Source organism: Oreochromis aureus, linkage group 12 (genome assembly GCF_013358895.1).
Source record: "Oreochromis aureus strain Israel breed Guangdong linkage group 12, ZZ_aureus, whole genome shotgun sequence".
Taxonomy (NCBI): Eukaryota; Metazoa; Chordata; class Actinopteri; order Cichliformes; family Cichlidae; genus Oreochromis; species Oreochromis aureus.
In genome coordinates this window covers 22863816-22924763 of record NC_052953.1, presented here as the reverse complement: position 1 = coordinate 22924763, position 60948 = coordinate 22863816, and the positions used below count along the sequence as shown (strand labels likewise).

The 60948-nt window shown below is 39.7% G+C and overlaps 5 protein-coding genes and 1 long non-coding RNA gene across 9 annotated transcripts in view; 5 read left to right on the top strand and 1 right to left on the bottom strand.

The window, feature by feature from the left end:
• The first annotated feature begins 528 nt into the window (after positions 1 to 528).
• Positions 529 to 1509, top strand: LOC116317442 (arrestin domain-containing protein 3-like). The gene is made up of 3 exons (XM_031736213.2): positions 529 to 603; positions 684 to 940; positions 1112 to 1509. Exons 1-3 carry the CDS (start codon positions 567 to 569, stop codon positions 1217 to 1219), a joined length of 402 nt encoding a protein of 133 aa, XP_031592073.2. The 5' UTR covers positions 529 to 566; the 3' UTR covers positions 1220 to 1509.
• Positions 1510 to 16527: 15018 nt separating this feature from the next.
• LOC116317441 lies at positions 16528 to 22999 on the bottom strand. Of its 4 annotated transcripts, XR_005615145.1 has the most exons (11): positions 22944 to 22999; positions 22358 to 22427; positions 19915 to 20000; positions 19435 to 19575; positions 19161 to 19299; positions 18902 to 19043; positions 18704 to 18797; positions 18458 to 18557; positions 18084 to 18340; positions 17748 to 17992; positions 16528 to 17659 (listed from the first exon to the last, which is right to left on the bottom strand). XR_005615145.1 is itself a non-coding variant. In XM_031736210.2 (10 exons), exons 6-10 carry the CDS (start codon positions 18767 to 18769, stop codon positions 17584 to 17586), a joined length of 744 nt encoding a protein of 247 aa, XP_031592070.1. In that variant the 5' UTR covers positions 18770 to 18797; positions 18902 to 19043; positions 19161 to 19299; positions 19435 to 19575; positions 19915 to 20000; positions 22358 to 22970; the 3' UTR covers positions 16528 to 17583. The 4 variants fall into 4 exon arrangements, 3 of the variants coding, with proteins under 3 accessions (XP_031592070.1, XP_039476973.1, XP_039476972.1); XM_031736210.2 differs by having other exon boundaries at positions 22358 to 22970; XM_039621039.1 differs by having other exon boundaries at positions 18704 to 18833; positions 18928 to 19043; positions 22358 to 22970.
• A 14-nt stretch (positions 23000 to 23013) lies between these two features.
• On the top strand, positions 23014 to 25970 carry LOC116317440 (arrestin domain-containing protein 3-like). The gene is made up of 6 exons (XM_031736207.2): positions 23014 to 23304; positions 23789 to 23846; positions 23946 to 24093; positions 24403 to 24499; positions 24586 to 24842; positions 24990 to 25970. Exons 1-6 carry the CDS (start codon positions 23061 to 23063, stop codon positions 25386 to 25388), a joined length of 1203 nt encoding a protein of 400 aa, XP_031592067.2. The 5' UTR covers positions 23014 to 23060; the 3' UTR covers positions 25389 to 25970.
• An 18562-nt stretch (positions 25971 to 44532) lies between these two features.
• LOC120442999 lies at positions 44533 to 45291 on the top strand. Its single transcript, XR_005615051.1, has 3 exons — positions 44533 to 44584; positions 44665 to 44920; positions 45095 to 45291. It is a non-coding gene; the product is annotated as an uncharacterized LOC120442999 (long non-coding RNA).
• Positions 45292 to 46692: 1401 nt separating this feature from the next.
• Positions 46693 to 50725, top strand: LOC116317467 (arrestin domain-containing protein 3-like). The gene is made up of 6 exons (XM_031736239.2): positions 46693 to 46976; positions 47149 to 47206; positions 47287 to 47434; positions 47556 to 47652; positions 47731 to 47987; positions 48159 to 50725. Exons 1-6 carry the CDS (start codon positions 46721 to 46723, stop codon positions 48567 to 48569), a joined length of 1227 nt encoding a protein of 408 aa, XP_031592099.2. The 5' UTR covers positions 46693 to 46720; the 3' UTR covers positions 48570 to 50725.
• Positions 50726 to 58328: 7603 nt separating this feature from the next.
• The window catches only part of LOC120443199 (arrestin domain-containing protein 3-like), a 2727-nt gene continuing 107 nt past the window's right edge, over positions 58329 to 60948 (top strand). The window contains exons 1-6 of the mRNA XM_039621336.1: positions 58329 to 58567; positions 59071 to 59128; positions 59213 to 59360; positions 59677 to 59773; positions 59855 to 60111; positions 60268 to 60948. The exon at positions 60268 to 60948 is cut by the window's right edge and continues 107 nt beyond it. Coding sequence (XP_039477270.1) covers positions 59217 to 59360; positions 59677 to 59773; positions 59855 to 60111; positions 60268 to 60657 — 888 coding nt within the window. The 5' untranslated portion in view covers positions 58329 to 58567; positions 59071 to 59128; positions 59213 to 59216 and the 3' untranslated portion in view covers positions 60658 to 60948. The remainder of the gene's footprint in view (positions 58568 to 59070; positions 59129 to 59212; positions 59361 to 59676; positions 59774 to 59854; positions 60112 to 60267) is intronic.

Genomic DNA, 60948 nt, shown 5'->3' with positions numbered 1-60948 from the left:
GCTAAGATACTGCGCAGGACCCTCAAGCTCCCAGGCCTCTGGTAGAGGACCCGAGCTTGAAGGATAAACCGCCCGCAGGGGGTGCTGGGTGTTTTTTATATATATATATATATATATATATATATATATATATATATATATATATATATATATATATATATATATGTATACATATATATATATTTGGCAAATGTACACTTTCCACACTGGTTTTGTTTTACAGGAGCATGCCTTCATCCTTCAAGGGGCAAAATGGAAAAATTGTGTACATGTTTGAAGCAAAGTTATCCAGGATCTGGTGGTGGCCTTCTGAAGTTAAAAGAGAGATCAACTTCATTTCCAAGACATTTCAGCAGTTTTGGGAAGGGATGGTAAGCACTGCACTGATATGTGCTATAAATGTGACATGTGTGCTAAATGAAAAGTGTTTGGTATAAAAGAAATCACACTGAAAATCACAGGCAATAAATCATAAAAATCTTCTCTGTCTATGTGGTTTTTCATAGCGTCCACAATCTGGTACAGTGAGTAAAAACATAGGTGGGCTCTCCCGGGGACGGGTCCAAATGTCTGCTACCATTGACAGGAATGTTTGCACTCCAGGTAAAATCAAGGTTCAAGTTGCACGGCAAATATTGATAGATTTAAAAATGCAGTTCAATGTTCTGATTTGATTTTGACAGGTGAAACTTTATCTGTTATGGCCAAAATCTGCAACTCCTCTTCAAAGAACATGAGGCCCAAATTCAAGCTTGAACAAAATACAGTGTACCGCAGCAAGTACCACACAAAGAACTCACTGTTAATTCTACTCAAAGAGGTCGGGGGCACTATCAGGCAATACTCGGAGCAAACTGTCTCCTGCCAGTTGAAGATTCCTGATGATGTCATCTTCTCTATCCATAACTGTGAAATCATCTCAGTTGAATATTACATAAAGGTATGAAACAATTTCTTGGTGACATCACATCCTCTCAGAAATAAAATTGCGTTGTTTGTAAACATGTGTAAATAAATAAGCCACATGCGAAATGTGTGTCTGAACTATGTATTAATTAGAACAGATAATAATATTTCTTTACAAGTTTCTCAATTTCTGACTGTTTCCCAGGTGTATCTGGACATTAGCTTTGCCGTTGACCCAGAGGTGGTGCTTCCACTGGTCATCGCTCCTTCCAGATTTGCAGCTTTTAAGCCTGGTGAGGCTGAGGGGCCTTAGCTACCTGGGAAAATCAAGGCCGGAAGTTATAGTAGCTTCGCTTCCCCTGCCTTCCACACTGGATTAGATCCTGAACCCACAGAGTCAGGTGCTTGTTACTATCCCACCCCAGATCTCACTCAGCATGTTAATATAACAAGTAGCGATTATAACCAGTGTTCATAAGGTGCTGCAGGGGTTTTCAACTCCAGCACTCACATCACGTTCAGTGCAACATCCAGGTCCTACTCTTGTTTAGTCAGGTCGTTCTCCTGCTCTAGTCCGTTTTTCTTTTATTGTCATGAACTAGCTGTATGCAGGCAGGAATTGGACCCAAACGCAAAACTCACCGAGACTGAACGTGAACTCAAAAGCACAGCTTTATTGCTGGAAACAAGAAAAAACGGTACAAAACTAAACTGGGAAAAATAAAAATAAATCATATGGGAAAACACAAGGAGAATCACACAGCTAAGAGGGAGGACGCAACACAGAACTGAGGGAGACGCGGACATAAATACACAGAAGGATAATGAGGGAGTGGAAGCACACAGGGGACACAGCTGATACTAATAATTGTAACAAGACAGGGCAGGAGCAAACACAATGTGACGTACACTGACGGGAGACTATCAAAGTAAAATAGGAAGTACACAGAGACGCGGACAGGAGGGAGAGAGAGAACACGGGGAGAGCGCAGACATAACGGGCTAGGGAAAACATGGAATAAAACACAAGGAGAAAAAACGAGGCATAGGAACTCACAGATACAGGAGGGGGACACAGGGGGTAAATACACGGGGGGGAAATCTAATAAACTAAACTGAACAACCCAGGAACCATGGAATAAATAATGAACAGAATACAAAAACACAAGAAAACTAAGAAAGCTGGGTCAAAATGACCCAGGACCATGACATCTATTGAGTGTATGCAGGGTAAATAAAAAGAGTAATCTGACATGTTTAATTATAGAAATTTCCATTTATAGCTGCCAGTTTTTTTATATTTTGCATACTTTTATTTTGAAAAGTTGTGACTATAGTTTCCTAATCAAAGCAACTATCAACACTTGCTTACTCTGTATAAAAGATGAGGTGCTAGCAACAGAGCAAGGGGAAGCAACAAAATGGAAAGGACAGATGGATGCTGGGGGAACTGGTGGGGTATGGGCATGGGGAAGGCATTTCCCAGTGAGACACAACAGTTAAAAGACTGATTGCTGTGATGTTTGGTTCCTAAGCATTTGTCTTAAAACCTTGCACCTGTGCACTTAATGTTCAAAATTGGACTGCTAGCTCGATTTTATTTTTTGTTGTTTTTGACTGCCTTCGGCTTTTTCTGAAATGATAAATAAATCAAATGTTTTTAACTGCTACACTGTGTTTTTGTACTCTTTGGCTACCATTCCTTTCTGTTAGCAGCTCTACTTACTGGACTTATTCGAAGAACTGACACAGTGAATGGTCGGTGACTGATTAAGGAATCATTAGGAGGCAGCAATACAATATAAATACACACACAGTACCCCAGTAAACACCAGTGAAGAAGAACCTGCAGCACAGAAAGATAGAGGGCTAAGCAGAGCTAGGAACAAGTTGACAAGGGAGACCAGAGAGACAGGTGAAGATGGGGCAAGCTGAGAATACTCCTGCTGTGTTGCTGAGACGGTTTCAAAAATAAAGTACTTCCCCTAAGAGACGATTATGTCTCTCCATTTAGGTGTTAATGTTTTTGAGGAGGTTTATGTATTTATTCTGTTATTAATCTTACTGCAAATACATTTTCCTAATCGCTACTCTGGTCTCTGTGTACTTGTCACACAGTGGAAAATTGTGTTTTTATATTTTGTTTTGAATCAGACTGTGTATTGCTACATAGTGATTTTATTTGCATGTTTTATTGTTATAGTGCTATTGCATGATTGTTTATTGATGTTCTTATTGCATGATTTTATCCCCATATTTATACTGTGTTTTGTGTCGCTGTATAGTATTCTTTTTTTATTCCACTGTGGCTTGGACAGATAATTGCGTGCACCTGTGAGGTGGGGGCGTGCCCCCGAGGTGACCTATTGGCCGCCAAACGGACTTAAGGGAGATGGTGAGCGCAAAGACGGGAGAGAGACACAGGAACAGCGAAGAACAGGAAACCAAACGTGTGGTGCAGACGAGCACATGTATAGAAGGACTGGCCTGCCTGTGAGGCGTCGCGAGACTTCCGGCGATCCAGTTCCGACGGACAGAATAGTAACAGCGGGAGGCGATGTGTGAAATCCACAGAAGGCAGAGGGGACGCCTCTGCCTGTATCAGGGCCGGGCTATGAGGGAAGCCGTGTGCGGACGCGGAGAGCGGCTGGACTGCACGGCCATGCGCTGCCAGGTGGGGATAGGAGCCTCCTCCCTGGCCTTCTGCTGGCGAGATTTCCCCATCCCGGAAGAGGGGCCCCCTTCTGTCTCTTTCAGCTAAGGAACATTTGCCTGAGTGTGTGTGGTTGGACTCTGGGGGGGGGGAATTCTTATCGTATAAAAAGGACATTCATTTAGCTTTGATTTTTTAATTGTATTTTAATCTCTGCCGGCAGGACTTTTAGCGGGTTGTGAACATTTATTTTTTTTAGTGGGGATTTTAACTCTACTTGTGATTCTGGCTGTTCTTCTAGAAAAATAAATGGTGTGTTTAAAGCCGGCCCAGTGTCCGTACTCCGAGCGCTGATTCACTCTCTCCCCTTATGCTTGTATGTATATAGACGTGGTGGCGAAGATTTAGGTCACCAGTTTAGCGGCTACATACTCCTTGGTTGCCATTCCTTTATTTGGCTGCACTCATACCGATCAACAAGGTGTGTTTAAAAAAAAAAAAAAAGGTTTTCATACACCTCCCTCTTTTTCACGTTACACAGACAGCTGTTTCTCAGAAAGGCAGCGGTGTTCACCTAAGTTGTTCATCTGGGTTCAGAGCAGCAACCAAACCGCACACACATGGTAACGCTGCTCACACAAATCACACAAGTGTATAACCTACTTTTCCCTCATTTATGTATTTTTTGACTTGCAAAGGTGGACGACCAAAGTCTGCAGTGAACTTTTACTTTAGATGTACATTGTGGTGTTGAAATTGCACTTATATCCTTGTTTACAATTCTTGAATGAGCAGCTATAACTACACGTAAATAAGCTCTTATGTAACGAGCACTTTATTTATTTTTATTGAAGACATATTTACATGTACCCTAAACTACGGATGGGAGTATTAATAGATTGTTGAGTCGTGTTATGGTTATTTATTTATTTTTTGTCAGCGATCATTTACAAACACTGTCTTCTTAGCGAGATGTATGAATCTTTCAGTACGACCGTCACTTCGATTTAACGAGTTCATGTTCAGCACTATTCAGTAGGCTAGTCTATTTGCTAAACAACGTAAATTGCAATAAGTTGTCAAATGTTTCATTATACTGTATATCATACTGAAATCAATGCGTGGAACATCTCATCTCTTAACTTTTGTTATTATCTGAAATCAGAAGTCACGATGTCAGTCTTTAGGCGGAGCCTCCTCTCATGCACCTTAAATCAGTCTATCGGTGCTAAAAAAACGCATTAGTGATGGTAAATTCTTTTTACTGAATCGAGTTTTAATGAGTCACTCACCAAAGTGAATCGGGTTTCTTGAGTCACTGAGTCAGTTGACCAGAGAGTGCAAAAATGTATATTTTCACTCAAACTTAATTTGTTTCTCTTTTAATGTAAATCCTACTGCTAAGATGAAGGATTGTAAAAGAAAACAACTATTTTTTCAGAGCAAAAAAGAGCAAAAAAAATTCTAAAGGGAACATTTATTTATTTTTATTTTATTTTATTGGTATTTTCCTTAAATGTGTCAAATATATATTTTCTCATCTAAATGTCCACTGAGCTGTGAGCCAGGGGGCGGTAAAGCGCCTTAACATTGGTTGCCAACCAAGAAGAAGAAGAAGCTGTGAGCCAGGAGGGAGGGGGTGAGTGAGTGAGTGAGTGAGTGAGTGATTCATAACAGGAAGGGAGGGGGTGAGTGAGTCAGTGATTCGTTCAACTCGTTTGAGCTGTGAGCCAGGAGGGAGGGGATGAGTGAGTGAGTGATTCGCCTTACGCTATGATTCAGCACAGCAAGGGAGGGGGTGAGTAACTCAAATGTGCTGTTAGCATGCTAGCTGAGCGATGCTACTGTGAACCGAGGAGCTATTAACTGTGTCCCAAAACGTCGGCTGCATCCTCCGGAGGCTGCATTTGAAGGCCGATTACGTCACAGCCAGGCGACGAAGGCTGTCCCAATTCGTCGACTCCTTCAAATGCGGCCGACAAATGAGTCCTTCATTTCCCCGAATTTGAAGGATGGGTCGGGTGTGTCCTTCGTGGCCCACCATATCCCAGAATTCATAGTGCGGCCCAGCCAAATTTCAGCTGCCAACAATGGCGGCCGCTACTAAGTTTTAAAATTAGTCTTATTAATCTTTCTGGGTCACAAAATAAACTTTTAACATATTTTCAGGCGAGAAAGTAGCTGTGTAAATTTCAAATATCTGCTTGGTTTATCAAGACATCGCATATTTGCAAAAGTGCGCCGACGTTTTCGGAGACGTCTGTTACCCACCCGCTCGATAGCAAGCCGGGGGGGTTCAATGGTCACTCGAGCCGGCGAGAGCAGCTGACTCCCGGCTTCATCGTTTTCTGACCCCCGCTCTTTCGCTACTCAGGTTAAACATGATATATAAGTCACTTGGATAACTTAAAAATGTAATTGTATAGTATTGAACGATTCGTTCACGAATCGAACATCACTATTCAGTACTCGAGAATCACTTTACTGACTCGTGAATCATGATTCACAAGCGCAACTGACTCACTGACTCATCCCTGTTGCTGTTAGCAAGCTAATTTCATTAGTAGAAATATATCTAGCTTATAATTAAAATTGTGGGGAAAAAAACAACAGCCAGTTTCTTAACAAAAACATTTCTGCTCTGAACTGGAAGAAAAAACCCTGAGTAGAAGCTCACATCAAGACAATAGCTCCTCGGTTCACAGTAGCATCGCTCAGCTAGCATGCTAACAGCACATTTGAGTTACTCACCCCCTCCCTTGCTGTGCTGAATCATAGCATAAGCGAATCACTCAGGACTCACTCACCCCCTCCCTCCTGGCTCACAGCTCAAACGAGTTGAACGAATCACTGACTCACACACCCCCTCCCTTCCTGTTACGAATCACTCACTCACTCACTCACTGGCTGTGTCCCAATTCAGGGTATGCACGCTTGAAGTACGCATTTCAAGTGCGATTACGTCACCGCCACGCGACGACGGCTGTCCCAATTCAAAGTGTACTTCAAATGCATACTCCAAATGCGCCGTCGATTTCCCCAAATATCAAGCGTGGTCCGGTGCACGCTTAGGGCCCCATATATATCCCACAATCCATAGCGGCGGTGGGTGTGGATAATTTTGCCGCAAAATACGGCAGAAGGGAGCGCCGAAGAGTGAACTGTCAAAAGTAAGTACTGAATATTATGTCACTTATTTATGTGCGAATGTTTAAGAACATTAAAACATTACTGTTGGCCACATGTCGGCAAAGTTATGTGACATTAGTGATGTTTGTACTTTCAGCGGTAACTTGGTTTTAAAGCCTCTACTTCTAAATATATATACATATATATATAGTTGACCTTAATCTTACAGAGAATGTGATGATTTTATGGATAATTAAAGTCAGTCATATATCCACAAACACAAGCTGAAAGTCAGTGATGCTGCTCGGTTTGCAGTCCTGAATATGACGGCACAAGCAGGATAAACTGCACTGTTAATGTTAGCTATGTTATATTGCTGCCTCTGTTCGGTGGTGTCGCCAAACGGACTTTAACGTGTGTTTGAACGAGCTGACGGTTCACTCGTTAATCTGAAAGAAAGATGCTTTAATCACAGGAGTCACACATGTGTCCACTGGACCATCTGGGAACTCTTCTTGTTTAGCACTCGTAATAACACAAACACTAAATCCTCCTTCTCTTGTGCTGTTTTGTAGCAGTGTGTACACCTGAGACTGTCACCTGTCTGTCTGTCCTGCACTCTCTCTGTTTTTTTCTCTCTGATTGTGGAATAAAAGTATGAACATGTATTTATAAGTTACACTTGTGTTTGAATCCTGCAGCTTATCACACATTTGATTTCCATGTGTGACAACTGCAAGTGTCCAGAGTGAGGACAGACTGAAGGACCCACTGCTGCACATCATCTGTGAGGCTTTGCACCCCTAATGATCCACCAGGACAAACTCAGGAGTGTGTGAGGAAGAGGAGGAGGAAGAGCCAGCAGCAGCTGACAGATGTTGAGAATAGACAGACTGTTCCCTGTTTGTGAAGGACTGCTAGAAAAGTTTAAAATAACTAATTGTCTGTCCTGAATCAGTCTTATTAGGTAATGTTTAAATAATTTGATCATTCCAGTGTTTTCAGTGTGGGAGAAAGTACTCAGGGCCTTCAAGTTACACACTATGAAAGGCAGCAACAAGTTTAATATTCAGAAACCTAAAGTATGTATCAGCAGCAGAATGGAGCTAAAGATAAATGTTTGTTTCTATGAAGCTTTGAGTATTTTGGATTAGTAGTACTGCTGTGTTTGTTGCATCATATTGCTGTAATTGTTTATGTGCTTTATATATTCTGAGGTAAGTTGATCTATAGTGTTACATCATATTCTATAAGGATGTTATGTGTTTGTGTACTTTCTGCCCAGTTTGACCCATTTAGCAGAAGTCAGCCTGTTTAAGGCTCTGATATCTATTCTGTATGACTTAAAGCAGTTATGACATGGTCTGATTTTCTCACCCAAAAAAGGAATATTTCATATACCAGTCTGATCTTCATTCTATTAGAAACGGTTATCACAGCTCGTACATTTTCTTTTTACACATATATATAAGCATTGAGCCAAATTTAGTAATGCCAACATATTGAAAGAACAATGTTTGTCTCTTATATATAATACATCTGTATATACACTGTCAGAGATACTTGTCTTTGAGTGAAGATTTAAGGTGATAGGAAATATAAATAACTGCTACTTGCATCTTTTACCCAGAGTTCAAGCTCATATATATATACACATATGTATATACGGATGGATGGATAGATGGATATGGACAATACATATAATATTGTCCATATTATATTAACATTACCACAGTGAGATGACTTTAGTCTCATGAACAACATTAGCTAATTATTATTTACTAACTAATATTGAAATGACTGTTCAGTACAGAAATGAAGCCCAACTATCATGTTTTACAGTCCTGTGGTCTCAACTAATCAAAGTGATGTCATGACAAAAATGAATGACCAACAAAACATTTTTTCTCCTTCATTTCTGTCACACAAAGCTGTATGAAACATTTCTCGCGGTTAGTATCATGGTTGCTAGGCAACCTGAACAGCGCGACGAAGGCTAGACCGTCCCATTTCACAAGCCTCTCACTTCCGCTCTTCCCGTACTTGTAGTACGCACCGTACGTAGTACGCGTAGTGTGCGTACTTCAAGCGTGCATACCCTGAATTGGGACACAGCCACTCACCCCCTCCCTCCTGGCTCACAGCTTCTTCCTCTTCTTGGTTGGCAACCAATGTTAAGGCGCTTTACCGCCCCCTGGCTCAAAGCTCAGTGGACATTTAGATGAGAAAATATATATTTGACACATTTAAGGAAAATACCAATAAAATAAAATAAAAATAAATAAATGTTCCCTTTAGAATTTTTTTTGCTCTTTTTTTGCTCTGAAAAAATAGTTTTTTTCTTTTACAATCATTCATCTTAGCAGTAGGATTTACATTAAAAGAGAAACAAATTAAGTTTGAGTGAAAATATACATTTTTGCACTCTCTGGTCAACTGACTCAGTGACTCAAATGACTCAAGAAACCCGATTCACTTTGGTGAGTGACTCATTAAAACTCGATTCAGTAAAAAGAATCGAATTTACCATCACTAGTATTGAACGATTCGTTCACGAATCGAACATCACTAATCGCATCAGACGAAGCTTATCTGCATATTTTAGTGCAACCTCTGTAGCTTTACTGCAAGTTTTCGCAGCGGATGTGAGCATTTACAAAGTTCGTTTTTCTTCATGTTGAAGCTTGTTGAACAGTTGGTTTGATGAAAGATGAAAGACTAGCTTTTTACCAGTAAAGGCTTTAATGGTGATTACAGGAACAGGAACAAGCGCTGCTGTGTTGGTGGTTTTGTTTTTACTCCACCCGAGCTCACCGTCTCGGCAACGGCTCCAGCTCTAACCCTTTTGTGTGTGTGTGTGTGTGCGTGTGTGCGCGCGCGCGCACTCAGCGTTAAAGTGTAACATGAGCTTCAGTGCTGCTGTTGCGAAATCAGTCTTATTTTCTAGAAAGACTGGGGACTGCATGGATCCAATGATGCATACTTGTCATTCGTGTGTTACTAGATACGTTTGTAGCCTACTGCAAGTCTATTTTTAGTCAAACATGTGGGTGAAAAGCTCATTGACAACTGGGCGTAGGGAGTTCTGGCTTAAACCAAGTCTCGAGGATTTCTTTTCGAGTTATTCGAGTTACCGAATGGATCGTTGCAGCCTTATTTTTAATAGTACATCTGTACAAAACAAATTCTCAAGTCAGAAAATAAATTAAATTCTTGTAAGAGCGTAAGAATACTCAGTTATTTGCCATCGTTGTTTTTATGATTCTTCACCTTTTTGTACCTGGAAAACAGCTGTCTATCAGTGATTTCATGTTGCCCAAATAATACCGGCTTCACCTTTATGCGGTGAATGCAGTATTTTAGGTATGCAATTTCATTTCAGTGTGTGAATGTGTGTGTGTGAATGGGTGGATGACTGGTTGTGTAAAGCGGTTTGGGGTCCTTAGGGACTAGTGAAAGCGCTATACAAATACAGGCCATTTACCATTTCTTTTGCAGTTACTTGCCATTTATCAACAACATATGATGATATGTGTATGCTTGGTCTACATCCAACTTTAATGAAGAGAAAGTAAGGGCAGATCTGTTCTTGTAGAGAAAGTATTCTGGCTGTCAGAATGATCCTGGAGGTCTGTCCATTTACTTTCAACAGGTCTTAGCAGGTCACACTGCATGTTTGGAAGAGATTACCTTGGAAAGTCCCTCTTAAACACGAATATAGGTTTTCTGTTTAAACAGAGCGGTTCATACCATTTTCATTTTTTCCTGTTTGACGAGAGATGGTAATATCTGACATTTTTGGGGTCCACACCAAAACCATGTTACCATAGAACATGTTGCCCTTAAAATGTATTTATAAATATTAAAATTGTTTAAAGGAATTATCAACAGACACACAGATCCCCCACTTCTTACAATACCTGCTAATTATTTTATGATTATTTTGGTGAATGCTGATTTATAATCATGATTTAACAACTTGAGGACACTTGACGGTTAGAATAGCATGATTAAAATGTTTATATTAACAATGGATTACATTACAATAAACAAATGAAAAACTCTCTATCTGCACTTCCTTTTCAGCGACAGTTCCCATAATATGAAGCAGTTGGAGGAACTGGTTTAAACACACTGTTCACTGCCTGTCCATATTCAAGCATTTAACAACTTGCATGACATTGGCCCCTACAAGATAGATCCCAACCTGCTTCCAGACAGAATGCTAAATAATCATCACAGAAAATGAAATAAATGCTTCAAATTTCAGCAAAGGTACTGTAAACTGAAAATCAACGTATTAAAATGAATAAGACTTAATACAAGTGCATTGGGTCTTATTTATTCTATTACATACAGGATTCTAACTCTTTAAGTTTAGTGGCAGCAGGATATACATAACTTGCAAAAACCATGTAATGTGGTCCTTTAGCGCTGTGATACAAACAGCACTTACCAACAAATATGCCTGTGAACACATGCTTTCCATCATAAACTGGCTTGCTAGGTAAAGTTTTCCCCCCTGAGTATCAAGTGGTTGTTTCGTGCATGGTTGTTTCAGTAAAGCCTTTATTTGCACAAACTGTTGTTATGTAACTGCATGGGGATTTGTTTGGTTCATGATTCATGGGGATGTACACATATAGATGATTTTTCCTGTAAAGATCACACTGCTAATTTTGTTCACTTCTGTATAACTTGTGTTTAATACATGGAACCTGAGAGAACATGGGCATATAAATGTGAAACTTTAAACATGCCCTGACTGAATTAGGGATGAAAGTTTCTTTTGTTTTTATTATGAGAGAGTGCACACTCCTGAGAGTCTGTCGCTACATGCAGCATTGGTTAGATAACAAAGCACGTACATGTTCTCCTTGTTAACTTGTGGAAAAAACAAAAACAAAACATATATATATATATATATATATATATATATATATATATATATATATATATATATATATATTTTTTTTTTTTTTTTTTTTTTTTTTTGCTTTTGCTTTTTGGTTGTCTAAGCCCATCCCTTCTCAGAGATCCCTAAAAGCTTGATCTGGTGTGCTTAATCCATGGCAAGTGCAAGCTTCAACAGTGTACCCAGGGTGGTGCACCACAGGTTAGAATGCAGGAAAAGCCCAGTACACCTAATTATCAAACACACCCTCCAAATTGTTCAGCTTACATGCGCTATTTCGCTAAAGTTGGAAAGATTATAGGAGTTCCACTACATGGTTAAGTCATAATTCCACCTTGTGAATCACAGCCCGACTTTATTCATGCAGTATACATTTTTTTTTTAATGCATTGAGTCTTAGATGTAAATATTTCTCAATAATTTCAGACTCCACTGCCTTTTCTGAAAAGATTTGATGGCAAGACATGCTGGGAAGGTGGAAAATCCAAGCAAACCTGTCGACAACTAATGATATTGATATCTCATGTGTTTGGGTGGCGTCTTTTCGCTCCAAATAGGCAGGAAATTTTAAAAAAAGTTCCTTGGGAAGAGGATTTTTTCCTCAGTTCTCAGTAGGATATTATTATCAGTTATATGTTGAAAATGTGTAATCATATGTAATACGATGTGTATGATAAAGCTGGCCCACTGGAAATGATTGCTGAATAATAAATTCTATAAACAAGTGTGCTTGTTTGATATGGTGACCCTGCCTAGGCAGTTTGTGAGGACCTGTGGTTATTGGGTTTTTTACAGTTCTCAGCTGGTGCCAGTTTGAGAGTTTGTAGGTTAACTTAAAGTAACTTTGTCCGTTCCCCTGAAAACTGACTGCGGTTGCTGTCCATGGTGCTATTCAAAAGCTAGTACTACTGACATTACTTACACCGTGTGTGTGTGTGTATGTGTGTGTGTTTGTGTGTGCTTCTCCTACACACACACACACACACACACACACACACACACACACATACACATTGTCTGCTTTGATGAAATGTGGTTGTTAAGGGTCTCAAAAAATATCTGGCCATGGTGTATCACAGAGCTGTTAGCAAAAGAAAGCTATGGAGTCCTTTATTTAATATAGCTTTTATTCCCCAAACAAAACAATAACAGTTAATGTATACAGGGCTATGACTATGTAAGGGTTTGAATTTATAGTGTATATAAATGTATATTTAATAGAAATATACTTAATCTCCCACCAGTAGATGGCGACAGATGTATAGGAAACAGAGAAAAGGTCTTTTGAGTTTGTAGAGGAGGTTCAGCAATGCTCGAGAAATCGAGTATATACATGTACAGCAACCTCATGTGACTTTACATATGTGTTGTGTGAAATAAAGGACGCATTTTTTAGTTTTTATATACCAAAAGTCTGAAGGTTTGGAGGCTTTTACTAAGCCTTATGTCTTGTCCTGGGAAACGTAATTCACACGTTTATTATAGAAACCTGTCATTGGCAAAATGGATTTGTTATTCTGTGTTTTAGTTAATCAGTTACCTAGCAACATAAAAAAAATGTTATTTTCAGTTTGTTCAGAAAGTACTATTAAACAGTCTGACATGAAGTGATAAATGTGTGGTTTAACTTTGACCCAGTGTATTGGATGTTTGGACATTTTGAGCTTTTTAATTCATTGTTTTTATTTTGGGCAGTGGACTTGGTTGTAGATTCTATTAATTAAGTTTGCTTTCCTTGTGTTTATGAGTTTTTCTTTTCCCTGTTAGTTCCCTACTATATTGTTTGAGATCTCCAGTTTAGTCATAAATGACTTTAGGGTTATTAGTTTACTTCCTGTTCCCTTAGTCTTGTCTCGGTATTGCTTCTTTTAGTATCTTCCATGTTAAGTCTGCCATTTCTCCATGCTTGTTTACCTTCGGTCTCCCCAGCCCATCGTCTCTTTCTCTTTGTCTCTGTCTGTGTCTCGGCCCTGTCTGTCATGACTTTGTTATTATCTTCCAACATCAGGTTTGTGGGTCTTCTGTCTTATATTATCTCAGTTTTCCTTTTTTGTTTCCTGGTCTTAGTTATTCTGAGTTTGGATTCCAGTTTCAGTTTACCTGCATGTCCGCATTTCGGTCCTCACACTCAACTCTATCTATCTATCTATCTATCTATCTATCTATCTATCTATCTATCTATCTATCTATCTATCTATCTATCTATCTATCTATCTATCTATCTATCTATCTATCTATCTATCTATCTATCTATCTATCTATCTATCCATAGACATAATTGTAAACAACCTTTACACACAAAGAGTTGTACCATGTCAATTTAATCTATTTAAATTGTGTGTTTTTATGTTCTGTACATTATTTGATAACTTTATGCATTTTTTAAAAATCTATCTACAACAATAAAATAAAACTAAAACGTTCACTGCAATGTGAAACAAAGGTTGTTGTTGTAAAAGCTGCAATAGCAACAGTAAAAAGTGAGTAACCTTTGCACAGAGTGGTTGGAAACTGTGTGAAACCACATGCACAGAAAGAGGTCAACTGTGAAAATGAAAATTCCTTATAAGACATCACATAGTACTGAAGCAAATTTTTATTTTCTCTAAATTGTTTTGTCTGCATCAGCTTCGTTTTTAATCCCAATTAATGGTGAAGTTCCTTCATCTGTAGTTTTCGTGGGTTCTCCTCCTCCTTTCCACATTCAGGCATTACCTGGATAGACCTGGATAGTTCAAAGTCCAAAGCTATAAGAAACACATCTTTAAGGGCCTTTCATATGGATGGGAATCAAGAACCGGTTCTTGAAAAAAAAAAGTTTCCTAGTAGTCCAATTCCTTCGGATTGTTAGTCAAGACCCAACGTGAAAGCTGAGTGAAAGCCTGACCCTTAACTTCAACAGGTAAAAATCAGATGAGCAGTCAGGCTGCAGCATCCCTTTTTAAGGCAGAACCACTGTGGCAATCGTTTTTTGTGATTGCTTTCAGCTTTGCTTTGTGTGGTCAGCTTTGTATTCTACCAAGAGAAAGATGTTAGAGGTGTGTGTCCTCTTTAGAGATTTGTGTCAGTGTGTGGGGTTGTAGCCTCAGGTTTATAGTGTTAAATGGTGATTATGAGACAGCGTGTTTGAGATATTTCACAGAGTAACGTCAAAGTAATGTAATGACTAGTATAACAAGTAACCTTTTCCCGGGAGTAATTAAGTAATGTACTGCACTTTTAAGAAAGTGTTTTGTGTAACATGTAATAATGATTTTTTAAAGTAACGATTGCAACACTGATCACAACAAAGAGGGGAAATATCTCAATAAACATGCACAAAAATTTGACCCACAACATGCAATTAATTTGCATGAATGGAATTTTTTTTTTTTTTTGCTGCTTAGCAACGGTGGTGACTCTCAAAACAGAACCAATGGGAAACTAATGACATTGATTAGAATATCTACAAGGAACTGAATTGATAAGTTTGATTTGATATCTTCAGTATGTACTGACAATGTAGAAAGTAATAAAAATGAAGAAAAACCTTTAAATGAGAACATGTGTCAACTTAACTTACTGACTGGTAGTGTATGATGCCGAAGGCATTTGAACAGCGGTCCTTCTGTTTCTCCTCACCAAAAACAGCAGCTACGAGGCCTGCTGGTGGGTTAATAGGCCTGTCCAGATCTCCTCTTGTGATGGCCTGTATCTCCTCCATACTCATGAGATTGAGCCGGCTAACCCAGCACATATCATCCTGGAGGAGCTGGACTGCAGGCAGCAGACCTGGAGGCATCACCACACAAAGTAGCAAAAAGCAAAACTAGAGGATTATCCATCAGGGGTGATAAGGAGACAGGGCAATGGTCTGTGCCAATGCCTTTTCGAGGGTTTTCTTATTGTTTCCTCTTCCGGACACCTGCTGTTGTTCTCATTTGGACAAAAGCAGGTGAAATGAATTTACAATGTGTTATGCTTCCTAACTGGACAGACTGTGAACCCTGAAGTTGAACTAACTTAATCCTGAACAGTGTAGTATTAGATAACCACAAAAATCTGAAAAAAGGGAGGACTGGTATTGCTTGTGATCTTGGAAAAATGCCAGTGTTTTAATTGAAATATATAATTAAAAGAACAATGGTATTGACAGCATTGCAATGTATACAATACGCTAAACATTTACAACAGGCTGAGTGATTAAAAGTATACCACAGTTAAAAACCACATATCCACACACCATTTTGCGATACAATCTACAGTCTACAAAATTGTTTAAAGTGCTGGCTCCTGTTCACACCCACCACGCTGCATGCGGAACTGCTGTGGAAACCACAACTGCTTTCTGTTTCCACGGCTTAAAAACATAAAGAAGAGCTCCCCATGCTGCAAAATGAACAGTTAGTTCGTGTTTATCATGTCCAAATCCTCATATAAATCAATTGATTGATTTATATGAGGCTTTGGTGGCAGTGCAGTTTATTTTTCCAAATAATAATAATAATAATGAAAAAGAATAAAAAAACAAACAAAAACACTTTATTTATCCCAAAGGGGCAATTAAGGTAGATGATACCTTGCCGACCATATATGCAATACACAAACATAACATTGGGGAGACTGGTCAGGCTATAAATTAACTCTATTTGAGTAAAATCCCACTGATTTCTAACACTGAGTTACTTGAAATTAACACTGGGGGTTCAAAGAACTCTGATGGGAGTTGATGTTACTCTATACTGTGTTATTCATACACTAATCTATAGTGAAAAATTAGCTCTCATAGTGTAAAATTTGTAATTAATTTTACACCAAGTAGTGTTACTAAAACTCTTCCTGTAGTGTTACCTTTACACTCAATTCACTGTTTTGCAGCATGAAAACCTGGGTTTTAATAATGCTTTTACATATAAAACAAGTAAGCAAAAACCACAACTAGATATTACATTTAACAGCTTTATTTTTTGATGTCAGGCTCAAAATATAAAAAAAATCTCATGTAGTGTATAAAACACTTTAAAACAATGAATTTAGTTCGGCATAAAACGGCAATATGGAACGACATACAGGGAGGAATCTGAAATGCCATACTTCATTTGAAGAAGCAACACAGCTGATTTATGTTCAACACCTTCAGCACCATATTGGGATATACTCTGACCCTAAATGCATGATAATGGTCATCAAAACACAGGGTTTCCATCAGTTTTCCGCAGAGCAATACAATGTCATCTTTCACAACAATACTTTTGATCTTACAAAAAAACGGAATCTCAGACACTACAGATGATAAAGTCAAGGCGGTACTCTGTACCATGATGTTTTATCCACTTAGCTGAAAACAAACTGGTAGACAATACAGCTCGAAGCAATTTCTGGACCTTCTTCCAGCTCTCCAAGTGTCACCATCTTTCCTGGTCCTAAAGCTAATCTTTCCAGGCTAAAGGACTCCCAATGCTTTATTTTATTACTATTATATTTATTTTTACTTGTGGTGTACTGTGAAGGTACAATCTGTAAGGCTGCATCTTTAGCCTGAGTATGAATCTCAAAAAACACACACACATTGAGGAGACAAAACTATTCACAGTAGATTGGCTTAATCCAGCTGCCCTGAGCTGTGCAACAGCAGAGGCACACATATCCAAAGTGCTCTTATTTGACCTTTTCAACTTTTCACATGTTGTGGGTGTTTCTTCTACATTAGTTAACATCACCTCCCCTGTAGTGCTAACTTCTTTAACTGCCACATCAGGCTGTAGATTAACATCAGTGTCAGCCTGTTGGTCAAAATAGTTAAGGTGTTTGGTATTTAAATGTTTTCTAAAACCTGTGGTTGGGATGAACGTGTGCATGTTGTGAAGCATAGTGTTGTAAGATGTGCCAAACACAAAATGTGCTTTAAACAGTTCATCAAAAGCACCAAGTGAAGAGGTAGACTTGCATGGTATGGCATTCTTGTCAAGAATAATGAAGAACCGGTGGATGTCATTCTTTTTCACCCCAACAGCCAGGAGGTAGGGTTGAGTGCTGGTAGTGATGGCATCAAGGTGCTCTTGGATATTTGTTTCAGTCTGAAAAGACAAATACAGACAGGCAATAAGAATCAAGTGTTTCTTAAATTGGTAATTCATAACATAAAAATAGAAAAGAATCACAAACCTTCTTGAAGACCACAAGACGCCTTTCTGCTTGAGAAGTTGATACCTTTCCTGGTCACCAATGTCAGCATTAACTTCAGTGGCATCCTCAGGTGAGTCAGCTGCCAGCAAGAGTTCTTTCAGGTCACTGGTAGAAGGAAGCTTTCTGCCTTGTTGGATAATCTTTCTTTTGAATGTTGTTGGCCACCTCTCCAGCAACCTGCCTGATACATCCTCACCAAACATCAGTACAAAATCCTGTTCAATCTGTAACAGAGATAGAGAATAGAGACTTATATCTGCCATCTACAAAATATTAAAGTGTGTTTACATTGTCAAAGTAATGACAAATATTCACCAAGCCTTTGATATCTTTGAAACGTGGAAAAACAGACAGTACGTTGCTTGACAGCAGGGGGTCAAGGACCATGTTATGTCGATAAACAAATGTCAACATCTTCTTCTTGACTGTGTCTTCATCAGCTGAATTGTTCATCAGAGAGATTGCTTCCCTGCACTCATCCTCACTCAGTAACTTCTCTGTAACAAACTGCAACTCTCGTCTGACAGTTGGTCCACCACACTGGTCTTCACCCGATGATCCATCTCCTGGTGCTAGACAATATGAAACACAGCTTTATCAAAACTAATAACAACATTTGATAACCATTATTAATACAGAACCAAAATTTGGAACTGTATTATGTATTTCCACTGAATTATAAATGTTACCTCCAGATGATAATGGCCTCCCTTTAGCAGTGCATCTCTGTATGGCTTTAATCCTCCAGGCCAAGTACCCAGTGCCACTCTCACCATCATGATAATGTTCCTTGGAGAGTGACATGTACAGACATTTTGTTTATTCATCAGTAAGTTATGTAACAATGAACAGTTGATAAGGACATACATTTTAGCAGGATTTAAAATGTTTAAACGTGATTTTGGTTGTATCAGTTATTACTATGAGCTACTTACATAGCCATTTTTGGAGTACGGGCCACTGAGGTAAGGGAAAAAGGTTACAATTCCTCTGGCATACATTTCTTTTACCTGTCGTGGTGGTGATGTACTGGAAGATCAAAAGGACAAGAACTACTCAGCTTCCCTGGAATTCATAGAGATTTAAAATAATTTGAAAATTATAGTAAAATCACAGGGCCAGAAATAAATTACCCATTTTTTTCTGTCAAGTCAGCTACCAGTATGTTGACCAGTATGTTTTTCTTCTGGTTTCATCCACCAGGGACTTGGTCCGATTGTATTCATTTATTATATATTCTCCACCAGGTTTGCTGGTGAGAATCGATTCCACCAACTGGAAAACACAATAAAAAACATTCTACATGTTGATATAACCACCGCAGTTCAGAGCACTTAAACTACAAACAAAAATGACACTGTTAGAAGAATGTGGAAATCTGCTAACTCTTACTTGCTTATCTTCTACATCCAGCTTCTGACGTTTCCTAAAGGGCTGTCTGAAAGGATGACCGTATCCTGTGAATCTGATGAATGTGGCAATGATAACTGGGACTGCTCAGGAGACACTTCTGCAGCAGCTGTTTCCAGACCTCAAAAACAGGAGCAAAACAAATGGGTTTACATGGTCCCTCCATAGACACATTTTATAAACTCTTTTTAATAAACAATGTAATAATGATACTAAAAAAATGACATCCAGTGAAACACATATCACTCAAACAAACCTTTTTCATATTTGATGGTTAGTACCCCAGTTGAGGGATCTGTTACTATATCCTCAAATACATCATCATCCAACTCAGTCCCTGAACTATCAAAAACTTTCACTCCTTTTGTTACAGCTGGCACACCAAACTTTGCAAATGCTGGAAACAAGCACACAAGTTTGAGTAAACAAAAAGATTACATGACATCTAATGTTTTGTAGCCTAAAATGAAGATCATTTCAAGATACTTTTTCAAAAGTGACTCAGATAAATAAAAACTAAATTATTAAGCACCAGTAACATGCTTGATAAGTGGTAGATTAAAAGGAGTGACACTCACATTATACAGTTTTTCCACTAAATATACATTCATAGCTAAGATGATTCCAAAACGTAGATCATTTTCAATTAATTATAAAATGCAGTTTGAAGAGCCTAAATAACAAAAAGAACTTAAAGCACCTTGAACACCTTTTTTATACAATGTTGGTTTCTTACCGGCAATCAAAATTCCTCAAGGCTTGGCTCAGATACTCTAGCAAATTTCTGCACACCTCCCAGTTTTGCTTTAAGCAGCATGCTTCCTGTAGACAGTAATTTCTTATAGTCAGTGCTCTTCATTGAACTACTGTAAACAGAAAATGTGAATAGTAAAACAGTCCCATAAATACCAGTAAAACAGCCTTGCAGTGTTATTTCTTACACTGCATGTTACTTTTTTCAGTGTAACAAGGTGTTTTCAGCCCTTTGGCTGTAGTTTTTAAGCCCTGTACTAAATGAGTATTTCACCTACATGAAATATATTCCTCAATACAAAACTAAAATAATTACTGGTACTTTTACCGTTTGTCTGATCTAACTTAGCACTAGGGAGTCAGTATTTTGTTCATCTTAAGTTTAACATACTGAACAGTCTGCTAACCAAAATGGAAAAAGGTAACTTGTGTCAATACCATCATTAGTTAAGATCATCTTAACTCACTACAAATACAAACACTGTCATCTTAAGTTCAAACTACTAAAAGAAAACATTACAAACTGAATCCTGGATATTTTGGATACTTTATCAAGCTTATACTGCCTGCTGGATGTAATCACTGTAACTGTAAAATCGATGAAGACAAAAATTGAAATAAGACAATAACCTTACTGAAAACGACCTCTATATCTAGGTATCCAAAAAGAAGTGAAAGATGTAACATTAGTAAAACTTTAATTAGTTAATGATTGCCTTACATAATTTAAAATCTAACAATAACAAGCTAATTGCCCGCGCACCAAGGTTAGCCAAAATGCTAGTTAGCTAGCTAATGTTAATATGTAGCTCCCAACACATGGGGGGTTTAATTTAATGGAATTTCAAAAATGCTAGAACACAACACAATCACCACTACACACTGAAATAAATTAACAAGCCTTACAGTCTTAGCCAACACTAATTAACAACCTTAAGTTAGCATACAGACAGTGTCACATTTGCTTCAGGTACAAAATGAAATATATAATAAACATGGACAAAATGAATGTAACCTTATTTTAGCATGCTACTTGTGTTTAAAATGTCAAATTGTTGGTTTAATAAGTGAATATGAAAAACTTACCGTGTAACGTATGGAACACCAGGACTGCCATAATGAATTAATTAAATACACCATTAAATAATTTATGAAATGTGTCAATAATTAATTAAAATGTGAAATACATAAATAATTATTTAAATGTTTCAATAATTGATTAATAAAATGTGTCAATAATTAATTAAAATGTGAAATACATAAATAATTAATTAAATATATCATTAAATAATTAATTAAATGTGTCAATAATTAATTAAAATGTGAAATACATAAATAATTAATTAAATGTGTCAATAATTAATTAATTACATGTGTCATAACTATTTATTTAATTAATTAATTCCAATTTTAATTAATCATTGCCACATTTAATTAATTATTTAATGGTGTATTTAATTAATTCATTATGGCAGTCCTGGGGTTCCATAGACACTAACTTGAAGAAAATGGCGTGGTGAAAAATCCTCTCTGTTTGAAAAGGAGTCTGTGGTGGGAGGAGCTTTCTAGAGTATTGACACTGCCTCTTTTAACTCCGGGAATTATCACCAACACTGGGAGGCGTTTTGCTCCAGCTGTCGTTATAATGACTCTATTAGAGTAAATACACTTTAACACTGCTGATTTAACACTGGGAAATTTACTGTGTAGGTAGCACTGGCCGGTCGACCACACAACCATAAAAAATGCACAACATGAGGAAAGACGAGGAATTCCCCCAAGACTGAGCTCCAACAGGGAGATCAGTTTGAGAACAGAAACAAAAACTCAGCACATAGCACATGAATCATCACATCTCACAACATAGAAGACATAAGCCTCGAAGGCGTTTGGAGGTGGGGGGGGGTAGGAATGTGTCAGTGTACATGCGTATGTGTACGCGCGCGCGCGTGTGTGTGTGTGTTCCGTGTTCAGTCGAGAGAAAGTGTGCCTTCACTCGGTTAGGCAAAAGTCAACAATCTTCGGTCGACGCGGGTGGCCTTAAATGAGGGGAAAGAGAGTCATAACAAACAGTCTTGTTATCTAAGGGGGAACTGTTATTCCCGTCAGCTTTTGCATCCAGCTGGCGCCAGGGGGCCCGCATGAAATGAAGATGGTAGTTGTTTTGGTTAGTGCGAACAAACTGCTTCCAGTTTTACAGTAGGTCTAACAAACATTTTTACTTCAACTTAAGAGAAGTGTATCGAAAGGAGATCACTGAGTTGTGCACAGGTTTTGGTGGTGCTACACTTCATAAAAGCCTGTTCAGCCACTTGAAAAAAAGGGTTAAAAAAAACTAACACGGGAAACGAAACAAGAACAGTTTCTAAAATCTCATGGCATGAGCAGCCTACATCCTCAAAGTTTCCCACCACAAAGTTTCTTACCGTGGTCAGAGGTACAAGAAGGAGTATGACTTCAGAGCAACAACCAACCCACACACAGGCATACATCATCCTATGATTGTAAAAAGTAAAAACCAGAAGAAGAAAGGAAATAGATAAATAAATGAAACCACACACAGATATATAACCTGCTGATTTTATGGGTGTAACAAACGTGTTTCCCCTCATTTGCAAATGTGGCTTGCTTGACATTTGCAAATGAGGGGTTTGCTTGACTTGCTTGACTTGCAAGCCACAGAGTCTGCTGTAAACTTTTGTCAGTTATAACCTTCTTCTCCACTTTTGTGGAATAAGTAGCCAAACAACAGAACAACAGAAACAACCGGAAGAGATGCAATTTGGCTACAATTTAATGGAAGGATGACAAAATTAGAAAGTTTTACTCACTACTCTTTAACTGTTTCCCCCCCCAAAAAATTAAATGAGAATTATATGGATTACAGGAATGTGAGTGAACCGAGTTAGTATTCATCAGCATTCATTCACCGTAACTGCTTAAATCATGATAACTTCATCAAGTTATTCATTATGCCGATTATCATATATGAATGTAATAAATATCCCAAACCCTTTGGTGTCGGCTAGAGTCCGAATTCACGGTCGCTCACAGGGAGGAGCTTCCTGCACACCACTCAGATCCCTTTATTAGTGACGGGAAACGCATCGCATTTCACTCAGATCTAAAATGTCTCCGATAAAGGACTTGAATGTGATTTACATAGCGACCAACGAAGATAATACTTTCTCTCCGGGAGATATTATTGTAGGCGCAGTGATTTTCAGACTGACAAAAGACGTCAAAGTCAAGAGCGTTTCTCTGAAAGCCAAAGGAGACGCTGTGGCACAGTGGTCAGAGGGCAACACAAAATACATTTCACGATGGAGATATTTCAAAGTGAAGAGCTATATAGTTGAAAAAAATCCTCAAGGTAGGAAGTTTTACTCATTTTAAACTCGGACAGAGTTGTTTTGAAATTAAATGTGTGGGATGGGAATTTTGAAGCTTTAGAGTGAAGCAGGGGACAATGTGTAAAGTTAACAATGGTAAAAACAATGTGGAAATAATACGATTTTTAAAGAAATCTTAAATTTAATAAGAGTTGTTTATGATAGTTTTTAAAAGGTGTGCATAAAATGTTTTTCATTTAAGTTAATTGTGTTTTGTAGTTGTTGGCAGATAGTTAAGAAGTATCAAATCTATATCTATTAAAGGAGTGAAATGGGTCATACAAAAGTGCTGGACAATAGGAAGAATTAAGCAATTAATCAGTGTACCAGACATAAAGTAAACTACATTTTGACGATGTGAAATAAATGATAAGCAGTAAATTGTAAATATATCACTCTTGCTCTTTGACGGGGCTGAAATCTTAAAGGTCTTTTTAGGAAGAGTTAATCAAACTTGTCTTGCAGGCACTGTACTTCCCCAAGGGGTCAACAGTTTATTCTTCGCATTTAAACTTCCAGACTGGTAAGTGGAGAAGTCTTCAGTTTCCTTTTACACAGTTATGACGTTATTTTAATACAATCCCCGCCTTTTTTTTTCTTTTTTTCTTTTTTTTTGCTACAGTGACATGCCTTCATCCTTCCAGAGTAAAAATGGAAGCATTTCCTACATGTTGGAAGCAAAGATATCTAGGAGCTGGCATTGGTCCTCTGATGCACAAAAAGAGATCAAGTTTATGTCCAAGTCTATTCCATACACTGCCCAAATGATGGTAAACACCGCCTTGATATATGTTATAAATATTTAGAGCGTGTGTTGTAAATGCTAAATGAAAAATATTTAAGACACAATCTTATATGATTTAAAAACATGAATTTTCTCTTACGGTTTAATATGCGTCAGCAACAGTCACCAGTTGTAACACAGGGAGTTCTGTGTTTATGATGTTTTACCTGGATCTGGTCTAAAGCTTACAAAAAAGGAAGCAGTTTCTTCTGCATTTCGGTCATATGAGGAATTAAGTTGAAAATTAAGTTGAAAAATTAAGCTGAAAAATGTTTATCTGTATGTTCTATTGTAGTGTCCGCAATCTGGTTCTGTGAGTAAAAACATGGGTGGTCTCTCCAAGGGACAGGTCCAAATGTCTGCTACTATTAATAGAGGGGTTTGTTCTCCAGGTAAAATATCTGCAACATGAAAAAACAAATGTTGATAGATTTAAAAAAAAAAAAAAAAGTTTATTGCTATGATTTGTTTTTGACAGGAGAAACTTTATCTCTTGTTGCCAAAATACGCAACTCATCTTCCAAGGAAATGAGGCCCAAATTCAAACTTCAACAGAAAATAGTGTACAGCTGCAAGGAACATACTAATCCTACCTTCAAGACTCTCTGCAAAATGGTCGGGGACATCATCAGTCCAAACTCAGAGCAAACTGTGTCCTGCAAAATGAAGATTCCTGGTGATGTTGCCCCCACGCTCCAGAACTGTGATGTTATCTCAGTTGAATATTATGTCACGGTATGAAACAATTTCATAGTGATGTCAATAATGAAACTGCTTATTTGTAAATTATCCTGGGTAAATAAGCAACAGGAAATATGTGTCTTAACTCAGTATCTTTACAACTTTATAATGGATAATAATCTTTACTTAAATGTTTCCCAGGTGTATCTGGACATTAGTTTTGCCTTTGACCCAGAAGTGACATTTCCACTGGTCATCCTTCCCTCCAGACTTGCTCCCATTTGGCCTGATGAGGCTGTAGGACAATCTGTGGGGGAGGCTGGGGCAGCCAAAGCCACAAGTTATAACAACTCGTCTTCTCCTGCTTTGCCCATTGGATTTGATCCTGTACCTACAGGGTCAGGCGCTTGTCAATCCCCCACCCCCAATCCCCCTCAGGATCATGACATAAAAAGTGGCAATTATAACCAGTTGCCTCAAGGTGCCACTTCACTGGGAATCCCAGCTTCAGCTTCCACAGTGAATTCAGTGCAGCAACCAGGTATTCTGCAAGGAGAACCATCTCCATTATTTACTTCCATTTACCAGCATCAGAATTAGTGACTGTGGAAGCCAAACTGGATTAAGTGAATAAGCTAAAAATTAACAATGAGTGCCACGTACATGTTAAACAGGGTAGTGAAAGTTCTGAAAATCAGAAGTGAGACACAAAAGTTTGTTACCGCCTGTGTGTGGCTTTGCTGGGTGCTGAAACTAGAGCACAAAGCAATTCAAATTCATGTGCAAAAGTGATGTTTTTTCCTGTGGAATGTTTTGTCAGACAGATCCCTGCAAAAGTGATCAGTAGGTATGAGTGCTCTTGTTTATAGCTAAGCTGCAGTGGTCAATCACCTCTGATAAAGCATATGTATGTATATGTATTTTTATTTCATTCATTTATTATATTTTTTTTTCTTCTGTTACAAATGTATCCCAAAGGTTTTATACTTTTTTTTAAAAGAAAAAAGCTTTTATAATCATCATTGTAAACTTTGCTTCTTTTTTAATCATGTTGTTTATCTATTTTTTTATTTTAAAACTTGATTTTTGGAAACCTGGAATGTAAATATATTTGTCTGGAAAGTGCTTTTGGTTGACTCCTGTTGTAAATGACCTAAATACATAAAATTGACTTTCTGTATACTTCTTGTGTCTCACCAATAATTCACTGTATGTATTATTGTAGGGTCCGACTTACTCTTGTGCTATGTTACCCACTAATTATCTTGTAGAATTATATATTATAAATTTGTAACCACCTGTCACATGAGAATTTTGGGTTTTTAGTAACTAAAAATGTCTTGTTATTCCTGAAATGTTCCTATAGTTAAATGCTAGAGCACTTTTAATTTATCTAAAAAATGTTCAATTGTATACAGAGTGAAGTGAAGTAGTATAAGTACAGCGGGAGGTAATTATACATTTTGAAAGACTAATTAATTATTAAAATGTCACTGTTTGATTATTACACAGAAAGAAGGAGAAAGGGCCAGTTATCTTATGGAGCAGTAGAGATCAGCGACTACAAGAGGGATACAGTGTTGCTAAACTTGAGTTTGGGCTACTCCTTTTATTTGTACTCATTAACATGTAAACCAGCAGCTGCATGGAACTTCACACCATAGTTCACATGAATCAATTAATTTTTTTACTTTATTATGCTGGGTTAAATTAAGATACAATTGCAAAAATAAATAAATAAAATAAAATAAAATAAAATAAAATAAAATAAAATAAAATAGATAAAATAACGTTTTGCTGGTGATAAAATAGTGAAGCATTAATTTATATGTACAAAATAACTGAAAAAGCTATTCTTGAGCAATATGTGAAGTATGGTATTCATACAGAATAAGGTTGCTTTATTAAAAAGTGGTTTTCTGTACTAAGCTGAGATCTGTGTGTGACATTTAGATTTCTGCACAGCTGGGTATAGAAAAAAACAAAACAAAAAACATAAACACCAAATGCTTACGTCCAGTCATGTTTTCTTCATACCCATATTGATAAGCCCCTTCCCGGTTCCATATATGCCATTACTTGGCATATATGGAACCCATCAGCTCATCGTAAATTGCCTTGTATCAGGATTTTCTACGTTTACTTAATTTATTTTCAGTTTATTTAGTGCCAGAAATACATAGATGTAAAAAAAAAAAAAGAAGGCTTGGACTTGTGTGGAAAATTATGGGCACTAGAATATTGGCTGGCACTAAACTTACGGTAAGTGGCCATTTCCTATCTATGGCATCTTTTTTGACAAGGCTATCTTTTTAATGTAACCGTAAAGCTGTTTTGAGAGCTGATTTCTGTCGCTGAATCACAAATATCGTGTCTCAAGAGTTGGGAGTTCGCCTTGTAATCGGAAGGTTACCGGTTCAAGCCCTGGCTCGGACAGTCTCGGTCGTTGTGTCCTTGGGCAAGACACTGTTGCCTACTGGTGGTGGTCAGAGGGCCCGGTGGCGCCAGTGTCCGGCAGCCTCGCCTCTGTCAGTGCGCCCCAGGGTGGCTGTGGCTACAACGTAGCTTGCCATCACCAGTGTGTGAATGTGTGTGAATGGGTGAATGACTGGATATGTAAAGCGCTTTGGGGTCCTTAGGGACCAGAAAAGCGCTATATAAATACAGGCCATTTACCATTTTACCAAATAAACCCGGAATAGGGTTACTGCTGCCCTGGAGCCAGACATGGGCAGGGTGCCCAGCCAGGCACAGCCTGAAAAAGGGACATGGGCCCACCATCTTGTAGGGCCACTACACGCAGGAGGTGCTGTAGGGTTGGATGCATTGTGTGTGTTGGGTGGATAACAGTGGAGACCCTTGTGGACCAATCCCTGGCTTTGAAGACTAGCAATTGGGAGATGGAATGTCACCTCTCTGGTGGGGAAGGAGCCTGAGCTAGTGCATGAGGTTGCGAAGTACCGACTAGATATAATCATGCTCACCTCAAAGCACGGCTTGGGCTCCAAAACCTCGGGTGAAGGAAGGTGCTGAGTTGTCAACTGATCATCACCTGGTGGTGAATAGGATCAGGTGGCAAGGGAAGATGCTGGACAGACCTGGGTGCCTAAATGTATAGTGAGGGTGCTCTGGGAATGCTAAGTAGAGGCCCCTATCTGCAAGACCTTCAACTCCCACATCAAATACAGCTTTGATAGCATTCTGAGGGAGACTTGGGACATTAAGTCCAAATGGACCACGTTCAGCACCTTTGTTGCTAAAGAGGCTGCACTGAGTTGCAGCTGCTAGTTCGTTGGTGCCTTCTGTGGTGGTGGTTGATAGGTACTGACAAACCAAGTAGAACATGGCTTGGGCAGTGGCTGAAGCAAAAACTTGGGTGTGGGAGAAGTTCAGAGAGGAGAGAAGATATTCTGGTGACTCAGGAGGGGAATGTTGTGTTCTACCTGCACTGTGTATGGTGCGGGTGGAACGCTGCTGACTTTGACTGAGAATATTGTGGGGCGGTGAAAGGAATATTTTAAGGACTTCCTTAATCCCACTGAGACGTCTTGCGTAGAGGAAGCAGAGTCTGGGGACAGGGGGATGACTTCTCCATCACCGGGGTGAGGTCACTGAGGCAATTAAACAACTCCTTGGTGGCAGGGCCGCTAGGATGGGTGAAGTTCGCCCTGAGTTTCTGAAGGCTCTGGATGTCATAGGGCTGTCTTCGTTGACACACCTCTACAATATTGTGTGGAGATCAAGGGCAGTACCTCTGCATCGGCAGACCGGGATGGTGGTTCCCATCTTCAAGGAGGGGGACTGGAGAGTGTGCTCAAACTATAGGGAGATCACACTCCTAAGCCTCCCCGGGAAAGTCTATGCCAGGGTGCTGGAAAAGAGAGTCCATCCGTCAGTCAGACCTCGGATTCAGGAGGAACAAAGGAGTTTTCGTTCAGGTCACAGAACACTGGACCAAGTCTAGACCAGAATCTGGCCTGTTGCTATGGGCCATACGATCCTCATGCAACATTTGCAAAAGTTTGGTCTGAATAGCCAACAATAAGTTGTACTTGTTGCCAGTGTCACTGGACTCCGCCAGGGCTGCTCTTTGGCACTGATTCTGTTCATAATTTTTATGGACAGAATTTCTAGCCATAGACAAATGGTGGAAGGCATTCCAGAATCTCGCAGTCTCGGAATCTTGTCTCGGTTTTTCATTGATGAGGTGGCTCTGTTTATCAGGTGGTGGCCTCCAGCTCGGACTGGAGTGGTTTGCAGCCAAGTATGAAGCGGCAGGAATAAGGATCAGCACTTCCAAGTCTGAAGTCATGGTCCTCAGCCAAAGAAGGGTGGAGTGCCCACAGGGACGAGTTACTGCCCCAAGTGGAGGAGTTTAAGTATCTCAGGTTCTTGTTCAAGAATGAGGAGAGAGGCGAGCAGAGATCAAAGAGAAGAGAGAGCTGAGTGTAAAAGAAAGGCTCCGGATATACCGGTTGATTTATGTCTCCATTCTCACCTGTGGTCACAAGCTTTATGTTTCTTAGGCCGGTCAGACATACAAACACATGGTGGTATGATTTCAGAACCAGCCAAATCACACATATACCTATACCATCTGTTATTTAGAAAATAAATACATGAATTAAAGTTCAACCACACCACCTGGTGCAGCTGTTTTTGTGGAGATGTGTTGCTCTCTCTTTATCTTGGTTAGGACGTTTATATGAGGTCAGACCATTACTGACATATTTTGGGCAGTGAAAGCATATTCTGTACTAGGCCCAAAGAGACAGCCTGAATTTTTAAACAAACAAAAAACAAAAATAATGCTCAATCCATCAGAATCTTGAAAATGATTATTAAACATTGCCAAAATACTGTTAAATTGTACTCTTTTTCTTAAACGCCAATTGTTGAAGACATAATTGTGTAGTTCCACAGGAGTCTGTGCTCGGACCAATTCTGTTTACATTACACATTCTTCCCTTAGGCAGTATCTTGAAAAGTAGTAATCATGTGAAGAAGAGTGGAGTACATAATAAGTGACACATTATTTTTTTTATCTGCTTGTATAAAGCATGGTACAGTTTAATTAAAATAAAGAAATAATGATTTTTTCACATTTTGTAAATAACAAAGCTTTCATTTAAATTTACAGAAGCATAAAGTATAATTCCCACTGAAATTTACAAGAGCTGAATTAAATTGTGATGAATATAAGACAGCAAGTTACTTTTCACCACTTGTATATACAATACCTGTCAGGGACCTGGATCTGAGCGACCCAGGGTCCCTGAGCAGTTATGGACTTGTATTATATTATGTGTGTTTTTGGTGTTGCTGTCCCTCGTTCTCCCTGCTTGCAGGTATATGTGTGTGTGTGTGTGGATGCAGGTGTATCTGGGAGCACCTGTTTACAGGCACCTTCAGGCCTGGTGGGTGTAGCCCTGCCAGGTGGTTGGCCACACCTGAAGACCATCACACACCTGCAGCTGATCAAGCCTCATCGGAGGAGCTACTTACTTACTTACTTGGTGGAGCTTTCTCCGACGCTGGATCATTGTGTGACTTCACGTTAGTCTCTTGGCCAGTTAGTTAAGGTTAGTCTGCTGGATTGTGGTGTCTCTGATGGCTGCCTCTTTGTTTTTCTCTAAGAGAGTGTGGAGACGAGAGGGCAGCAAGCACGGGGTGCTCAGACACTGAGGAGTGGAGACAAGGAACACTAACACTGGGAAGAGGACATGTCACGGGAGTCGGGAACGCACTGGGGATTTATTGTTATTTTCCATGCACTGTAAATAAACGCACTGTTGCATCAAAGAGTCCAGCATTTGGGTCCTCCTTTCCCCACATCCCCATGGTTGGCCAGCGCTAACCGTGACAATAACTGTCATGGTCGTGGGTCGGTGACCCAGCGTTTTGAGTTTATTGTTATTATTTTCTAGTTTCTTCTGATTTTGTATTAGTTCTTAGGGTCTGGGTCTTGTGTTTTGTGTTTCTGTTATCCCTATCTGTGTCTTCTCCCGGTGTTCTGTTCGTGTCTCTGAGTTTGTGTTTGTAAAACATTCCGTGAATTTCCTGTTTTACTTTGAAGGTCTGTGTCTCTTTATGTCCATTAGTTTTAGCTGTGTCCACCCCTGTGTGTCATTTCCTCATTACCTGGTGTGTATTTATCGTGTGAGTTTGCCTCTGCTCGTCGTCGGTTCGTCTGTGTAATTTGGTATTCCCCACGTTTCTCTGCTCTCTTTTCTCCGTGTCTTCCCTGCGTGTCTCTCCGTGTCCTTATGTTTTCAGGTTTGTCCATTAGTTTTCCCAGTTTAGGCTTTAGTTGCTCCCTGTTCCTTATTTTCTGTTTTTGTACTTTACTTTCATTACAAAAAAACACTCACTCGCACCCCAGACAGTATCTGCATTTTGGATCCTTTTCTCACTACACCACACGACTGCTGCCCCAGCCGTGACAATAACATTTTATGTTTGTCTTACATACTAAATCCAAAAGCGAATCCTCAAATAAAGCACTCAAAAAAGATGCTGTTCTGTACTTTGTTACATACTGTCATCACAAAAAGGCTAAGTTTTTTAACACTAGAGTTACATGAGCTGTTTTCATCCTGAATGCCAGACAACGGTGCAGATATGTGTCACACACAAGTCTTTCTTACATGAAGCACAGTTCACTTAACCATGATGTGATTAAGTGGTTGTGACTTTTGCCTTGTTTTCAGAGAAAATAGGTCTGCAGGTGTCAATAAACCACAAAGCAGCCGCACTTCTTGTATTATGTCAGAACTATGAAAGCTGCATTGGTTAAACAAGGTTGTCAGACTAATATAACAGTAGTAATGACACATGAAAATGTGTCCAGAGGCCTCTGAACACAGATGTCGGTACTAATAGAGTGAAGCATGCCATCATCAGCAGACTATAAATTGGATGAGGATGCATCCTGTGTGGGCTAATGGGCTACTGTACTCAGTGTTAATGAAGAAAAGCAGTAGAATCCATTGTGATTTCTTGCAGGCAATACTGTGAAGCAAAATGGCATGGAAGTAAATGTACGCAAATATTAGGGCAAATAAACTAGTATTTGCTCATGTGTGATGACTCAGTAAGGGGAAGGAGACTGTTATTTAGGTTCTTGAAAGCAACCAAACTTTTCTCCAGAATTGGACTTATTAGGAGAACTGACAGAGTGAAAGGCCGAATGGGAAAGGACATTCCCATTTGGAAAACAGAAGCCAGTTTAAATTTCTTAACAGAGTTAAGTGACAAGAAGGTTGATTGTTTGTGTATGATTTGCTAAGTGCTGAGCCAGTGATGAAGTAGAATCATGAGGTGGTACATCAAGCACTCCTTGCTAGATGTCTACTAGCAGCCTTTCAGCTGTTGTTACACAAAGGAACTCAAAGCTGCATACAGAAATGATGATGTTTTTATATTAAACGTTTTGGTGGTACAATAAGATTAATCTGACCAATCATGGACCAAACGTGTTTAATTCAAAGAAAGTTTTAGTATGGGCCTCATTTCATTTCATAGATGGGTCTGGTCAGAACCCCACACAAAGTGGTCAGAGATTATCACCCAAGTAGTGACTTAAAGTTTCTGGAAGAAACTGAGCTGTGAACTAAATCATGTTACTGAGCGCAGTTTTCACCTCTTGATGTCAGTGGAGTTCCAGCAACACACAAATGGACAGAACAAACAATGAGAGAAATAATGAAAAGATTTTCCTACAGAGATTCTTTTGCAGTGTTTTAGTCCTTTGGTTTAAGCTTCATTCTCTGATCCAGTCTTTATTTCTTTTTTTAAAGTCTTTTGATGATCCAAGCAGTCATTGGCAGTCACCTGGGCTACAGCATGGCTTCATAGATTTGAGATGTATTTTTTTATGAAGTTAGTGTTAATAAGCTGTTATGTAATAAGGAATTTTGTTGGGTCTGTGTTTCCACATGCCCCGCTAGTTTAGAGACTTATTCCTCATGAAGAACCCAAGACATAACAGAACATCTTCAACCGGTCTTTAACACGCTAACAAGGGAGAGGTTTGGTCAGAACCAGGCGGTGGAGCTTAATGCTCATCACCTGTCTCTAGCCCAAATCCTTCAAAGAGTAGCTGTCCTCGTAGCCTTTTTATTGACATGACAGTTACAATACACCTCACAATACAACACAACACAAGCACCTCCCAACGTAAACCCCCCCAATGGTTCTAAGACAAGGCACTGTGTGTGTGTGTGCATGCATGTGAGAATGTGTGTGTGTGTGTGTGTGTGTGTGTGTGTGTGTGTGTGTGTGTGTGTGTGTGTGTGTGTGTGTGTGTGTGTGTGTTGCGTTTGTGTGACCTCCTGCTCACCAAAAGGATCATAAAAGCAGGAAGCTTACAACACAAGAAACAGATCTTTCAGATAGGATGTATCTACAATAAAACCCACGTCAGCCTCCCCCAGCACCAAATTGGCTGGAGAGGTGGTCAGGATCAAAGGAATGGCTTTGATCCTACTGCTTGAACTTAGACTACACAAATTTAAGAAACACAATGACACATTCAACAATTTGACTTAACAACTTTCATTTTATATCTTTCCTCTCTCTGGAGACACTATATTTACATGTAAAGTAGAAGATGGGAAAATTACAAGGTTATTGAGTCATGTTATGTTTATTTGTTTGTCAGTGATTATATACTATACAAATACAGCACCTTGGAGTCACCTTTATCTAAACAGGGATTACAAGCAACCTGTAGGTTAACATTGACAAGTGCTCTCTGATCTTCACCTCACTGAAGTTACCCAAACAGATTTTTTTTCCTCACCCAACCATAGCAGATGTTTACCCAGCTCATGGGTGACACATTTTAGTCAAAATGAGGTTGCAGTTAACATTAATGTTGTAATAAATGTCTCGGAAATTTTGTTATTGGGTCAAATCAAATGTCATGATATTAATTTTTAGGCAGAGCCTCCTGTCATGCACCTTAAATTAGTTTATCAGTGATGAGAAACACATTTGACTCATCTTGGAAATGTCTTTGATAAAAGACGTTCATTTGACTTTGGAAACGACTAATGAAGACGGTAGTTATTCTGAAGGAGATACTATAGTGGGCACAGTTAGTTTCAGACTAACAACAAACGTCAGAGTTAAGAGCCTGACTGTAAAAGCCAAAGGAGACGCAAAGACAAAATGAACAGAAGGAGTAGGAGCGTTCGAGATAACGTTCACTTCGAAAAAGAGATATTTCAAAGTGAAGGAACACTTACTGGAAAACAATGCTAAAGGTAAGAGGTTCTAATAAATAAAGTGAGATATGATGGCAGTTCAAGCAATAAAAAGTAATTAAAACTGATTAAACCTTGCATCCTTTTTAGGTTTGACCCATTTTGACTTTGGACAAAAATAGTACAGAGTAGTAAAAAAAAGGCTATTGAATATTAGAAAATCCATCAATTACAACAGCATAATGAATATTAAATAACATAATAATGAAAAAGTATAAGTAAATAGAGGAATTCCACAAAACTATCAGGCATTTACACATTCCATCATAAAAATGAGTTATGTAGTAGTTATGTATAATGTGTGTCTCCTGTAAAATATCCAGAGGTTAGGCAAGGTTAAGCCATTCCATAATACAGCCCGTGCCCCAAAAAGAACACCGTACTTTTTTCTGCTAAATTACCAGAAAATTATGCTGTACCTAAAATTACTTACATTTACTTACAGCATATTTACAGCATATTTATTTCTTTGTGTCTTGTAAAAATCAGACTTGTTACCCAGTTATTCTTGTGTAGCTGCAATTAAGTATTTGTATGTAAATAAAATGAAGTTCCATTTAATTACACAGCAGTTACACTGATAATCGCGGGCTGTATTATAAAGTTAAAAATATCGAGTTCTGGGTCAAATTTCAATTGTATCTATTTAGATGGATTTAAAACCACCAGGAAAATTGAATTTTAGGTCATCTTGAAGTGTCAAAGTATATGTGTCATGTCCGTATACATTTTCTAACGGGACTGTTGTAATGGACTTCAAAGCGAATCCTTGACAGTGTCAAGACAACTATCTCTGTTCACACCACATTTTACCAGTTTCCCACAGAGACAGATACACTGCTCTTTCAAGGGTCACAGGGAAATCTCCAAACACTGAAATAGTAAGAGTATTATGAAATAGTGCAGAACGTGCATGTTTGACTCATCCAGAATCCTTTGAGTGGGTTAAACTTTGTCTTTCTCCCAAAGACATATGCGTTAGGACGACTGGTTATTCTAAATTGGCCATGGATGTGAGGAAGATGAAATGTAAAGAATAAAGTGCCATATGAATGTATGAATGTATGCTACAAAAGACCATTGAAAATATTAGATAAGAAACCTTTTTCATATCACCATTGTCAAATTTTAGGTAAATACAAGTTTCTAAATTTTACTAATTTCAAATTATTTAAATCTGCCTGTCTAACATACAAAGTTATACATGGTCTGATTTTATTAAACAAAAGTCTAGCAGTGTTGCCAGGTCTCAACTGACTCAAGCCACTGTCAGAGGTGTTTGTGAATTGACATTTAGACGGACCACCTTTTCACAAAATGCTCTGTCATATCAGGGAGTGAGCTTCTGGAATAGTCTTCCACTGTCAGTGAGGGAAAGTACAAGTCTCCCCATCTTTAAGAGTCACTTAAAAGGGTGGCGGAGGGACACACAAACATGTGATCATGTTTAATAATCATGCTTTATATTGGACGTGAAAAAGAGTTAGTGTATTACAAAAAGGGAAACTGTTAGTGTAATGAGTCATAAGTACCAACACTGAGAGATAATCTAAAAATGAACATATTTAAATCGACTTTTTAAATCATTATGGCTGTTATAATTTCATGTCTTACATAACACATGACACGATATTCTGTGACAGCAAATGTGTGAGTGCTGTGAAGCATAAAAAAAGCACTGTCCCTCCTCTCTGAAACTTTAAGAATTAATCATCCATTTACAATGTCAGACAGGCTATTTATAGATTTTAAATTGATCTGTTAAATCTTAAATACTGTGAAAGGATAAAATATGAACTGTATGTAAGGGTGAACTTGTTTTTTGTAGTTACTGGCATTGCACTGAGAAGCAGTCATACAAAAAGAAAAGTTGGAAGAATGAAAGACTTAAATAGTGTAGCAGATATAAAGAAAACACTACATTTAAAGAATATGTATGTAAATATTAGTGATCAGCAGTAAAGTGTAAATATACCACCGTAGTTCTGTGAAGAAGCTGACATTTGTAGAAGTGTTTAACTTTTTCCTGCAGGGACTTTACTTCCCAAAGGGGTCCACACTTTTAAGTTTGGGCTCAAAATCCCAGAGGAGTAAGTGGAAATTTAATATTCATTAACATTTAATCATTTGCTTTTGCAAATATATGAATTCCCCACTCTTCTGTTTTACAGGAGCATGCCTTCATCCCTCAAGGGGGTAGATGGAAAAATTGTGTACCTGTGTGAAGCAAAAATATCCCTGAGCTGTTGGTGGCCTTCTAAAGTTAAAAAAAAGATCAACTTCATTTCCAAGACCTTTCAACAGTTTTGGGAACAGATGGTAAGCACTGCACTGATACGTGCTATAAATGTGATATTTGGAAAGTGCTTTGTGACTGCTAAGTGAAAAGTGTTCAATATTAAAGGTCACATTAAAAGTCACATGCATTAAATCGTAAACATGTTTGTCTATGTGGTCTGTCATAATGTCCACAATCTGGTACAGTGAGTAAAAACATAGGTGGGCTCTCCCAGGGATGGGTCCAAATGTCTGCTACCATTGACAGGAATGTTTGCACTCCAGGTAAAGTAACTTCACGTTGCACAGCGAATGCTGATAGATTTAAAAATGCAGTTTAATGTTCTGATTTGATTTTGACAGGTGAAACTATATCTGTTGTTGCCAAAATCTGCAACTCCTCTTCCAAAAACACGAGGCCCAAAATCAAACTTGAACAAAAAGCAGTCTACCGCAGCAATTCTAATAGTGAGAAGTTATTTACAAATCTATTCAAAGAGGTCGGGGGCACTATCAGTCCAAACTCAGAGCGAACTGTCTCCTGCCAGTTCAAGATTCCTGATGATGCCATCTTCTCTATCCATAACTGTGAAATCATCTCAGTTGAATATTACATAAAGGTATGAAACAACTGGTTATATAACATTCTCTCTGAAATGAAATTGTTTGTAAACATTTGTCGATAAATAAGCTACACGGAAAATGTGTGTCTTAAATATGTCTTAAATATAAGAGGAATTAACCATTCTTTACACTTTTTCTGAATTTCTGACTGTTTCCCAGGTGTCTCTGGATATTAGTTTTGCTTCTGACCCACAGGTGGTGTTTCCACTGGTCATTGTTCCTTCCAGATTTGCAGCCATTCAGCCTGGTGAGACTGTGGGGCCTAACCCATGTGGGACAACTGAGACCACAAGCTGCAGTGATTTCTCTTCTCCTGTCTACAACACTGAATTAGATCCTGGACCCAGTGAGCCAGGTGCTACCCCACCCCAGATCCCACTCAGCACATAATATAGCAAGTGGCAATTATAACTAGTGGTCATGAGGTGCCGCAGGGGTTTTCATTTCAAATCCAGCATTCACATCACCCTCAGTGCAACATCCAAGTCTTATTACTCTACCAGCTTTTCTGCTGGGGGAGCAACCTCCATTTCAATAAGGAGAGATCATTAGAAGGATTTGAACATGATTTATTGATGTACAGAATTCAGTCTGAGGTATTTGGCGGTTAGACTCCGATGGCCCATCAAAGCAGAATGGAATCCCAGTGATGATAGAGATTGGGGCAGGAAGATGCTCATAGTTAAAATGAAGATGGAGGCTTGAATGGAGCCTGAGTGACGAGTCGACAGTTGGTGATGGGGAGGAGGTGGTTCTGCTTTGTGCAATGACAGATGCACAGTGAGGATGAGGGTTACTATAGATCTTCCTTATTGAACTTATGCATGTTATATGTCTATTTACCAGTATCAAAATGAAACACTTTAGAAGCTGTACAGGATTTAATAAATGAATAAGCCAAATATTAACAGCAAGTGACACTTCAAAAGTCACAGTTTAACAGGGTAGTAAAGGAGACAAGAAGGCTGGTCACCAACTGTGTGTGTGTGTGTTTGGTGGGTGCTGAGTTACAATAAGGCAGAATCTTGGGCAAGTCCCCATCTTGTTGGAAGTCAATTGCCAGCCTTCCTGCTATTGTTACACAAAAGAACTCAAAGCTTATCAGAAATTAAGATGTTTTTATAATGTGTCTTTCGGGGGGAATGAAAACAGTAATCAGCGTGTTTAATTACAGAAAGTTCCACTGCCCTCTTTAGGTAGACCTGGCCCAACAAATTGCTACACAAAGTGGTCAGAGGCTAATCCCAAAACTGACATGTAAACTGTCACAGTGTTTTTCAAGTCCAGATTTCACATCCCCTTCAGTACAACATCCAGGTCCTACTGCTTTACCGTTTTGTTTTGTTTTGTTTTGTTTTGCAGGTAGAAGAACCTTATCACCATTAGAATGAATGACTGCAGAAGCTGAACCTGGCAAAGTAACAGCATATAAAGTAAAAAAGAAATCTGCTAATAAAAAAAAATCGATAATCAGATCAAAGTCAGAGGGAAAAGGAAAGCATGGAAAGAAATTATTAAACAATGGCAACAAGATTGGGTGGGTATAACAAAAGGAATACTATATGTGTAACAGGGTGGAAGCTAGTTTAATATTTTATTCTGAGTGTTTTCTTAGTTTGGTTTTATAGTTGCATGTTTTTATATTTTATGTGTGTTTTGTGTTTGGTGGGTGCTGAGTTACGATAAGGCAGAATCTTGGGCAAGTCCCCATCTTGTTGGAGGTCAATTGGCAGCCTTCCTGCTATTGTTACACAAAGGAACTCAAATCTGCATCAGAAATTAAGATGTTGTTATATTGTGTCTTTCAGGGGTAAATGTAAACAGTAATCAGCATGTTTAATTACAGAAAGTTCCACTGCCCTCTTTAGGTAGACCTGGCCCAACAAATTGATACACAAAGTGGTCAGAGGCTAATCCCAAAACTGACATGTAAACTATCACAGTGTTTTTCAAGTCCAGATTTCACATCCCCTTCAGTACAACATCCAGGCCCTGCTGCTTTACCGTTTTTGTTTGTTTGTTTGTAGAAGAACCTTATCACCATCAGAATGAATGACTGCAGAAGCTGAACCTGGCAAAGTAACAGCAGATGAAGTAACAAAGAAATCTGTTAATAAAAAAAAATAGATAATCAGATCAAAGTCAGAGGGAAAAGGAAAGCATGGAAAGAAATTATTAAACAATGGCAAAAAGATTGGGTTGGTCATGTTGGATGTGGATGTGGAGGAGTTGGAGCTTTCCCAGTGAGACAAAAAAGTGGAAAGACTGATTCAACTGAGATAAGGTTGGACTGCCAGCTTGGTTTTACTTATTTTTGTCTTTTAAATGCATGTGCTTCTTTTATTGCTTGTTTTATTGTAAATAAACCAAATGTTCTTAACTGCACTGTGTTTTTGTACTCCTTGGCTACCATTCCTATCTCTTAGCTACTTTCTGCCCGATAGAAAAGGACCTCCCACTTTCTTCTCCTTTTCACTCTTCCTTCTTTTTACATGTGGCATAAAGGGAGGTGGGAGAAATAAGATGCATGGGTACTAACAGGAAGGAGCATGCCATCATCAACAGACTTTGAATTGGATGGGGAAGCATCCAATGAGCTATTGTACTCAGTCTTAAGAAAGAAAAGCACTAGAATCCATTTTGATTTCTTGCAGGCAATACTGATAGCCAAGTAAATGTACGCAAATATTAGGGCTAGTTTATTTGCTTATGTGTGGTGATTCAGTAAGGGGAAGGAGACTGTTATTTGGGTTCGTGAAAGCAACTGAACTTTTCTCCAGAATTGGACTTATTAGGAGAACTGACACACTGAAAGGTCGGTGACTGATTAAAGAATCATGTGGAGGTAGCAATACAATATAAATACACACAGTACCCCAGTAAACACCAGTGAAGAAGATACGCAGCACAGAAAGAGAGGGGGCTAAGCACAGCAAGGAAAAGCAGCTGTCAAACAAGGTAATGATGGTAATGACATTCCCATTCGGAAAACAGAAGCCAGTTTAAATTTCTTAACAGAGTTAAGTGACAAGAAGGTTGATTGTTTGTGTATGATTTGCTAAGTGCTGAGCCAGTGATGAAGTAGAATCATGAGGTGGTACATCAAGCACTCCTTGCTAGATGTCTACTAGCAGCCTTTCAGCTGTTGTTACACAAAGGAACTCAAAGCTGCATACAGAAATGATGATGTTTTTATATTAAACGTTTTGGTGGTACAATAAGATTAATCTGACCAATCATGGACCAAACGTGTTTAATTCAAAGAAAGTTTTAGTATGGGCCTCATTTCATTTCATAGATGGGTCTGGTCAGAACCCCACACAAAGTGGTCAGAGATTATCACCCAAGTAGTGACTTAAAGTTTCTGGAAGAAACTGAGCTGTGAACTAAATCATGTTATTTAGCACAGTTTTCACCTCTTGATGTCAGTGGAGTTCCAGCAACACACAAACGGACAGAACAAACAATGAGAGAAATAATGAAAAGATTTTCCTACAGAGATTCTTTTGCAGTGTTTCAGTCCTTTGGTTTAAGCTTCATTCTCTGATCCAGTCTTTATTTCTTTTTTTTAAAGCCTTTTCTTGATCCAAGCAGTCATTGGCAGTCACCTGGGCTACAGCATTGCTTCATAGATTTGAGTAGTGTAGTTGTGCAGTTTCTTATGAACTTAACGTTTATGTTTCGGCATTTAGATGCGTTTAGGGCTCCCCTCTTTTTTTCTCATAACATATACAGCTGTTTCTCAGAAAGGTGTTCATCTAACTTGTTCAGTTTAGTTCAGAACAGCAACCAAGCCACAAGTTTACATGGTTACACTGAGGGAAAAATGTAATTAAATAAAAAACACACTTTACCTCATCTGTGCAATTTTTAACTGGGGATCAGGACAGTCAGCCCCTGCAGTGAACTTCTCCTTTAGGTGTGCATTATGGTGTTGAAATTTCATTTATAACCTTTTTTGTGTATTTTATTGAGTAAGCAGGCAAAATATGTAAATGAACTGTTTTATGTAATAGTCACTTTAATGGATTTCTTTTCTTTCTTTGGAGAAATTATATTTACATGTAAGCTAGAAGATAGGAAAATTAGAAAGTTATTGAGTTATGTTACAATTATCCGTTTGCCAGTGATTATATACTGTACAAACACAGTGTCTTACAGATACCTTTATCTAAACAGGGTCTGAAACAAGCAACCTGTGGGTTACCAGTGACAGGTGCTCTAAACCTCTGATCTTTGTCTCACCCAGATTTTTTCTTCTTCACCCAAACATAGCAGGCCCGATGTTTTTACATCTCAACGGTGACACGTTTTAGTCAAAATGAGGTTGCAGCTCAAATTAATGTAAGTTGTGGTCAAATCAGATGTCATGATGTTAATTTTTAGGCGGAGCCTCCTGTCATGCCCCTTAAATCATTTTATCTGTGATGAGAAACACATCGCCTCTCACTCATCTCAGAAATGTCTTTGATAAAGGACTTTCATTTGACTTTTGAAACGACTAATGAAGATGGTAGTTATTCTGAAGGAGATACTATAGTGGGCACAGTTAGTTTCACACTGGCAACAAATGTCAGCATTATTGGCCTGACTGTAAAAGCCAAAGGAGACGCAAAGGTAAAATGGACAGAAGAAGTAGGAGATTTCCTGATGATGTTCACTTCGAAACAGAGATATTTCAAAGTGAAAAAATACTTAATTGGTGTAACACTTAAAGGTAAGAGGTTTTACTCATTTAAAACCTGGAGAGGTTGTCGTTTTTTGTCGAATTTTATAATAAAAGCAGTTGGCCATGTGTCGAATAGAGTTGTCCATGGAGATACGCATTTATGGAAAGAAAGATTTGCACCAAAACAATAAGAACAACAAAAATAATATTAATTATAATAAATAAAGTGAGATATGATCCCAGCTCAACTAATTAAAACTGATTAAACCCTGCATCCTTTTTAGAGTTGACCCATTTTGACTTTAAGCAAAAATAGTAGAATGAATTTTAAAAAAAGACCATTGAATATCAGAAAATCTATCAATCACAAAACCATATGTATAAAGATGTAAAAAGGGAAGAGTAAGTCACTCCATAATTTGGCCCACAACCTAAAAAGTTATGTTTTGTGTGTGTCTTCTGTAAAATACCCAGAAGTTAGGTAAGGTGAAACCAATCCATGACAGCCATTGACCCGAAAAGTACAACATATAGAATCTAAGATGGGAAGAAAATATTGCTTGTTTTTCTGCTAAATTACCAGCAAATTATGTGGTAACTAAAATGACTTACATTTACTCACAGCATTTTTATTTATTTATTTCCTGTAAAAACCTGACTTGTTAATTACAGGGAATTACATCGTTCGCCACGAACTGTAAAGTTGAAAATATCAAATATTGGTACACCAAAGCTATTCTGGGTCAAATTTGAAAAGTATGTATTTAGATTTTAGAACCAACAGGAAATATGTATGTCTGTATATTTTTTAATGGGACTGTGGTGATGGACTTGAAAGGTGATCCTTGATAGTGTCAGGAGAACTACCTGTGTGTAAAAAAACAAAAACAAAACTTACGTTCTTCAAATATGGTTTATTACACATACCAAAAATAGAAATAGAAATAGAAATAGAAAATTAAGAATCAGATAAATATTCTTGTAGAGTCCACTAAAACACTAAAAGTCCTGTAAATAATCCATAAAAATAGTGAAGACGGCAGCGTCCTCCCGGCGTCCTATCTCCACCACTTCTCACCGGCAGCCGCTGAGGGACAGGAGGAAAACGGCAGTGGCTCTTCTTTACTAATCCAAGGGATTGCAAGGGCAGAGCTCCGAACTCTGTGCCCTACCAGGTGTGTTAGTGATTAGAAGTGGGGCGGAGTATCTCCGGGACACATCAACATTAAATACAATAAAAGCATGCAATAAAACTGTAAAAATAAAACATTGTACATCATTGAAAGATTAAAAATAACATAACACAGCAACCGATGCACAAATGCTAAAAACACAAAGTTAAAACATGTCAATTTCGCCCCGTGACATGTGTTCCCACCACATTTTACCAGGTTCATACAGCGATAGATGTGCTACTCTTTGATGGGTTAATCTCCAAACACTGAAATAATAAGAATACTATGAAATAGTGCAGAATGTGCATATTTGACTCCTTCAGAGTCCTTTGAGTGGATTAGATTCTGTCTTGCTCCCAAAGACATGTGCGTTAGGACAACTGGCTATTCTAAATTGGCCATGGATGTGAGGAAGATGAAATGTAAAGAATAAAGTGACGTACAAATGCATTACTAAAATTTGACTTGTACTTAAAAGCTTTTGAACAGTCAATAAAACTAAAAAAGCGCTGTATAAATACAGGTATGTGTCTATCTGTTGGTGCTTATGCTTTGCACCCACAAGTACCAACACAGAAAGAAAATCTACAAATGAACATTAAAATTGGTTTATTCTGAGCTTGCTTGTATTAAGACAGGTCAAAAGAGAGTTTGTGGGGTCACAACATTATAATGACAACTGGGATGCCATTTTAGGGAGATGGGGAAACATGCAAATACCAAAATTTTGCAAGTAACACTACTTTAAATGCACAAACTAGTTTCCAAGAAGCATGTTTTGTACCTGCATGTTTGTTGTGAATATTTTTTTTAATGATAAAGAAGTGAGGACAGTGTTTAATGGTTTCAATGTTTGGACATGGTTATAAAATAAATTCCAAAAGTTCTAGTACTGTCTTGCCATTTTCACTTATATTTAAATAATTATGGCTGGTATAATTTCATGTCTTAGGTAACACATGATGTGGTATTCGGTGACAGCAGATGTTTTTCTCCAAAATGTAAAAGAAAAATACGCTCTCCTTGCTTTCTGAAACATTAACTAAAGATTAATCATCCATTTCAAATGTCAGACACACTATTTATAGATTGCAAATTTATCTGTAGTGTACTTTGTTGGAAACACTTATGAGGTCATTCTTGACCCAGATCAGTTTTGACCCATAAATGCCGTGAAAGCATGAAATATGAACTGTATGTAAGTATATAGTTGTATCTCTGTGAAGAAGCTGACATTTTTAAAAGTGTTTAGCTTTTTCTTGCAGGGACTTTACTTCCCGAAGGGGTCCACAACTTTAAATTCAGGCTCAAAATCCCAGAGGGGTAAGTGGAAATTTAATACTCATTAAAATTTTATCATTTTCCTTTGCAAATACATGAATTCCCCACTCTTCTGTTTTACAGGAGCATGCCTTCATCTTTCAAGGGGAAAAATGGAAAAATTGTGTACATGTGTGAAGCAGAAATACCCAGGATCTGGTGGTGGCCTTCTAAAGCTAAAAGAAAGATCAACTTCATTTCCAAGACATTTCAGCAGTTTTGGGAAGGAATGGTAAACACTGCAATGATATGCATTCTATATTTTATGTGTGAGCTAAATGAAAAGTGTTTGTAAAAAGAAATCACATTAAAAATCACAGGCAAGAAATCATAAAAATCTTCTCTGTCTATGTGGTTTTTCATAGTGCCCACAATCTGGTGAAGTGCATAAAAACATAGGTGGGCTCTCCCGGGGACGGGTCCAAATGTCTGCTACCATTGACAGGAATGTTTGCACTCCAGGTAAAATAAAAGTTCAAGTTGCACGGCAAATGTTGATAGATTTAAAAATGCAGTTTAATGTTCTGATTTGATTTTGACAGGTGAAACTATATCTGTTATGGCCAAAATCTGCAACTCATCTTCTGAGAACATGAGGCCCAAATTCAAACTTAAACAAAAAACAGTGTACCGCAGCAAGTACCACACAAAGAAGTCACTGTTAATTCTACTAAAGAGGTCGGAGGCACTATCAGGCCATACTCAGAGCAAACTGTCTCCTACCAGTTGAAGATTCCTGATGATGTCATCTTCTCTATTCATAACTGTGAAATCATCTCAGTTGAATATTACATAAAGGTATGAAACAATTTCTTGGTGACGTCACATCCTCTCAGAAATAAAATTGCTTTGTTTGTAAACATGTGTGAATAAATAAGCCACATGGGAAATGTGTGTCTCAACTATGTATTAATTATAACAGATAATAATAATAATTCTTTACAAGTTTCTCAATTTCTGACTGTTTCCCAGGTGTATCTGGACATTAGCTTTGCCTTTGACCCGGAGGTGGTGCTTCCACTGGTCATCGCTCCTTCCAGATTTGCAGCCATTCAGCCTGGTGAGGCTGAGGGGCCTTACCCACCTGGGACAACCGAGGCCACAAGTTATAGTAACTTGGCTCCCCCTGGCTTCCACACTGGATTAGATCCTGAACCCACAGAGCCAGGTGCTTGTAACTACCCCACCCCAGATCTCACTCAGCATGATAATATAACAAGTGGTGATTATAACCAGTGGTCATAAGGTGCTCCAGGGGTTTTCACCTCCAGCATTCACATCACTTTCAGAGCAACATCCAGGTCCTACTCCTGTTTAGCAGTGTTATCAGATCATACTCCTCCTCTCCTTCTTTTTTTTTCTTTTATTGAGTGTATCCAGGGTAAATTAAAAGAGTAATCTGACACGTTTAAATACAGAAATTTCCATTGTCCTCTGCCCTCTTTAGCTGGACCTGGACTAATAGGACCTGTTTTATTACTAGTGTTTTCGTAGTTTGGTTTTATAGTTGCAAGTTTTATATATTTTTTGCATAGTTTTATTTTTTACTTCCTGCTACAGTTTCCTAATCAAAGCAATTATCCACACCTGCTTACTTTGTATAAAAGATGAGGTGGGCAACAGAGCAAGGGAAAGCAACAAAATGGAATGAACAGATGGACTGAACCGATTTTGACTTCTGTCTCTCTCCCTTTAGGTGTTAATGTTTTTGAGGAGGTTTATGTATTTATTCTATTGTTAATCTTATTGCAAATACATTTTTTCTAATCGTTACTCTGGTCTCTGTGTACTCCTTGGTTGCCATTCCTTTATTTGGCTGCACTCCTACCGATCAACAAGGTGTGTTAAAAAAAAAAAATTCATACACCTCTCCCTCTTTTTCACATTACACAGACAGCTGTTTCTCAGAAAGGCAGCGGTGTTCACCTAAGTTGTTCATCTGGGTTCAGAGCAGCAACCAAACCGCACACACGCTGCTCACACAAATCCTGCACACAAGTGTATAACCTACTTTTCCCTCATTTGCGTATTTTTTGACTTGCAAAGGTGGACGACCAAACTCTGCAGTGAAGTTTTACTTTAGATGTACATTGTGGTGTTGAAAACGCACTTATATCCTTGTGTACATTTGTTGAATGAGCAGCTATAACGACACATAAGCTCTTTTGTAACGAGCACGTTATTTATTTTTATTGAAGACATATTTACATGTACCCTAAACTACAGGATTTGACTATTAACAAGTTGTTAAGTCGTGTTAGAGTTATTTATTTATTTATTGTCAGCGATCATTGAGAAACAGTCTTCTTAGCGAGATGTATGACTCTTTCAGTACGACTATGACTTCGATTTAAGGAGTTCATGTTCAGCACTATTCAGTAGGCTAATTTGCTAAACTACGTAAATCGCAATAAGTTATCAAATGTTTCATTATACTGTATATCATACTGAAATCAATGCGTGGAACATCTCATCTCTTAACTTTTATCTTATGTGAAATCAGAAGTCGATGTCAGTCTTTAGGCGGAGCCTCCTCTCATGCACCTTAAATCAGTCTATCGGTGCTAAGACACGCATCGTCTTCAACTCATCTCGGAAATGTCCTCGATGAAGGACTTAAACGTGACCTTTGAAACTATCAGCGAAGACGGTAGTTATTCTGAAGGAGATACTATAGTGGGCACAGTTAGTTTCAGGCTGACAAAAGAGGTTAAAGTTAAGAGCCTTTCTGTAAAAGCCAAAGGAGACGTCAAGGCAGAATGGACAGAAGGAACAGGATATTTCCAGATTACCCACACTGCGAAAAGAAGATATTTCAAAGTGAAGGAGTACTTAATTGCAAAAAATGGTAAAGGTAAGAGGCTTTAACACACTTGGAAGAATGCAAGGGTTAAATAGTGTAGCAGACATAAAGAAAACACTACACTTAAGGAATATAACCTGGCTTCAATGATCAGCAGTAAATTGTAAATATATCACTGTAGCTCTGTGACATTTGCTGACAAGTGTTTAACCGTTTCTTGCAGGCACTGTACTTCCCAAAGGGGTCCATACATTTAGGTTCGGGCTCAAAATCCCAGAGGGGTAAGTGGGAATTTGAATTATTAATACTGTCATACGATGCTTTGGCAAATGCATGCATTTCCTACTGGTTTTGTTTACAGGAGCATGCCTTCATCCTTCAAGGGGGTATATGGAAAAATTGTGTACATTTTTGAAGCAAAGATGTCCAGGAGCTGGTGGTGGCCTTCTAAAGTTAAAAAGAAGATCAACTTCATTTCCAAGACACTTCAGCAGTTTTGGGAAGTGATGGTAAACACTGCACTGATATGTGCTATAAATGTGACATTTGGAAAGTGCTTTGTGAAAAAACTCACATTAAAAATCACACGCATTAAATTGTAAACATGTTTGTCTATGTGGTCTGTCATAGTGTCCACAATCTGGTACAGTGAGTAAAAACATAGGTGGGCTCTCCCAGGGACGGGTCCAAATGTCTGCTACCATTGACAGGAATGTTTGCACTCCAGGTAAAGTAACTTCACGTTGCACAGCAAATGTTGATAGATTTAAAAATCCCGTTTAATGTTCTGATTTGATTTTGACAGGTGAAACTATATCTGTTGTTGCCAAAATCTGCAACTCCTCTTCCAAAAACACGAGGCCCAAATTCAAACTTGAACAAAAAACAGTATTTCGCTGCAATGAGTCTTCTAAGAAGCGGGTAATGAATCTGTTCAAAGAGGTCGGGGAAACTATCAGTCCAAACTCAGAGCAAACTGTCTCCTGCCAGTTGAAGATTCCTGATGATGCCATCTCCACTATCCATAACTGTGAAATCATCTCAGTTGAATATTACATAAAGGTATGAAACAATTTCTTGGTGACATCACATCCTCTCAGAAATAAAACTGCTTTGTTTTTAAACATGTGTGAATAAATAAGCTACATGGGAAATGTGTGTCTCAACTATGTATTAATTATAACAGATAATAATAATTCTTTACAAGTTTCTCAATTTCTGACTGTTTCCCAGGTGTATCTGGACATTAGCTTTGCCTTTGACCCGGAGGTGGTGTTTCCACTGGTCATCGTTCCTTCCAGATATGCAGCCATTCAGCCTGGTGAGGCTGTGCGGCCTTACCCACCTGGGACAACCGAGGTCACAAGTTATAGCAACTTCGCTCCCCCTGGCTTCCACACTGGATTTGGCTCTGTGCCCACAGAGTCAGGTCACTACCCCACCCCAGATGCTACTCAGCATGATAATATAACAAGTGACAATTATAACCAGTGGTCACACGGTGCTACTGCACAGGAGATTTCAGCTCCAGTTTTTAAAGCACCTTCAATGCAACATCCAGGTCCTACTCTGACTACTTCTCTACAGGGGGAACAACCTCCATTATATACGTCCATTTACCAGCATCAAAATGAAACACTGTAGAAGCTGTACAGGATTTAATAAGTGAATGGGCCAAATATTAATAGCAGGTGACACCTCAAAAGTCACAGTTAGGTATGGCTTAAACAGGGTTCATAAGGCAGAATCATAAAGGTGCCCTCTTCTTGTTGATGATCAACTGGCAGGACAGAATGAGGCCTTCCAGCTGTTGTCCCACAAAGGAATTAAATGTTTTGTACAAAAACTGTGTTTTTAATATTTATGTTTTGGAGGGAAAATAAGACTAATTGGACAAATCATGAATATGTTCAGTTGCAGAAAGTTTCTATGTCCTATACCTTATTTAGACATAGCTGGCCAGATACTACACCAAGTAATTAGAGCTGGACCCCAAAACTCTGACTTTTAAAGGGCCTGAGAAAATAGGACTGGGGGTTAAATCATGTGACGGACCAGTTTTCACCTCTTGATATCAGTGGGGTACCAGAGACACAAGAAGTGACCGAACAAACAATAAGAGAAGTAAGTGATTTTCCTTTAGTCAGTCTTCTACTCTCCATACTCCACACAACAATGTATTTAACAACAGACTTTTTTTTACTTATAGATCACATTTTTGTTTTGATTTTTGTCATCATAATTTTGCTTGTTTTTTTCATTGTTTTGAAATTGTTTTTGAATACTGAAATGTAAATGCATTGCCTGTTGTTTTAAATATGTATAAATAACACTGTCACATATAGTTTGTGTTTATGCTTAGAGATTTAAGATAAGGTGAAAGGTCTGTTTAGCAGTGTTATCCTTAGGAGTATGTTGCACTTTACTTTGAAAAATATTGAATTGTCTGTGTTGTTCTATGTATGGTGGCATATCAAATTCTTGAGGCAAAACATTTAGCATTACTCCTAGCGTATGGTTTTCGTAATGACCAACATGGTCTCTCTTAAACCACTTACTGTTTTATACTGTAACACCTTCACTGTCAGCTGAAACAGACTCAGAAGCACTTTTCGCATCTGATTGCTGTCCTACATGGTGTTACAGATGTTTATTCATGTCAAAAGGTTTGCACTTATGAATGGAAAATAGGGAAAGTATATGTAAGATTTTATAGCACTCACCACCAGGACAGTCGTAGGGCACTTCATTGTAAACAGAAAAATGCAAATGGTGCTTAAACACTGGGGGGGAGCCAGCCCTGAGGATGGCTTTCCTCAGAACATCCTCCAAACCCAAGGAAAGAGCTTTTTTTTTTAAAGGTGGTTGGGTTCATCTTAAATTAGGCTGAAGTTTATGTAGCTCAGAGGAGACTGGCTAAAAAAGCCGAAGGGATGTAGCAGTCGATGGGAAGCTTTTTGTTTTGAAAAACTGCTGATAAAATCTTATAACTGAGAGCTTTCATTATTAAAATTAGATGTTTCTGAGCACTGTGATCATAGCATGACAGCATCTTGATAACATCCAATAAAATAACTTGATGGATGGTTAAAGGAATAAACTGTCACCACGTGAATGTCTAAACTTGGATGTATGTGTCACAGTGCTATCAAAGGGATAGAGGGTCATCCCTCAACCTGCACAGGAGCTGCAGTTGTTTGGGAGCAACATGTAATGTGTCATCGCAATGTACATGAAACAAAGAAGCTCTATAGAAGGTTTTCAGTTATAATATAATGATTACTTATTATTCAAAGCTGAAAAATCAAGAGTAAAGCCTCTAATATATTGTAAAAAATCAGAGGTTGCATTCTGTAGTAAAACAGTCATTTCCTAAGATGAATTGGAACAAACTGGAAGATTAAAACATTATGAAAATGCAAATGGTTAATTGGATTTTTTGATGACTCCAGGGGGACAAACACGTTTTGGCTGTGTGTGATGAGAGAAGAGATTGTATTGGTTTGCCCTGAGCAATAGTATAGCAAGTTGCCATAGATAAACGCTGGACTTAAGAAGATTGTAGCATAAAGGTGAGATATATTGCTTTTAAGAGCTTTGAACAGTGGTGATGACCATTTTTACCGCACACAACATGTCAGTAACACTCTGTCATTATTTGCACAACTTAACCAAGCAGGGGCGTGGGGAGGGAGAGAGCGAGCAAGCATAGAAAAAACAGTAGCAAACACAAAAGTAGCTACGATAGGTAACAGAGAACTGCACAAGAGTTTAGACTCAGAATAAAAACACTGTAAAGAACTTTTTGACTCATCTACACTTGTTAGAGCAGGTTGGTCATTGTGAGTGCTTGCATTTATTTATGTCCTTCCGTTTTTGCTCTGAGCTCATAGTTTTCCACTGCTGCCTCTTTGGGAGACACACCAATGTGTTTTCTCACACCTCTGTGTGTTTGTACATTTCATCATACAAAAGTGGTAAGTGTGGTCAGAGATTTAGGGGCAAGTTGTGCTACTTTCCATTGTTTGCCTCACTTTTAACACATTTTAGAAGAGTGTTACCTTTTCCATTAAAGACCATCACTGATTTGTTAAGACATTGTTTTTTTTCTTTTCTCCACTTCCAACGAGAGTTACACTAGGTAATAATGTCAAGAATAATGCTAGATACTACTTTTATAACATATGTTACGCCCTACTGTGGGAAGTATTTAAGAAAAACCCTCAAAAAACCACTGTATGTCCACACGTCAACTTGCCCTACATGCGATGCAGGCAAGGAGCAGTTAGGAAACCACAATAACTTACCGCAGCATTTCATCTCCTGTGGGGAAACAAAAAAAACAAGGTTAGGTCACACTACAGACTGACAGTTGGTTCCCATTGAGCGATACTAATTAGTATAAATACTAAAAACAGCCAGGCAGTCTGAAGCAGCAGTCTGGTCTGAAAATCAGAAGACTGGAATATATTTATAAAAACAATCACAAAGCTCATAGGGGGTATTCCTCCTGCTTTACCAAACTTTACCAAAACTGTCCTAAAGATTAAACACAACGCTCAATGCTAAGCACCACATTGACTCAGACCTAACACTGTTATCTTTGCCCTACCTCTTCAGCAATGGACCACTCTAGTCCAGTCACACCACCAATCTCAACAAAGGATTTCCACGAAATACTGACACCTCAAATTAAGAAATCCTAACTGCTTGCACCCGCCTATGGGTAGCGCTAACTCCTAGATTCCAGCTCTCACAGAACAAATTAATTAATAATCTACTTACAATTTTATCTGTTGGAAATCCACCACTAGATGGAGACAAATGGGTGAGAAAAAGCAAATGTTTGTACTGGATGTTTGTAGAGGATGCTCAGTATGATTTTATTTAACCTCAGAGCTTTTTGAAAGTGAGTAACTTGTATGTAAATGAGGAAATATATGTACAACAATCAGAGCTTAGAGAAGGATAATATATAGTTTCAAATGTGGGCTGCGTAAAATGATATGTTTCTTAGTCTCTATATGCATGTGGAAATGAGTTTTGTATGTGACTCACATATTTATTATATGGATGACTAGGAGAATTTAATTCAGCTGTGTTTCACTGAATCGTGCTTCTGATAAAAGAAACCAGAACATCAACAGTATTGTGATGATCATCACCATTTACAAGTGGTAAGCGCTGTGTATGGAAATTGATATTTTAAGCAATCACATAATTTAGTATTCCTTGACGTTCTTTTACTAACCATTTTGTGCTTGCAAAATTTATCAATTTCGATGCTTATCTCCATTTTCTTACTGTAGATGTGAACTTAAGCAGTAGATCAATGGCTTACAATGGATTGGACTGTGGAGAGGACGAATGCATACATTTGAAGCCTGACAGCATCTGGTATATACACAGCTTTGGACAAACTGGGCTGTTTAAAAGGCCAAACTGCCCCTTTAAACAGCTCAGAGGAAGAGACATCTGTGTAACTGGTAGAGTCTAAAAACCCAAGCACAATAATATCCATCCATTCGCTTCCGCATAATAATAATAACCCAAATAATTAAGTCAGTAATAAGTAGGATACCTACTGTTTTACCTACATGTTTTCTTAGTTACTGATGTTTAGAGAGGCCACACTCGTTATGTGTCAGGGCTCTGTGTGCGGGCAGGCGGAGAGGAGGATCCAAGCGCAGGACTCGAACATAGAATTGTGAATCAAAACCACAGCTTTATTGCTGACGTGAAAACTAAACATGACATGAATGCAGAAACCAAAAACACACAGGCATAATCTGAGGGTACGACGCGACACCGGGCATGGGAAAACACAGGGCTTATATACACAGGGTGGTAATGAGGGAATCCGCAACAGGAGGGAGACACAGCTGGGGAGGATCAGGGCTAACGAGACGGGGGAACCAAGCTGCACACACTAACATAAGACAAAGACCTTCACAATAAAACAGGAACATGAAACACTACTCAAAGACACGAACTCAGAGTGACAGACAGAAAATGACACATGGAACTGAACTATAAGTGAAACCACAATTCCTAAAACACGAAAACAGAAACATGAAACTCCAATAATAATAATAATAATAATCATCACCATCATCGCCACCACCAACACAAGCACTACAAGAGAATAAGAAAACAATCCATAATGCAAAATTAAACCAAAATATAATAAACTCAAAATACTGGGTCCGACGGACCCAGAACCGTGACAGTACCCCCCCTCTAAGGGCTGGCTCCCGACAACCCTAAACAAAAAAGCACAACAAAGCACCAGGCCAGGGCGGGTGGAGGGGGCCCAGGATGGAGGGACAGAAACCAAACAAAAAACAAGGAGCACAAGAGTTCAAAAACACAGGAAAGCACATCAAAACCAAAACAAAACCAGAGCTCAACAAGAGTCCAGGAAAGGTTCAGGAGGTCGACCCGAGGTCGGCCACACAGGAGCCAACACAGGTCAGGGGCCGCCATGCACACGGCAACGGGCAAACAGTTCTGAGGCCGACCGTGCACACGGCAACGGCGGCGGTGCAGGCAAAACCAATCAGGAGGCCGGCCACGTGGAAGGCAGTGGCGGCCACTGAGCAGATCCGGAGGTCGGCTGCGATGCCAGCAGCGGCGACGGTCTCTCTCAGGAGGCCGGCCTCGATGGCCATGACGCCCACCAGAGGCCTGGAAAGCGGCGGCAGAGGCGAGGTGTTACAGGACGAGCCGGAACCGATGACGACGTGTGGCAACCACAGGACCAGACGAGGGCAAAGGCGAAGTCACGGATGCCGAGCCAGGCGTGGACGAAGAGACGGAGGCCGGGCCAGGCGTGGACGAAGAGACGGAGGCCGGGCCAGGCGTGGACGAAGAGACGGAGCCGGAACTGGACCAGAGGCTGGACCTGACGGCAGCGGGACGGCTGCGGGACCTGACGGCAGCGGGACGGCTGCGGACCTGACGGCAGCGGGGCGGCTGCGGACCTGACGGCAGCGGGGCGGCTGCGGGACCTGACGGCAGCGGGGCGGCTGCGGACCCTGACGGCAGCGGGGCGGCTGCGGACCTGACGGCAGCGGGGCGGCTGCCGTCAGGTCCCGCAACCGTCAGTCAGGTCCGCAGCCGCCCCGCTGCCGAACCTGACGGCAGCGGGGCGGCTGCGGGACCTGACGGCAGCGGGACGGCTGCGGGACCTGACGGCAGCGGGACGGCTGCAGGCGTGGATGAAGCTGCGGCTGCAGGCGTGGATGAAGCTGCGGCTGCAGGCGTGGATGAAGCTGCGGCTGCAGGCGTGGATGTAGATGTCGCGGGGGATGATTCAGCCGGTGATGGCTGAACAGCCCTCCCCGGACCGCCAGCAGACGGGAGGATGTGCTGTCTGGGTCCTCCAGGACCCTGAGCTAACGAGGTGTGGTGCTGGACGGGCTCCTCGGACCCACCAGCTGACGACTCAGGAGGCTGGACGGGCGACTCGGGCCCTCCAGCGGAGACAGGAGGCTGGACGGGCGACTCGGGCCCTCCAGCGGAGACAGGAGGCTGAACGGGCCCCTCGGGCCCTCCAGCGGAGACAGGAGGCTGAACGGGCCCCTCGGGCCCTCCAGCGGAGACAGGAGGCTGAACGGGCCCCTCGGGCCCTCCAGCAGACGACACTTGAGGCTGGCTGGGCTCTCCCGAACCCCCAGCAGACGACACTTGAAGCTGGCTGGGCTCTCCCGAACCCCCAGCAGACGAAACTGGAGGCTGGACGGGCTCCTCAGGCCCTCCAGCTGGAGCAGATGCAGGACCAGAGGCAATTGAGACCCCTGGCTGAGGGTGAAGACGAGTGAGTGACTGAGCAGTTGACAATGCCAATGATTCCTCCATTAACTGAGCTACTGACTGGGTTATGGACTGTAATAAAGTCTGCAGAAAGTCTGAGTGAGGTAGAGCCTGAGCTATGGGTAGCTGGGGTGAAGACTGAGCTACAGGTGACTGAACGTGAGATGAAAGCGGTGGTGGAGTAGGTGACTGGGCTACAGGTGGCTGCTGTGAAGGTTGTCGTGATGGTGGTTGAGATGGTGACTGAGCTAATCCTCCTGAGCCTTCTGAACACGAGAAAAATTGCTGGAAAGGCTCACCTGAGCCTCCAGCTGACACAGAAATGGGTGCTGGCACCAGCTGAACACCAACCCCTCGCACCTGAGGAACTGAAACGGGTGGAGGGGAATGCTGGGCTCGAGCTACCCTAGGAGCAGGAACAAGAGGAGGGAGAAGCTCAGGAACGGTCTCAAGATGCCCAATATTACAAACTGGGTCTCGGCATATAGTCTTTGCAGAGTGGGCAATCTCAGAAACATTCAACTGGGACACAGAACAGTCCTTGGGAGGAGCCACAGTCTTAATAGATTGTAGAGGGGTGCAACTAGAGTCCTTAACTGTCCCTGGGGAACAAACAGCCTCTTCCTTCGGAGAGCCTAAGTTCTCTACAGACTGCCTGTGGCCCTGCTGAAAAGTACATGGTAGAAAGGCTGGCTTAGAAACATTAACCACCTCCCTTTCAGCTGACTGAATGAACATAGCCCCGGAATAAACAGTACCAGAAGAAACAGTCTTAACTCCTGGGGCTGAAGAAACATCAGGAGCACAGTCTTTTGAACCAATGGGAAAACAATCATTCTCAAAACGAAAACCTCTATTTTCCCGAACAGGGGAAACACGAGCTGTAGTGTTCATGAAGCTGCCGTTCGCAGCTTTGGAGGAAGCAGTCTGTCTATCCCTTGACACAAAAGGTGAATGAAGGAAACTCTGTCACCACCCTCGGCGGTTGTTTGACATGAATCCCAGGCTCCTGCTGGAGCTGTGAATGCTGGCGGCGCGTCCGCCGCCTCCCGCCGAAGAGGGATCGGAACTGGCTGAGGGTGACGTGGCAAAACTCTGCTGCGGCTGCTCCTCCTGGGGTGTGGAAACGCTGGGTGAGTCGGGTGGCACAATAATGATCCCTAACATTTTGTAGAACGCCTGTGCAGGCGTAAGCTGGTTGCTTGCAGGCTCGTAGTAATCCTCCCGGGACCGGCTGGAGCGTTTCCTGCGCGACCGGGGCGTCCGAGAGGAGGAAGCAGATGAGTGGGCCGAAGGGTAGGCTGCTAGTGAGGAACGGCAGCACGGAGGCCCTCCAAGCGCTAGCCGGGTCCCGTCAAAACGGGAGCTGCGCTTCCACAGTGAGTCCGCTGGATCCATTACTGGTCGCGTCGTTCTGTCAGGGCTCTGTGTGCGGGCAGGCGGAGAGGAGGATCCAAGCGCAGGACTCGAACATAGAATTGTGAATCAAAACCACAGCTTTATTGCTGACGTGAAAACTAAACATGACATGAATGCAGAAACCAAAAACACACAGGCATAACCTGAGGGTACGACGCGACACCGGGCATGGGAAAACACAGGGCTTATATACACAGGGTGGTAATGAGGGAATCCGCAACAGGAGGGAGACACAGCTGGGGAGGATCAGGGCTAACGAGACGGGGGAACCAAGCTGCACACACTAACATAAGACAAAGAATAAAAGACCTTCACAATAAAACAGGAACATGAAACACTACTCAAAGACACGAACTCAGAGTGACAGACAGAAAATGACACATGGAACTGAACTATAAGTGAAACCACAATTCCTAAAACACGAAAACAGAAACATGAAACTCCAATAATAATAATCATCACCATCATCGCCACCACCAACACAAGCACTACAAGAGAATAAGAAAACAATCCATAATGCAAAATTAAACCAAAATATAATAAACTCAAAATACTGGGTCCGACGGACCCAGAACCGTGACATTATGGTTCACAGGAGTTGAGGAGTGAGCGATGAAAGTGATGCTATGGTATTTCTCTGGACTGGTTGTTTGCTGCTATGAGTTCAGCAGAAGAAGGTGAACCCACAGCTCAGAGTGGTTCCCTAGTGGGTGGGGGGATCATATTTCAGGTTCAATATTATAGTTACGTTCTTCCTAGTCTGAACCTCAGACAAGAAGTGGTCAGAAGAATTGAGCTTTTTGAAGTTCTGCTTAGACAACCAAGAGAGATACACCATCACCTGTATCTCGCCTTCTCAGTGTTGCCATAATATTTTCGAGACAGGGAGGAAGCAAAACTGATTAGACTAAACACTAGACGAGAGGCCATCAAAATAAAACGGGAAACATGAGACAGACTAAGACACCGACTTGGCACTGAGACCAGGACACATGACTGACAGGGGGGTCATAGGAGATGTACGAACATGGGAACATGGGGCACAGTAACAGAAACCTGAAGACTAGAAACTAAGGATATAACACACAGTAGCAGATCAGTAGGGAGCACTAAAACTACGAATAACACTAAATTAAATAATATAAATTAATAATAATAAACACACACACACTAAACTCAGGACCATGACACAACGACGTTAAACTAAGCAATCACAACAGGCAGGGTAATTACTGAAGGGCCTATCGGACAAATATAAACCAGCGTGTCCACAAAATAATTTACACTAAAATCTACACTGCAATCTGGAAGAGGGGAAAAATTGTTAAATTGTTTCGACTGACTTTTTTTTTTTTTTTTTTTTTTTTTTTTACCGTTCAGACCCAGCAAACTGCATGCAGACTTTCTTAGAACAAGTCATTTTTCCGCATAATCAGGGGCGAGCCAAAATCAGTCTACGTCACAGAATTCAGCGCAATTCGGCACAAAGGACACGATAGTTTCTTCAACACCCAGATGGGACGAATCTGAATCATTGCTGACGAAACAAAACAAACTCTCTCTGCTGAATGGGACGGAATATCCCCGAATAATCATACCGATACCTAATGCTCGCATCCTACACACAGGGACACATGTTTTTGCCCAGTCTGACTCTGACGAGTGATTTTGGTGATGCAAAAGTTTATAAGAGCATCCTTCAATTTTCTTAGCCCGGGGTTGGAGCCTATCGCTGTTGTCACGGGGTGAAATTTGCGATACTCTATACAGTTTTTGATTGATCGCTAGTCCATTACAGATGGACTAGCGGCAGATACCACATATATGAGCGCCCAATTCACAGTCACCAGCACATCATAAGCATATTTTAATAGGTTTCGGGGTTTTACTGGAATATACTTTAAAAACCTGCCAATTTGCTGTGAATGTAATCTTCTTCTTGTGAGCATCGTTTGTGACCTGGTAGTGTTTCTCACATCACTCTAAACTGCATAAATATATGAGGTTTCTCTTTATATGATATTTAGATATATATGATATTGGGTAGAATGATAAATTACGATCTCACTCTTTAGGCGGAGCTTCCTGTAATATCGCTTACATCAGTTTATCAGTGCCTGGAAAAACGCTCTGCATTTCACTCGGCTCTGAAATGTCTCCCATAAAGAACTTAAATGTGACTTTTGAAACAATCAGTGACAACAGCAGCTATTCTGAAGGCGATACCATAGTGGGCACAGTTAGTTTCAGGTTGAAAAAAGACGTCAAAGTCAAGAGCGTTTATGTAAAAGCCAAAGGAGAAGCTAACGTAGAATGGACAGAAGTAGGTGTACCTGTCGAGAGACTGCAAAGTGCGCACAGGAGATATTTCAAAGTGAAGGAATACTTGGTTGCAGAAAATCATGAAGGTAGGATGTCAAAGTCAAACAGAGTTTGTTGTACTTAAAGGTGTTTGTAGCTATGAAATTTATCAGGAAATGTGGCAATGTGTTGTATTAAAAAGCGAAATTGCTACAGTTAGATTCCTTACTTTAAAAAAAACCCAAAAGGTTATTTTTCTTCTTATGAAGTGAAGAGTCTGAGGAAAGATATGTCCCAAAATAATAAGAACAAAAATCTAAATAAATAAATGAATAAATAAAGACATCTTATCGAGGTGTGCATGATAGGATTCCAGGTCAAACCACAAAAAAGATTGAGAACTAATTCAAGTTGGTTAACTTGTCTTTTATTATCTGTTATTGGCAGCTATAGTTAAAAAATATTAACACTTTTATCTGTAATGCCAAACAAAACAAAAGGCGGACAGAAGGAAGTATCAATGGGTTCAATAGTGTAGCAGAGAAAAAGAAAACAGTTAACTTTGAGAATATGAGATTGAGATCAAATGTTAATCAAACGACTCTTGCAGGGACTGTTCTTCCAAAAAGAGTGCACATCTTTAAGTTCAGGCTCAAAATCCCAGAGGGGTAAGTGAGAATTTGCAGCATCCAACATTAATAAATATCTTGCTTTTGCAAATGAATGCATTCCTGATTAGTTCTGTTTTACAGGAGGATGCCTTCGTCCTTCAAGGGAAAACATGGAAATATTGTCTACACCTTTGAAGCCAAGATATCTAGGAGCTGGCGACTGCCTTCGAAAGTACTAAAAGAGATCAACTTTGTGTCAAAGTCCTGTCCACACACTCCTCAAATGATGGTAAACACTAGAGTGACATATGTTAAACATCAGATTTTTGGAAAATGTGTTCTAACTATTCAATAAAAAATGTTTCAGATTCAAAAACCTGAGTTACCTTTTACACTTTAAAGTTTTTTGTTTATATATCTCAGGGATAGTCATCAGTTCAAAGATACCAACAGTGTAAATGTAACATACAAGAGAATTCAGCGTTGATGATGATTACCTGGACTAGATCTGAAGCCTAAAAACAACATTGAGGTATTTTCTTCTGCATTTTCTCCACATGAGGCATTTAGTTGATCTGGAAAAATGTTTATTTGGTTTGTTATAGTGTCCACAGTCCAGTTCAGTGCATAAAAAGATGAGTGGTCTCTCCAAGGGACAGGTCCAGATCTGTGCTACCATTAACAGAGGAGTTTGTTCTCCAGGTAAAGCATCTGCAACGTGCTCTAGCAAATGTTGATAGAGTAAAAAAAATGCAGCGTATTGTTAATATTTGCTTTTGACAGGTGAAACCTTATCTGTTGTCGCCAAAATCTGCAACTCCTCTTCCAAGAACATGAGGCTCAAATTCAAACTTCAGCAGGTAACGGTGTACAGTTGCCAGGACAACACTAATAGCAGCAAGGAAACGCTGTTCAAAATGGTCGGAGACACTATCCGTCCAAACTCAGAGCAAACTGCCTCCTGCCAGCTGAAAGTTCCCAGTGATGCCATTCCCACCCTCCGTAACTGTGAAATCATCTCAGTTGAATATTACATAAAGGTAAGAAACAATACATTTGTTTTACCTCAGAAATGAACCTGCTTTTTTGCAAACATTTGTGGATAAATAATAAAAAGTAAACATGTGTCTAAACACAACATCTTTATTGCAGATTATAATGCTTTACAAGTTTCTCCATCTCTGACTGTTTCCCAGGTGTATCTGGACGTTAGTTTTGCCCTTGACCCAGAGGTGGTGTTTCCACTGGTCATCCTTCCTTCTAAATTTGCTCCAACTCAGAGTCGTGAGGCTTTGGGGCCTGAGACAGTTGAGCCTCCAGCTTACAGCGAGTTCACATCCTCTACTCTCCCCACTGGATTGGATCCTATACTCACAGGGTCAGGTGTTTATCAATACTCCACCCCAGATCCCACTCAGCATGCAAATATAACAAGTGATTGTAACCAGTGGCCACCAGGTGCTGTTTCACAGGGTTTTTCAGTTCCAGCTTTCATAGCACCGTCTGTGCAACATCCAGGCCCTACTGCTCTGCGTGGAGAAGAACCTCCACTATATTTGTCCATTTACCAGCATCAGAATGAATGAATGACTGTAGAAGCTGAACTGGATTTATTAAGCGAATAAGCCAAAAATAAACTGTAAGCGATTTCTTTAGTCACTGGATAATTGTTCAGACATTTTTTCGTACTGAGAAAGTTACTTTGAAATGAACTGAATTTACTTTTTGGGATTCCTTACCTGGATGATTGAGCATGTGTCAAAACATTTTGTAAATCCTACATATGAATATATTCCTGGTCCCAGACTGTCTCAAGATGTACCATAATGTTTCTGACTCTTTGTGGGTAACATGTATCGGAAAATGTGACATAGAGC

Bases quoted from the DNA above. Each gene is read 5' to 3' on its own strand.
- LOC116317442 (XM_031736213.2), top strand. From the start codon at position 567: ATGTCTGCTACCATTGACAGGAATGTTTGCACTCCAG. The intron at 604-683 runs GTAAAATCAAGG...TGATTTTGACAG, and splicing joins CAGGAATGTTTGCACTCCAG to GTGAAACTTTATCTGTTATG. The intron at 941-1,111 runs GTATGAAACAAT...ACTGTTTCCCAG, and splicing joins CAGTTGAATATTACATAAAG to GTGTATCTGGACATTAGCTT.
- LOC116317441 (XM_039621038.1), bottom strand. From the start codon at position 18,769: ATGTATGCCAGAGGAATTGTAACCTTTTTCCCTTACCTCAGTGGCCCG. The intron at 17,993-18,083 runs GTGAATATTTGT...TCTCTGTTACAG, and splicing joins TCAAAGATATCAAAGGCTTG to ATTGAACAGGATTTTGTACT. The intron at 17,660-17,747 runs GTTTGTGATTCT...TTGTCTTTTCAG, and splicing joins GTCTTGTGGTCTTCAAGAAG to ACTGAAACAAATATCCAAGA.
- LOC116317440 (XM_031736207.2), top strand. From the start codon at position 23,061: ATGTCTCCGATAAAGGACTTGAATGTGATTTACATAGCGACCAACGAA. The intron at 23,847-23,945 runs GTAAGTGGAGAA...TTTTTGCTACAG, and splicing joins GCATTTAAACTTCCAGACTG to TGACATGCCTTCATCCTTCC. The intron at 24,843-24,989 runs GTATGAAACAAT...AATGTTTCCCAG, and splicing joins CAGTTGAATATTATGTCACG to GTGTATCTGGACATTAGTTT.
- LOC116317467 (XM_031736239.2), top strand. From the start codon at position 46,721: ATGTCCTCGATGAAGGACTTAAACGTGACCTTTGAAACTATCAGCGAA. The intron at 47,207-47,286 runs GTAAGTGGGAAT...TTTTGTTTACAG, and splicing joins GGGCTCAAAATCCCAGAGGG to GAGCATGCCTTCATCCTTCA. The intron at 47,435-47,555 runs GTAAACACTGCA...GGTCTGTCATAG, and splicing joins AGCAGTTTTGGGAAGTGATG to TGTCCACAATCTGGTACAGT.